General features: G+C 41.8%; 1 protein-coding gene across 3 annotated transcripts; it reads left to right on the top strand.

The window, feature by feature from the left end:
- Positions 1-21,860: 21,860 nt before the first annotated feature.
- On the top strand, positions 21,861-68,636 carry LIPE (lipase E, hormone sensitive type). 3 transcript variants are annotated; one of them, XM_063435901.1, is made up of 11 exons: positions 52,893-52,969; positions 56,883-57,421; positions 58,706-58,796; positions 59,750-59,776; positions 60,731-60,876; positions 62,245-62,430; positions 62,672-62,966; positions 63,064-63,291; positions 63,384-63,542; positions 64,555-65,096; positions 66,294-68,636. In XM_063435901.1, exons 2-11 carry the CDS (start codon positions 56,909-56,911, stop codon positions 66,576-66,578), a joined length of 2,472 nt encoding a protein of 823 aa, XP_063291971.1. In that variant the 5' UTR covers positions 52,893-52,969; positions 56,883-56,908; the 3' UTR covers positions 66,579-68,636. The 3 variants fall into 3 exon arrangements, with proteins under 3 accessions (XP_063291969.1, XP_063291971.1, XP_063291970.1); XM_063435900.1 differs by lacking the exon at positions 52,893-52,969 and adding an exon at positions 56,731-56,778; XM_063435899.1 differs by lacking the exons at positions 52,893-52,969; positions 59,750-59,776 and adding an exon at positions 21,861-21,927.
- Positions 68,637-72,089: the final 3,453 nt, after the last annotated feature.

Raw genomic sequence — 72,089 nt, 5'->3', positions numbered from 1 at the left:
GTAGAGGTATGTCTGATAGGTAGGCCTGTATGCCACTATTGGTGGGCTGAGGTGTGTTTGGGTCTTTCGAGAGATTGTAAAGTCTGCTATAGTATTGTGCGAATTCGCCACAAATCTCTAGGGGCAAATGTACTTTTTGTCCTTTCGTGTTTACTATGTGTGCAATTCGTGTTTGTTGTTGTCTTTCCCTTAGGTGGTGTGCTACTAGTTTGGTGGCCCTGTTCCCCTGGGCATATGTGCGGGCTTTCACCCTGTTCATCATTAGACCAAATTTGTGGAGTCGGATCTCCTTGAGTTTGTTTTGGAGTGTAGTGATTTGTATTTTGTGCGCCTCTGAGGTTCGTGTCTGGTTTTCTGCATGGAGGTTGTCTAGATGCCGCTGGAGTTGTGTCACTTCTTTTTCCTGTTGCTTTTTAAGATACGAGGCCCTGCTAATCAGCAAGCCCCTGATTACGGCTTTATGTGCAAGCCACACCATGTGTGCGTTCGTGTTTGTCGAGGTGTTCGTGTTGAAATAGTGTTGGAGTTCTGTTGTCAATGTTGCGCAGTACTGTGTGTCTGAGAGTATGCTCTCGTTCAGGCGCCATGGACTCCTGTGTTTATACTCGTAAGAGTTCGCTAGTGTTAGTGTTACAGGTGCGTGGTCCGACCAGTCAACCGTCAGTATGTCACAATCTATTATACCGTTCATGGTTGATTCGTGCATAAAGCAATTGTCAATTCTGGAGTATGAATTGTGTACTTTAGAGTGGTGTGTATATGCTCTGTCCGTCGGGTGGAGTGCTCTCCAAACGTCGCGAAGACCAAATAGAGACAGTAAGTTTCTAATGCCTTTGCTTTGGTTTTTAAGGAGTTTGTAGTGTTGTGAAGCTGTCGGTCTGGTGGAGTCTAACCCCGGATCTAGTACGTGGTTGATGTCCCCGCTAATTAGTAATGTGCCTTTTCTTATGCTCTCTATTTTGGTAAAGACGCTATGTAGGAAGTTCCTTTGGTTGGTATTCGGGGCGTATACATTCACCAGTGTGTATTCGAGATCATTGAGTGTGCATTGCCAAATGATGTACCTGCCTCCTGGGTCAAGAATTTGGTTGTGGGAGGATACTGTTAGGTCCTTTCCAAGGAGTATAGACACCCCTCTAGATTTTTTGGAAGTGGTGGCGTGCGCTTGGTGGGGATATGAGGTTGGGTTAAGCTGCGGGTGGTCACCTGACCTAAAGTGGGTTTCTTGCAGGTTTACAATGTCAGCTTGAGTCTTTTTGAGTTCTCTAGTCAGGACATGGCGTTTGTACGGTATGTTTAGTCCTTGCACATTATGTGAATATAATTTTAGACTGAATGTGTATGTTGGTAGTAGTGCTGTGTAGTTGCAATGTACCCTGGTTGAGATCATGCATATTCTGTGACAGTTGAGCGGATTTGTTACCATTACTACTGTATTGCGGATGGAGGAATCGCTTTATCCCTTTACCTTGCCTTTCCGGGCTTCGTGTGTGACTGTATGTGGGAGACCTGATGGTGGACCATAGGAGTAAAACAAACATTGAACATATATACAAACAAAAATACAACAAAAAATATAACTTATCCATTGTGCCCTGTCTTTCCCTAAGGGCACCAGTGAACCTGCTAGTTACCCTCACTAGCACTCCCTGTCCGGGGGGTTGAGGATGCCTGGTCTAGCCTGCAAACTGCCCGGGTGAATGTAATCCCGAGCCCACGGCTCTTAAACTATCTGTAGAACTTTATTTTTTTATTTTTTATTTATTTATTTTTTTTTTTTTTATTATTTTTTTTTTATTTATTTTTTTTTTTTTTTTATTTTTTTTTTTTTTTTTTTTTTTATATATTGCATTACGTGCCACTGGACCTGCTCCTAGAAGTGGAGCCTGGGGGAGTGTAAGCTTCGTCTCATATATTGGGAGACCTCCCTTGCATGTAACTCTTAATTGGACCTGGATTAGTGATATTATTAACGCTATTGGTGTTGGTATTGGTATTGGTGATGGTAGGTGTGGGCCTAGCTGGGGCATGGGTGGGGGTCATTTTCTCGTCCGCCACTGTGAAGCTGGTGGAGAGGACTAGTTTATACGCACCGGGCGAACAGGACCTTTAAGTCCCCCCGGCCGGTTCGGTAAGTTAGGTAAGGTTAGGCCCCTTTTTTTTTTCTAATGGGCATTTCGTTTGTCTGTTGCGGGACGTTCTAAAAGCTAAAGGGCAAATCTCCACACCCAATACCGTCAGTACATTACCCACACCCGGTTTTTCGTCCGAATCATATGGACAGTCTGTGCCCCTTAGCTGTAGGATCTATCAATATAGTCCAGGTTTAGAGAGTTCATATCAGGTGTGTTGTGTTGTTTCGTGCGGGAGGGAAGTTCGGCTCAAGTGCCACTGGAAGGTCCTGTTCGTGCCTCCGTCAGGTGAACTTGGTCTTTCTGTGTCATTTATGCTGCCTCACCGTCTGCCAGTCCGGGATTAATGGTGGTCTCTGTAGGGGTCTAGTCGGACCTGCCGGTATGTCGATACCCCAGGGATGCAGTAGGCGGGTGCCGGTGTCAACGTCTGGTGCGACATGTGTTTTACCGTCTTTGTGAATTAATAATTTGATCGGGAATCCCCATTTATATGGAATCTTCCTGTTTCTTAGTTCGGAGGTGATGTCTCTGAAGGTTCTTCTGCGTTTCAGTGTTTCTGCTGAGAGATCCGTGAAGATCTGGATCTTCTTATATTGGTCCGGTAAGGTTTTTTGAGGCCCAACAGCACGCATGATGGTCTCTTTCACATGAAAGTAATGGAATTTGAGGAGCACATCTCGCGGCGTGGATGTCGGTAGGTGTTGGGGTTTTGCTACTCGGTGCGCCCTGTCCATGAGCAGCATGTCGGTAGGAATGTCGGGCGCCAGGGTCTGGAAGAGGCCGGTTAGAAATGCCATTAGGTCCGAATTTTGGACGTCCTCTGATATGCCTCTTACCCTCACATTTTGTCTCCGAGACCTATCTTCAAGATCCATGTTTTTTATTTCTTGTTTCTCCATTTGTGCTGTCAATACCTCCAGCTTTTCTGCCAGGCTGTTATGGGCCTCGGCGTATTCCGCCATCTTGTTTTCCATATGTGTTGTGCGGTTCCCTATGTCTGTAATATCTTTTTTTAACTCTGCGATTGCCGTCTGGACAGATAGCTGGATCTTCACAGCCATATCGTCCAGCATTTTTTGGAATATATCCACTTGTATTTGCATGGTGCGTTGTGGGGAGTGCTGTGGGGATTGTGGTTGAGAAGGCACTTTGTCTTCACTGTCGCCGTCGCCATCTTGAGAGTGATTCGCGGTACTTTTGGGAGTTACCGTTTTCGAGGTGAAAAACGCATGTTTATCCTTGTTGTCTCCCGTTTTTCTCAGTCCCCGATGTGACATTATGTTTCTCCCCCTTTTTGGAGCAGTATCCTGCTGATTATCCGCTTAAAGATTTGCTTTAGTTAGCCGTCGGCTCGGGAGCTCCGTCCTCACACAGCCATTCAGCTCGAGCGCAGGCTCCGCCCCAGGCTCGTGTTTTTTTTTTAAATTCTTTATTTTATTTGTGCATGAAAAATCACATAAAGCACACAATGCCACAACAGCTAGAGCATACAGAGCGTCATACATAGATTTACATTGGTTAGGCATTTGTAAAAACATAGCACAGTTTTATGGATTATTATCGCGTGACAAAGAGTTATATCTAATAATATTATTAATAACAGCGTTAAACTAGGTTATCCAGGTTAGATTGTTATCAGCTATATATCAGAGAATTTACAACATTGAAAACAGGTTAGACTACAATGTTTAACCGGTGAGCTATAAAACCACCTGGTAAGCACGTTAATAGAGGTGAGATATCTCCCAGCAGTACCTTTCTACATTAGTAAGTGTGAAGGACTTTTATGCAATTGCCTATACGCTTCAGTTTAATTCTCTCCCTGCTATTTTAAGGTCTATATTGTTCGGTTCCAAATGTCAAGAATGAATGTATTTTAAAGTGTTTTATGTCTTTCTGTAACCATGAGGTTAATGGAGTCTGCCTCTAGCCCTGGATAATTGGATTACTTTCCCCTTTGTCACCAGGGCTGAGGCCTCTGTGGAACCTGTCTAAAACAGATTGCCATGCGGCCAGTGGGGGACAAAAAATACTTTTACTAACTTTTGAACCCCTGGTCTGATTCATGCCATTTTTTTTATATGTTGTTCCCCTGAATGGATTGATTGTGAATATGTATTTTTATGTGAGTGTGATGTATGGTTTTAGAGTTATGAATGTTAGGTAAAAAAGTATGTTAAACTGTAAATGTTCTGGCCAGCAGATAATTGAGCTATGTATATTGCTGAGACTCAATTATCTAGCCTGGCCCAGAGGAGGAGTTTTGTGTTGCATAAATTGTGAGTTCTGTGTGCCAGTAAATTAGTCTTGTTCCAGCATTAAGTTTTGGCTCATGTGTGGATTATTCGGCGATTCCAGGGATATTTCTACTTGTGGAATATTGGGTGATTTTACTTTTATGGGAAGAAGGGAATGCTTGACGGGGATATTTTCTACTACCGTCACAGTAAGCATGTTGGTAGCCTGGCTGTTATCAGGCTAAGTTAAGTAATGACATGCAATTAGCCGGCATAGATGTATCTGTACCATTGAGTAATAAAACGAAAAAAAAAAAACAAATAGATAATGCTGCTTCTCTCTATAACAAGCTCGTGTTGGGATAAAGTCACCCTCACAGGCCAGCAGTATGCATAAGGGCTAGTACTCGTGTTCGCCAAGAGGGACAGTTAATGTCCAGGGTGTAGTAGCAGTTTGTGAGTACGTCTCTCAACAGTCATGCTGCCCCAGGGCCGGTCCGACCCTCAGCCTGTTCCCCGTCTGGGAGAGTGCAGCAGGTCTGTGCCAAGGTGCTGGTCATATCGGGTGTTGGGCAGTGCATGATGGGTGACTACCTTCAGGTGGGCCCGCTGCGTCTCCGATTTCTCCAATGTAGGAGCCGCTTTAGAGGCTGTTGGCGGTCCCCGCTGTTTTGTAGGCATGTGGGGGGTACGGAGATGAGTGCACCCGCTTGTCAGCTCTGTGTCGGGACGCTTTGTGCGGCTTCCTCCTCCGCTTCCCCGCTTGTGTAGCGCCAGCTTTCCACCCTGGCTGTGGTGGTTTGTCCCCGTTCTGTGGAGGGCTTGTTGCAGCCGTGGGTCTTGTTTGGCTCTGTTTGGCTTTTCCCAGTATTGCGGCCGTCTCTCCTCGTCTCGACCTTCCGCAGGCCGCAACTGTATCCCGACCTGGAGCTGTCGCCCGCCGGCCGCAAGGCTTCGTATATACTGTCGCCATGCGGTGAGTAAGTGGCTTGCTGTGGAATTTTGTGTTTCAAAGGCCTGTTTAAGCCGCACAAGCCCGTACTATTAGGGTCTTGGCCCGGAGCTCGGGCAGCATGCGACCAGCCGGTTCAGCAGTCAGGCTCCGTCCCGTCTTGGCTCGTGTTTGGGTGAGACAGCTATACTCTGTGCAAGAGAGCTTAATCACTAGGACCCTGTTACAGGTTAGGAAAGTTTGGATAGACCCCAGCCAAGCTGCAGCGGGTAGGGGCTATAGCACTACTGGTGTCCCAGTGATAGCTAGGAAGCAAGCTTGGCAGAGGTGCCCAGTCAGGGTACCATGCAGTCCATCATAGTGTGTCCAGGATTGTGTGTCCATGAATGGAGACCCCATGCTGGGGGTCTGTGTATAAATTGTGTGTGCCTTGCCTGAATAAACCAGATCTACTCCCAGCACTGGCGTACATACCGTGGTCGCAGGAGTTGCAGCTGCGACTGGGCCCGGCCCACCAGGGGGCCCGGCCACATTGCGACTCGGTATGTACGCCAGTGTGGCCAGACTCTTCTACTGGGGGGACAAGGAGCTGGCCACATCAGGGCCCCCCGAGGCTGGCCCTGGTGTTACCGGGCGCGCGCGCGAGGGAGAACTCTCCCCTGAGCGCTCTCTGATCAGCTCCCCGCACTTATGCTGCAGCCGGAATATGAAGTTATATTCTGGCTCCGGCATCAGTAAGAATGCGCGAGGGAGCTAGGCAGAGAGCGCTCAGGGGACAGTGCTCCCTCACGAGCCCGCAGGACCGGCCGCCGGGCAGCCCCTGGACTGGACTGGAAAGGGAGGCTGCAGGATTACATCTGAAAAAAACAAAAGAAAAAACGTGTGTATGTGTGTTAGTGTTACAGTGTGTGTGTGTGTGTGTGTGTGTATTAGTGCACATTTTTGTGCCAGTGTGTGTGTTACTGTGTCTGCTAGTGAGTGTCAGTGAGTGTGTTAGTTTTTGTTTGTGTGTGTTACTGTGTGTTAGTTGTTTGTGTCTGTTATTGAGTGTGTATCTGTTAGTGAGTGTCAGTGTGTGTGTTTGTGTGTGAGTGAGTGTATGTATCTGTTACTGAGTGTGCTAGTTTGTGTGTGTCTGTTAGTGAGTCTGTTAGTGAGTCTGTTAGGTGTCTTAGTGAGAGTGTGTGTTTTGTAAGTGAGTGTGTATGTGTCTCTGTCTGTCACTGAGTGTGTCTTTGGCAGTACATTTGTGTGTGTTAGCTAGTGTGTATGCGTCTGTTCGTGAGAGTGTGTGTGTGTTTAAAACCCCTTCAGCACTTTCTCCAGCGCCGGACTCCCTTGGCGCTGGGGATCCCTCTGCCCCGACCTGCCTCTCAGCTCCCAATGCGCATGTGCGGCAAGAGCCGCGCGCGTATTTAAACCGCCCATAGAAAAGCATTACTCAATGCTTTCTTATGGACGTCCAGCGTCTTCTCACTGTGATTTTCACAGTGAGAATCGCGGAAGCGCCTCTAGCTGCTGTCAGTGAGACAGCCAATAGAGGCTGGATTAACCTTCAGTGAAACATGGCAGTTTCTCTGAAACTGCTATGTATTCAGCTGCAGGGTTAAACTAGAGGGCCCTGGAACCCAGACCACTTCATTGAGCTGAAGTGATCTGGGTGTCTAAAGTAGTCCTTTAAGTGTATGTGTATCTGCATACACTGGCGTACATACCGCGGTCACAGGGGTCGCAGCCCTGCAACCCGGAGCCTGCCGCCATGTGTTGCGACCCCGGCCCGCGCAGAGTAAGTGTGGGGGGAGGGGCACGGATCAATTTTAGCACCGGGGCCCCATGGGTCGTGTGTACGCCACTGACTCCCAGCATTAAGTTTAGACAAATGTATGTGTGGAAAGCTGTACTAGCTAACACAACGGGAAAGGGAATCCATGAAGGTGATACCCTGGTGGTCCGCCACACAGATCAACATGTTAGCTCCTAATTTGGAGCTAAAATCAGGACAATTTTTGCTGTCATGTTTTTATCATGATTTGAAATAACATTGAAATGTTTTTGATATTTTGTTAAAAGTCCCTAGAGTGCGGAACTCATTGCTGTTGTTTATTGTGCCGGACCTACACCAGGCTTCATAAAGGATTTCCTGGAGTGCGCAGTGTGTGTGTTTTTTTTTTTCAATATCTTATATTTATTGAGAATTTTTTTTTTGTGCATAATAGTAAAATAACAGTGGGGATACAGAAAAGAAAGGGGGGGATAGATAAGGGGGTTACAAACGAGCGAGCAGGCCTCGTACAAATTGTATACATCACATTGCATGTATAGTACAAGTATGTTACAGGTAAATTACAAGCACATTCTCATGGTGGGTTATACATACATCCTGGCATTGAAGTTAAAGAGATGTTAGTAGAGAAATAGTATGCACATATACACCATGTTATACAATACATAAAAAAGAATGATCACAACACTCTGGCACAGCAGTAGTGGCCTAGACATGGCAATGGTAATAAAATAACAGATTGTGAACCGCCTTTTGCAACATACCTAGTAACCTAAATGTATTATTGGGAATCTAGAGGTGAATACTGATCAGAAGGGGGGTTCTGAGACGCGGTTATATGGCCTCCAGATAGTTTAATAATACAAGGTATTTGACCGGAACGTGGTGTAAAGTAATCGTTGAAAGGCAACTCACAAAAGATTGTGGGAGTGAGGATGTGTTTAGATGTACACTCAGCCAAGAGTGGGATAGTGTGGCTGCTTTAAGCCGCACATAAAACTTTTATCCGCTATGTACATGATGAATTGTTGGCCCCAGTAAATTGTTTGCCGTTGAGTAATAGGGGAATGGATAAGAAGGTAGAAAAGGAGGAGAAAGGAAGAGAGTAGGAAGAGAAAAGATGTAAAGGGGAAGCAGGGTCCCTCATGTCCGAATAAACACATCTATAGTATGGTAGTACCATGTAGCGTAAGTCGGGGAAGGAGTTAGCCCAAGTTAATATAATATTGGAACGTGGTATCCCAGCCATGCCATTGCTCGTTGAATTTGGTCATGTTCCCTCTCTTTGCCCATTCCTTTTCGTAGCAATATGCAGTATTTGCTTTGTTAAGCAATTCTTTTGCAGATGGGATAAAGTCACTTTTCCAATGAGTCGCAACACATAATTTTGCTGCTATCAGGATGTGAATAATGGCTGCTAACGAGGGGATGTGGTTCAGGTCTGGTAAAAGGTGGAGCAAGAAGATAGCAGGGTGAAGAGAGAATTGTAGCCCGGAGATAGTGTGTATAACGTTTTTCACAAAGTTCCAAAATGCACTTAATTTCGGGCAGTCCCAAAAAATATGTAAAATGGTGCCCCTACCTCTGTTACACCTCCAGCAAGTGGGGGTAGCTGTTGGGTATATTTTACTTAACCTACTGGGCACTAAATACCATCTCATCACCACCTTAAAGTATGCTTCCCACAAGTTAACGCATTTGGTGGATTTTTTGGTAGTCGTTATCGCAGACATCCAGTCTTTGACGTGGAACTCCGCATTCAAGTATTTTTCCCAGTTTAGCATGTAAGGTAGCTTATCATTCTTGGATATGTTTAAGTGGGCTATGTAGCATAGTGTGAGAAATTTCGGCGGATGGCTAGATTTACCTATACTATAACAAGTGCGGCCGATTAAACTAAATGTCGATAAATCTTGATTTTTTAAATTTGCCGCATCTAATATATGTTTTATTCTTAGATATAGGAAAATATCTCTTTGTGGCAAGTTATGAGAGCCTTGCAGGTCAGGAAACGTACGAAGTCCATTGGGGTTATACAAAGAGTAGACGTGGGTTAAGCCGTGTTTAGGCCAGTGCTGTATCGTCAAGTCTGGGGACATCATGGTGAAGACGCGTAGAGGAGCCAAGTAAAGTAGTTCTTAATTGGAACAAAGTTCGGTACTCCATGACTTCCATGAGTTTAGAAGAAATTTCGTGCACGGCAGTAGTGAATGGGTAAGACATTTTTGCGAAGACCACAAGGTGTCAGATAGGGAAAGTAGTTGGCTGCATGCTTGTTCAAGTTTAAGCCAAATTGGGCTAGTTTTTCCTGTCATTATGTCCAGGCTCTGTGCAAGTGTAGAGGCTTTATAATAGTTAAAGATGTTAGGAACGCTTAGGCCACCTTGGTGAATGGGGCACCATAGTGAGGAGGTAGCGACTCTCGGAGGCTTTCTTTTCCAGATGTGTGCGTTGATTGTTGATTGGAATTTCGTGAGAATTGATTTGGGAAGAGTAATAGGCAATGTTCGGAATAAATAAAGTATATGAGGAAGCGCCATCATTTTTATTGAATTCACTCTACCTATCCAGGAGGTTTTCAGTTTATCCCACGATTTGAGTTGGTCAGATACTTTCGACATGACTGCCTCGTGATTCTCTTTTATTAGTTGGGAAGTTGATAGGGTAAGTTTAATGCCTAAATACATAACGGAAGTACTACGCCAATCAAAGGGAAATTGTGTTTTTAAAGTAGTTACAACGTGAGACTCTAGGTTCAAGGGAAGTATTTGCGTTTTGCTGAGATTATTTTTATAAAATGAGATGTTGCCATATGTAGCAAGAGAATGCATGAGGTGGGGTATGGAAGAACTTGGGTTTGTTAGAAAAAGGATAATATTGTCTGCAAATAAAGCAAGTTTCTTTTCCCCTGCCGGCGTGATGAAGCCGGGGAGTAACGGATCTTGTTTGATTGTACGAATGAGTGGTTCCAAACATAAAATAAATATAAGGGGGGATAAGGGGCACCCCTGCCTGGTACCATTGGAAATATCAAAGTTCCTGGACGAGAAACCTGAGCTGAGAACTTTCGCTGAGGGCAAGGAGTAGAGGGCCATTATGCTTGTGATAAAGGATTGCGAGAATCCGTAGGCTTGTAGAGTAATTTCCATGTATGTCCAGTTTAGGCGATCGAAGGCCTTTTCTGCGTCTAAGGCCATTAAGACCCCGGACATGCGTTGACGATTGGCCCATTCGATGAGGTCTATACAGAATCTGGTGTTATCTCCCACCTGCTTGCCAGGCACAAAGCCTGCTTGTTCTTCTGAAACTAAGGTAGGTAGCAATGATTTCAATCTAGCAGCTATGAGTTTTGCGTAGAGCTTCACATCAGCATTTAATAGTGAAATTGGTCGCAAGTTTCCACATGTTGTAGGTGGTTTGTTCGGATTGGGTAGGGTGATAATGTATGCTTCCAGCATATTTTTTGGAAAGCAGCCAGTGTCTTTTATTTTATTGAAAAGTTTGGTAATGTGCGGAGTCAGATATGGTTCTAATTTAAGATAGTAGTAGTTTGAGAGTCCGTCCGGACCAGGGGCTTTATGTTTAGGAAGGGATTTGATAGCTGCAGCCACTTCGGATTCCGTGAACGGGGCTGACAGCAAGTTATTCTGTTGCTGAGCGACTTTTGGTAACGGTAAGCGTTCTAGAAAGGTTAGTATTTCTGTTTTGTTTGGGGTATGCGTGGTCTCATTTTTATCTAAATTGTATAGATCCTCATAAAAAGATGCCAATTCGCCCACAATGTCGGTAGGGTTGTATATTTTCATCTGTGATCTCGAAAGAAGATATGGGATTTTCGTTTGAAGATATTTAGATTTCAGTTGGCTTGCTAATAACTTGCCGGCTTTGTTGCCCATACCATAATAGTGTTGCTGAAATCTCGCCGTATTCATAGTGAAATCTTTGACTTTAAGTTTTAGGAGTTCATTCCTTGTTTCTGTAATTTGCTGTGTTGTGGTGCGAGAAGGGGATGATTTGTTGGAGTTTTCCAAGGTTGTGAGTTCCTGGAGCAGTTTTTGCTGTAAATTGTAAGATTTATTTTTATTGATTGTTCCCATTTTGATAAATTCTCCCCTGATCACCGCTTTATGAGCAAGCCATTGGGTTTCAATTGAGGTATCCGTTGTGGTGTTGATTGCAAAATAATTTTGTAGCTCACGAGCAGTCTTCTCAAAATCTGATGGTGAATCAAGAATGGCTTCATTCAATCTCCATTTGCCACGGCCTCTCGATGGGTACGGCACTGCTATTGTGATGATTATTGGGGCATGGTCAGACCATGTTCTATTTCCTATCGTTTGATCAATTAAGTGAGGCAATGTTAATTTATCAATCAGGCAAATATCTATTCGTGTATATGTTAAGTGGACCGGGGAGAAATAAGTGAAATCCTTGGCCGCTGGATACAGGTTTCTCCACGTGTCGTAGAGATCATGTGAAAAAATGAGAATGGAAAATAATTTACTATTGTGGGTGGTTAATTTGCTAGGTTTTTTATTGTTGGAACGTTGAACATCTAAGACAGGGTCTAGGGTGCAGTTACAGTCGCCACAGATTATGACGTGGCCTTTTTTTAAGGAGGAGATTTTCTTTATAGCTTTATTAAGGAAGGAAACTTGAGCCTCATTTGGGGCATATAAGGATGCTATCGTAACTTGGATTCCGTTGAGATCTCCCACTTTTATTAACAATCTCCCATTTGGATCGACGTGTTGTGTTGTGGGGGTAAATACCCAGTCTGCGTGTAGTAGAATGGATACTCCCTTTGATTTATTAGGCGCATAAGCGTGATAAGCTGTGGGGTATTTGGAGGATCGTAATTGAGGAGGATTCTTTTTGCAGAAGTGAGTTTCTTGAAGGCAGACTATTGCAGCATTGGAGTTGTGCATGTCTTTTAGGACTTGTCTTCGTTTGTACGGGCTGTTGAGGCCTTTGACATTGAGAGATAAAATTTTCATCGCGTTAGCGATTGAGGTGAGTTAGTGTAGCACTAGTGGTTGTGCTTAGGTGTTTTATCTTAGTGATGGTATAGACTGGCGGAGTGTTGGCTTGCATGAAAATAAGGATATCAGCATCTGGCATGATATTGCAAACACTGAGGAATCGAAATGGGCTTTTAGTTGAGACCATTGGATATGAGGGTGACAAGTAGGGGGAAGAGAATAAGAAAAGGAAAGAGGTAACGAGGAACAAGTAACTATGTACAGAGTTAACTTCTTTAGAGAGAAGATGTATCTTGGTCACGATGAGACACTGTAAGTTTCTCAAAACGTGACCTGGGGGGGCGAGGCAGAGTTCCTACAGCCTGGTAAGAATTGTAATACAGTGGATGACTGCAGTTAGATTAAAGAAGAGCTATTTTACCAAAGTGACAGAATTTAACAATCTCATATGGATAAGAAGGTGCCAACGATGGCTAAACGGTAACGATCTTCCTTTAATAGCTATAATGTCAGCTGGGTTGGAGAGTATATTTGACATGCTTTCGATGCACGGGTTGCCTCCAGCCGTAACCTAAGGATGAGGGAATGACAGCAACATATTGACAGGATGATGGCAATATTAATATAAGAGATTGAAGGAGATCGTGTTTGCCAATTACGTGCTCGTATTCACTCAATGTTTGTGGACTGTCACTACTTGTCCAGTGAGTACTGGGCATAAAGTATAACATCGAAAATGTAAGATCTAAATTATAAAATTTACGATATAAACTATAAATACAAAATATAAATACTAAAGTTCAGAGGGTTACACGCCGTATATGGGGATATGAAGAAGAAATGCATATAATTTGTAGTTTAATACAGATAAGTAAACTGTAGAGGTCATCTTACGGTGTATAACAAATGGGGTGCGTGCTCCTATGAATGCATATGGAGGAAGTCTGTGCAGTGACATGATATAGATGTATACATCTGCCTTTCATTGTACAGAATAGGTTGCGTATAGGAAACATTAGCATATAACGACATAATATAAAGAAAAAATATCATGCAAGTTACTATTTAGTAACACAATGGGATAAGCGGGTCCATACGTACAAGTGAGTAGTTCCCAGTAATGCTCTTACTAGTTATCCAAAGTGTTTAATCACTCCATAGTATCTGGGTAATGTTTTAAGCTATTACTGCTATACATTTTTAATTACTGATCGATAAGGTAAGCATTCAGTAATACATACAGAAACCGTATGGGTAGAAAACGTTGTGAGCATACTAGTGTCCGTTATTCATCCCATGTCTGACAAGAAGGTGACAGGTAATGCACCACTAAAGTGTTGTAGTGTGTATTAAAATGGCCACCCGCAATTGGGTGTGTTGTGAGGTTGAAATTACACAATATGACGACCGGCAGCCGCGACCAAGCACGGGGAGTCGGCGCTGCCATGAAGGTCTCCTAATGTGTACTATGAGTAGAACATGCCCAACTTTACGTTCCATATATGTGCTGATTATATAGTGGTTAGGGTGCTTCCAGTGAGACGTGAGATAAGGCACAGACTCATTTAAATAATATGAAGACCTACGAACAGCTATTATGATATGTCACACAAAACATAAATAACGTGTCATAAATGAAGAAAAAAACATAAAAGAGAAAATGAAAGAAAAAAACTCAATCTCGTGGGACAAGGGATTAGTTCATGATTTTACTGTTGACGATCCGATCATATTCCAATCTGCCTGAAGTTTCCTCGGGGAAAGGTCAGTTGATGGTGTCTCATCTGAGGTTGTTTTAGTTGCTGTCCAGAGTCCCCAAGAGGTGATGAGCTTCATACCTTCAGCCGGATCATTTATGGCTAATGTTCTTCCCTGTCTCCAGACCAAAAGCTTCGTTGGATAACCCCATTTGTAGGAAACATTATTGTTGCGTAGGGTTTTGGTAATGGTTAGAAATTCTTTAGTCTTGCCATTGTGTAAGCCGACAGGTCAGCAAATAAAATAATTGTTGAAAGGGTTCCGGTAGGGTACCTGCCTTCCGTGCTGCATTAAGCAGAATGTTCTTATGTGCGAAGTAATGGAACTTCACAATTACATATTTTGGTACATCACTCGCCATACGTGCCGGGCGTGGAAGCCTGTGCATGCGATCGAAAGTCCATGCAGAATCCGGTAACTCCGGCACTAACGCTCTGCAAACAGAGAGAATGAAAGCAGGCAATGCGTCGTGGGGTGTATCGTCCGGTATACCCCTAAATCTGACGTTCTGCCTTCGTGATCTATCTTCTAGATCCGCCAGTTTTAATTTGAGAGTGTTGTTGTCTTCGGAGAGTTTCTGAAGTTTGTCAACAACTTCATTGTGAGATGCGCACAGCTCGTCGGATCTATTTTCCAGATGACTGGTTCTGTCTCCCAATGTTGATATTTCTTTCCTTAGGTCGCTGTCGATTTGTAGGAAGTCTTTTCTTATAGTAGTACGGAGGTCCTGTAGCATTCTGTGTAGACTGCGTTCCGTGATCATAGAATCTGAGAGTTTAGAGGAGAATGACTCACTATCTGACTGGTCGTCCGACATGCCAGGCGTTTCGCCGCCATCTTGACTCCCCTTCTTTCGATCTTTTTTTCGGGTTTTCGTCGCGTCTGTAAGTTTTAGTTGTTTAGGGGGTGACATAGTCTCTGAAATATAAGGTCTGAGGTTAGAAAAAAACGAAAAAAAAAACACTATTATGGGTAGTGTGGGGATATTTTTGGGATAATAGTAAACAGAGAGAATTTCCCACTATTTAAATTCTCAGATCCCAAGTATCGTTATCATTATAAGTGAAATGTATACCCTATCAATAAAATCACAAATTGTTTATAAAAATAGATATCATTTATTTTTAACAATTTAAGTAATAATAATGAGTAACATGCGTGACAATAATCAATGGAAATTCAGTATAACATGAGTATGCAATACAATATGGTAATATAAAAACATCTCCTAATGGCTAAGACAGTCTAGAATCTACGCATTAGCCGTCAAGACAGGATTTACGACTCTTCTTCACAGAGAAAGAATGTGAACGTTTCACACAGAGAGTAGAATGCAGCGTAAGGTCGTAAAAACTTAGCTGACAGAATAACCCTTTCAATGCTGGCTAGACCTCTTCTAGGCATTTATGATCTGCTCTTATGTAATTTTAAATAAAACAACATTTTACCAGTTCATTAGCCATTTCCTAAATCCATCCAATGAGAAGAAATCTACCAAATTCTACAAGCTGATATTTTATTAATTTGCCTAAACAGATATTTAATCTTATTTTATAGCAAATCAATGCAGCTGGATAAATGACACGATATGCTAACATGTGATATTAATCACATAAATATATGATTAATCTTTTCCACCTGCAGAATGGCAAGTTTAATATATATTTCTTAGTTAACTAAGATTTCTGAATATCGAAATCTGATCGTGATTTATCCAGTCATATATCATGCTACTAGAAAATATTAATTATTTTAATTAATTAAATGAAACCAGTATAATTACCAGTAAGTAGACATTTTCATCAGATTGGTAGGTAGTCTCAGGAACTTGTCTGTCATGGGTCTCTTTCTCTGCATGGAGTGTAAGAGTTTCTGAGTGTCATAGGCCTCTCTGCATTGTCCCCGACTGCTCACTTCTCTGCTTCCTTTGCATATCCTTGCATCTGCCTTGATCTTTGATTGCTCTGATTGCCGATTGCCTGATTCTCTGACTGAATCTCTCTTCCCTTTGTCTTAACTTTTTGAAGGGACAGATTCTCTGTTCGTCAGTGGCTAATGACCAATAGGAACACTGGGGTGTGGTTCCCTTCTAGATAACCATTTTGGTATTTGGACTATAGATGGCAGTCTTGTCCCACTAATCATACCTATCCAGGAAAGAGTTAACTTTTCCTGGTGGCTATTTTGACGTCATTTTGGCTTATCTATATGTTGCCTATAAGTCATGTTTTCTGTCAGATCAAGGGGTTTCTTGAATTTTCTTCAGACTATGTGTCTCCAAATTCTGCTGTAATTTCTAATATGGCAGTTTGTGAACTAAGTTTCACCTTAAATTACAATGGGAATCTTGTACAATATCGAAATTAAAATTAATTATTTAATCTTCTCTGTCACAAATGTCTGGGTTTAGAAATGATTATATTCCATTAGCATTTTAGACAGTCTCTTATCACTTGGTTTGTTTATACTATACATTCCATTAGCTCTGGCAAGTTTTAGAGAAAGGATAGAAATTCCGTGTCTCTTTGTTAACTTGAAAATAACAAAATGGAGTCTGGTCTGTTCATAATGACTTCAGAATATACACCTTGTATTTCTATCATAGCACAAAATGTCTGCAGATATAAATATCCTGACAGTGGGGAGACATGGGCCTATTGAGGTAATTAATTAGAGATGAAAAACTAAAAGGAGAGAACATTTGGGATAAAAAGATAGGAAGGATCAGATAGGTGAAAGTCATAAACCATGAACATAAATTTACTAGATTATCAGTGAGAGTAGTAACACTAGCTAAACAAACAATTAACAAAGAGTCTTCGAGAATGAACATAAAATGACATGATCATACCAGCTATAAGATAAACAAAAACAGAATCTCAGGATGGGAGATATAGTTATCAATAAAGTAGTGATAGTATAGGGAGGGAGATGGAATAGAACACAATTTTAAAATAAGAGTTTAAAGGAAACAGTAATACAGGTATTCTTGAGTAGATCTTCCAGAGATGATACCTCTGCTCTGAAGATTCAGCAGGACTTGGTTGCTTGGGAGTGCTGGGTGTCAATGCTGTTTTAAGGGGCCCAGTCTCTGCTCTGAAGATTCAGAGGGACTTGGTTGCTTGGGATTGCTGGGTGTTAATGCTGTTTTAAGGGGCCCAGTCTCTGCTCTGAAGATTCAGCAGGACTTGGTTGCTTGGGAGTGCTGGGTGTTAATGCTGTTTTAAGGGGCCCAGTCTCTGCTCTGAAGATTCAGCAGGACTTGGTTGCCTGGGAGTGCTGGGTGTTAATGCTGTTTTAAGGGGCCCAGTCTCTGCTCTGAAGATGCAGCAGGACCTGGTTGCTTGGGAGTGCTGGGTGTTAATGCTGTTTTAAGGGGCCCAGTCTCTGCTCTGAAGATTCAGCAGGACTTGGTTGCTTGGGAGTGCTGGGTGTTAATGCTGTTTTAAGGGGCCCAGTCTCTGCTCTGAAGATTCAGCAGGACTTGGTTGCCTGGGAGTGCTGAGTGTTAATGCTGTTTTAAGGGGCCCAGTCTCTGCTCTGAAGGTTCAGCAGGACTTGGTTGCTTGGGAGTGCTGGGTGTTAATGCTGTTTTAAGGGGCCCAGTCTCTGCTCCGAAGATTCAGCAGGACTTGGTTGCTTGGGACTGCTGGGTGTTAATGCTGTTTTAAGGGGCCCAGTCTCTGCTCTGAAGATTCAGCAGGACTTGGTTGCTTGGGAGTAATATAACTGGTCTTAGTTGTTGTTAGAGGGTAAACATAGATATATAACATACAATTATGTAATTATATAATTTTAAAATTGCCACGACTAAGAGCTCTTCTGCTATGATCTTACTACATCCTACCTGAGCTACCTGTCTGAACAAACGAGGATCAAAATCCCTTTTCTCTGTTTCTTTACGACATGAGCTTCAACCCACCTTGATAACACAGGCCCCTTCCCTTTCTTGCATAAGAGTGAGAAAGAAAACCTTGGAATATATTCTTTTAATAGTTATCACAGTAATGTTTGTGGAGAACATCAGGCTCATCCCAAAGGAGATGTGTCAGCTTTCACCGGCTCTGCTAGATCGTGACAACCCTCGGGACCCATGGAGCTGCTAATGAATTCTTGGTTAGATAGTTTAGTACATTCCACGATAGATGGCATCGACCTCCGTCCTCTTATTTTACCTAAATGTATTTGTTTTATCCACTCGGAAACACAGTGTGAGAGCAGAGTGTGAAAAGATGGAGTAGGGACAGTGGAGGGTGTGTCATAAGACTGTATCCAATCAGAGCGTGGTTAGATCAGCCAATAAGATGCTAGCTGGAGATGTATAATTTGGAGGCTGCTGCGGGCGCGTATTATTGCTTGATCCTCATAGAGAATAGTGACCATGTCTAAAGCTGCCCCTGCTCCCGCCGCCGCACCTGCGGTAGAAATCGCCTCCAAAAAGTAGCAGCCCAAGAAAGCAGCCGGTGTCAAGAAAGCCGCTAAACCCTCCGGTCCTAGTGTGTCTGAGCTCATTGTCAAAGCTGTGTCCGCTTCTAAAGAGTGCAGCGGGGTGTCCCTGGCAGCTCTGAAGAAGGCTTTGGCTGCTTCTGGTTATGATGTGGAAAAGAATAACAGCCGTCTCAAGCTGGCTCTCAAGGGCTTGGTGACTAAAAGCACTCTTGTCCAGGTCAAAGGAAGCGGTGCTTCCGGCTCCTTCAAGCTCAACAAAAAGCAGGCGGAGAGCAAGGACAAGGCTGCCAAGAAAAAGGCACTGGCTAAAGTCAAGAATCCCGCCCCGAAGAAGCTAAATCTAAGAAGGTAAATCTAAGAAGGTAGCTGCAAAGAGCCCGAAAAAGGCCAAAAAGCTGGCCGCCTCCGCTAAAAAGGCCACCAAAAGCCCGATGAAAGTCAAAGCCGCCAAGCCCAAGAAGGCAGTGAAAAGCCCGGCTAAGAAGACCGTGAAGAGCCCTGCCAAAAAGGCAGCCAAACCCAAAGCCGCCAAGAGTCCTGCAAAGGCTAAAAAGGCAGCTCCCAAAAAGAAATAAGCCCTGCTCGCATTTAATTTTATTTTCCAAACCCCAAAGGCTCTTGTAAGAGCCACCACATTCTCCTTTCAGAGCTATATATCAGTGAGAGGAACGTGTTTGTTTTGGTGTCATATCTCACACACGATTCCCCCTCCCATCCCTTATTCTAAAGTCAGGAATAACCTAATGAATCATGCAATCTAAGCATCTAGTGCTAAACAAGACCACACAGGAATGTGCCATGTCGATGTGGCTACGTCGCCGTATACCAGTGCTACACTCGAGCGTTGATTTATTTTTTGCGTAGAAATTCCCTCCGTCCTAAGATACTATGTGCTATGGGTGTTTCTTCATTAAACTGCAAAAGGCCAGTTTTAGTGAACAATGCATATAATATATAGAATATAACTCTGTGTCCTTCTAGACTAGATTTTATTTTATTGCCTTTTTTTAGAAAGATAATAAAGCAGAAAATATTTTAGGGATTGCTGTTTTGGAGCTGAATAGTTACATGGTGATAATAAAAGAGGTCTTTGTCCTCTCTCACTTGTGAAACGGGCACTTAATTAGATATTAAAAGAGTGGTAAAGCCCAAGAAATGATACCTTGTGCAGTAGCTAAGCCGACTATCAAAGAAACACTAAAGACATGTTAAAATGATTATACTTCAAAAGACTTCATTGTGAAATATTTTGAAGTATAAACATTTGTGCATGGAGGGAGAGGGTTAAGTTTATTTAAAAAAAAGAAAAAAAGTGACGGGGGTGTCATAAAAAAACCCACCTACTTTTCTGTGATTCTCCATTCGATCCATCCCCCATCTAACGCACAGCCCCCTCCATCTAATACACTGCCCCCCCCCCCCCTAGCAAGTCTGCATGCACTGTGTTTGTTATGCCATTTACTCTAACCAGTTTTTTTGTATGTGTGTCACAACTCTGACAAGCATGTTCTCCTATGGATCACGAAGTACATGAAGAGGAATGAAGAAGCCCATGTTTGAGGCTCGTGTCCAGGGTGGAGTATTGAAGTGGCATCTGACAAGTGACAAGCTTCTCCTGTTTGCACAATGACGTCAACATTGTGTACTGTGATCACTGTCTAGTTCAGAGGTAGGTAACCTTAGGCAGTCCAGATGCTGCGAATTACATCTCCCATAATGCTGCCAAAGCATTATGGGAGGTGTAGTCCCAAACATCTGGAATGCTGAATGCATATGAATGAAAAGTATGGTGTGTGTGAAGTCAGTAACAAGGGTTGAAGCCTTGACGTGGCGTTACTGCTCACATGTGTATCCATGTGCAAATTCAACCAATGTGAGTCACTTCAATACTTGTAAATTCAATGCTCCACCCTGGACACAAGTCTCAAACATTTGCTTCTTCATTCCTCTTCATGTACTTCGTGTCCCATAGGAGAACATGCTTGTCAGAGTTGTGACACACACACAAAAAAAACAACTGGTTAGAGTAAATGGCATAACAGACACAGTGCATGCAGACTTGCGTGCCACATACATACAGCAGACAGACACAAAGATTGTGGGAGACACACCATATTAAATATAAGAATTGGGAGTACTATACATACAGAATGCACAAAGAGACGGAAATTACAGAATTCTGTGACAGACGGATTTGATTGCAGATGTGGGTCTGACACTCTGGCTGCAGTGCAGTTTCTCATCCTTCCCTGGTGAGTGACTAGATGACTGGGCTTTCGTAGCAAAAAGCATGCCATGGCATATGAGATCTTGGAAATAAATATTTTGTTGTGAAACTAGGGTTGTACACATCGAACACACAGGCCCTACGTACTGTAACGCACAGCCCCCAAATCTAATACACAGCCCCTCCATCTAACATACTGCCCCCCACCCACAAGCAGCCCCTCCATCTAATACACTGCCCCTCCACATTTAACACGCAGCCCTTCCATCTAATACACTGCCCCCCCACATCTACGGCACAGCCCCTCCATGTACTGCAAAGCCCCCGCCAAGTGCTGCACAGTCCCCACCAATATACTGCACAGACTGCCCCAATATGCAGCAGACCCCCTATGCTGCGCACGTGCAGTGTAAACCTTAGCCTTTTAAAATTCCCTACCCCTGAGTGCGCATGCACGGTATCCGCGGGCCAGCCACAGCTGATTGTGTCCGCGCGTGCGCGGTGTTGTGTAGGGAGATTTCACAGTGAAAGTGTCCATCAGATCTCCCTACCCCTATACTGCGCACGCGTGGTGTCTGTGTGTGAGGCTGGGCTGTCTGGTTCGGCACGTGCGCAGCGCCGCACACTCCATCCTCCAGCTCATTCACGTTACTTCCTGTCACCGGAAGTGACGAGGTAGGGAAATTTCACGGGGGTAGGGAAATTTGATAGAACAGGTGCCCGAGGTAGCGTGAAAATCCCCTGACCTCCTCACTTCCGGTGAGGTAAATCAGCTGGATCCTGTGCTGCACATGCTGTGCTAGCACTCCTACTACTCCTCCACAGCAAGGTCCTGGAAGGTAAGTAAAACTAGTTTTACACTTTCATTATAGTTAGTGCATTTACTAAGTTTAGGCACACGGGGCATTTAGGGTTAATGTTAGGGTTCAAATTAGGGTTAGGCAAGTTATTTTAACCTCTCTCACACTCAATTCTTACCCTAACCCTTGGGGTAAGGGTTAAAATAAAGTGTGAAAAATCACTATTAATAGATATTCCCCTAATGTGAAATATCTCTAAATATAAACAAGTCTCTAATCCTAACCCTAACATTAACCCTAAATGTCCCATGCCCTAAGCTTAGTGAATGCACTAGCTATAATGAAAGTGTAAAACTCGTTTTACTTACCTTCCAGGACCTTGCTGTGGAGGAATAGCAGGAGTGCTAGCACAGCATGTGCAGCACAGGATCCAGCTGATTCACCTCACCGGAAGTGACGTTTAGGGGGGGGGGATTTTCACGGGTAGGGAAATTTGATAGAACAGCTTCTATTGCCAGTAGTCTCACATGACGTCATTCCAAGATGGCGCCGGTGGGAGAGGCGGAGGAAGGACCCGGGAGAAGCCGGTGCCCAGGCACTATATGTAAATATATAAAATGATCCTAGTGACGGTTTCTAGTAGCAGTGTGTCTGTGAGATGTGGTCTGGGAGCGCTGGTTCTGCTGTCACATGGCTTGTTATAGGGGTAGTGTGATAGCCATGCATAGTATAGATAGCTGTGTTTTAGCTGACTCTCATTGAATGACAGCTAACCCTGCCTTTCCTGCCCGGGGAGACTATGACTAACATTGACTAACATGGGTGAGGTGTCAGAGCCTAATCTATCAGCTGAGTGTACAGTGAATTAATCTATTAAAGCACCTGCAGGCAATCCACAAATAGTGTCAGTACTGAGGCTTCATTGTACTGCCTGCTCTGATTGAATGGGCATGTTCTAGTCAAACTTATTATACCTAGTGTGCAGTCTGGGAATTGCTACATATTGATTACATGGAGAATTAGAAACGTTTCAATTATAATCACTTTTTTTGTTCTGTTTTCTGTAGCTGGTTATCATTAACTAAATGCAGCTTTCACAGTGCAGTATCACCAATGAAACGTATTGTTAATCAAAATGCCTACTTTGTTTTCCCTCTTTCTTTATTATTATTATTATTCAAAATAGAGTATATCAACTAGTGTGTGTATATAATACATAAATAAACTCTATTTAAATGTATAATGCAGTAGTTTTGTTGATACTGAGTGCCCTGGTGCCATCCTTTTTTTTTTTTTTTTTTTTTTTTTTTATGTTTTTAGTTTACCTGTGTCTCACTGGATGCTTTTGCCTACAAACTGTCCTTTAGGGAAATCCATCAAACTCTCCAGGACAATGCATGGTCCTGCTCATTGGCTGTGAGCACTTGCAACTTGTCCAATGAGCGTGATTCTGTATCTGTTATACGTTTGTCTCTATGGAGACATCTAACTTCTCATGAGTAGAATGGATTTGGCATGATCAGCTGGTGGACCTGTCAATGGTTTGATGGATTACACTGGTCTGGTGGCAGGGCACTTTTGACACTGTAACCACTGTAGAGCAGGATGTAGTGATTCTGATTCTTGGAGAGTTCCTTTAAAGCTGCACTGTCATGCCGAACTTACCTTTCTTTAATTGATTCTTATTCTCTCTCTCTGTCAGGATCTGTTCTTTATTTCTTCCTGTCTGCTCTAGTTTTCTTTAAAACATAAGACAAATTAGGGACTACTTTGTCTTATGGTGGTTTCCTACGCGTGACCAGCTGTGACCAGCAGAGGAGCAAAGTGTGCTTCATTTCTGGTGGTCAGAGCAATTTTCCCGCAATTCTCACCTTTGATCCGTGATCTTGCGATCACTTGGAGAGAACACTGGCAAAACTACCACATTTCGTCCTAACAGAATGAGAAAAGTTTCTCCATTCGTGTTAGGACAATTCATAACTTTGTTAGGATCAGAATTTCATTAGAACAAATTAAACTCTGTGTTACAAATCATTATTTGTAACTGGCCCTTTAAATGGAACATTGCCCTGCTTCCCTGGATTGTGGAGAAGCCTATTTGCCAGCCTCCTGCCTCATGACTATGGCCCCTGGAAGATTGAAGTGTATGGCCCTTTAAGAACCGTCTGGGGACATATTGCGACTTTGCTGAACAATGCCCCTTTAAGACTATGTCCCCAGACCTTTAAAATAACTTGTTCCTGGCTTTCCCCTACTTGGTTCAGTATATAGGGCTTACTGAACCAAGTATTACACAGGCGGACCACCCAGAAGTTAAAGTGTGCAGGCAATTTACCTCTCAGGCTGTGAGGTTACTGCCGGTTAATTGTCGAACGCTGGGTGGCCGCCATTCGGCAGCCGAACACGTGGCGGCGGCCATTTTAGTCATTCAAATGCGGTCAGCGGTGTATGCTAAAGATTCTGTGGAACCAAAATCGGCTACACATTTTGCCGAACACCGCTGACCCTTACCTTCTCCATACTGAACTTGCAGCTCCAGAGACTAAGTCCCGTTCGAAATGGGACTTAGTCGTTTTTCCACAGGAAATTGACCGACCGCACAGCCCAAATCTATGGAACTGTTTTGGGCAGGAAATTGTGCTTGCGGTCGGTCATAAAGGACTTCCAGCTAACTTTTGATCCACTGGAGGGATTTGGCTGATTTTTGGAAGTGTTTATGTTTGGTGTATGCTGAGTCTGAATATGCAACTTGTATTGAAATTGAATGTATGGTTTTAAAGTTACAGTGTGTGTGTAAAAACTGTATTTTTATTGTATGTAATAATTGGTTTAACTGTTTATCTGAGGGGAGGGAATGTGTGGGCTGCACCAGATGTGTGATTGGTGATTTTATGCCTCCCCCTGGGAGTGTCCTATTTGCATGTAACCTCAATAAAAGCCAGGCTGGGTGTTCCAGCATCTCAGACCTATTCTGACCCTCTAACTTGCAGCCTTGACTCATGTTTGTAGGGGACAGCTATAATCACTACAGGGATTGCTATGCTCTTCATACTCCCTTAGCTACTGAGCTCTTGTAAGAGCTCTGGTTCCTGATCCTGCTTCGCTCTACAGAAGGAAGAGGTTCGCCTATTGGAACCTGGAGCCTGGTCGTAGGTCCAGGGCGCAGAGCAGACGGCGAGATACCAGCCCAGCAGCGGTGGTTCGTGGAGTTCGCAGTGCTTATGGTGGCTACGGTGCTGATGGTCCTTTGGTGAGCGCTAGGAGCATCCTTTCCTACGGTCCAACTTCCAGCCAGCCTGGAGGCAACCGTAACACTCTGATCCTATTTGTGTCGCGGCTGCATCTTGCAGCCGCTTAGTAGATAACTCCCTAATTCCCACGGTATCAGGGAGCTATCTATCAAAAGGCTGAAAGACCTACATTGGTCTTTCAGCCAAATTGACTAATACAAAGTAAAGATTACTTAGTATTAGTAAATTTTGTCCCTACGAATTTCAATCACCGCATCACAGTGATACCTCAATTCGGTCCATGCATTCTGCTTACTGTTTTCGAACATATCATATTTTATAATATACAATTTAGCTAGTCACCCTACATTCTTTTGTATAATAAATGCTATGCCATATTCATTTTTCATATTTGCAGCTTTTGTTACTTATGTTCACCAGGCCTCAGTACCTATTAGGGATCGACCGATATTCTGTATTTTCGGCAATATCGGTATCGGCCAATTCAGATACCGATATTGCCGATAATATATAACAGGACCGCCGGGCTCATTACAAGCCCGGCGGTCCTGTTGGGGGCCGGCAGCAAGCTGTGACTTTCCTTCCCAGCAGCTCCTCCAGCTCCCCTGTCTAAATCTCACGAGACACGCGTCCGTCAGAGCGTTGCCACGGATTACCATGGCAACGCTTTGCACGGCACACAGGCCGCGAGATTTACACAGTGTGAGCTAGAGGAACTGCAGGAAAGGAAAGTCACAGCTTGCTGCCGGCCCCCACTGCCCAGCACATGCCACTGGACCACCAGGGATTAACATATCCCCCCTCCCTGGCCAGGTTACAAGCAGGGAAGGGGGACAAAACTAAATAATTATAATTAAATGTTTAAATGTTTTCATAAAAAATGTCAACATTGAAGTTGCTGTTTAGCAGATAGGAGAGTGCGCTGGATCTTGTGTATTGTTTATTATATATATATATATATAATTTTTTTTTTAATAGCTTACTGATATTTTGAACATTTACTATCGGCCTGAAAGTTCACAGAATATCGGTATCTGCTCTAAAAAAATAAAAAAAATAAAAAAATCAATATCGATCGATCCCTAGTACCTATGTATTTTTTATGGTTGCCCTCTTGGTATTCAGGCACTCATTGGGCCTACACCGTTGTAACAGCTTCCTGTACCCCCGGTTGGGTACATCCGCCGACAGATGCTCCTAGTGCTGGCTCCAAGCACTTCTCCAGACACCATAACTACTGCAGACCCCATGAACCGTCGCAGCTTGGTTGTGGTCTCGCCTTCTCCTACCCACCCTGGACCTACGACAAAGCTCCAGGTTCCAGTGGGTGAACCTCTCTTCCTCCAGAGAGCATAGCAGGAACAGCTCTTACAAGAGCTAGTGATTATCCAAAGGAGTATGATGATCATAGCAATCCTTTGTAGTGATATAGCAATTCCCTCCAATAAGAGACAAGACTCTAGATTGAGGTTGAAGTAGAACTGAATGTTTAACCCCTTCAGGACGGAGTCAATAGTGCACGTTCTGATCAAAACAAAATGTAAACAAAAACTGGAATTTGCGCTATGTCTGTTCAACCGTAGTTCCCCTCTTTCAAATTATATGCACCCACACTTATTATATATCATTTTGTTCAGGAGAAACAGGGCTTTAATCTATCATTAACTATTCATATATGGAACATAATTTATTATGAATAAAATAAAAAAAAAAAGGTGAGAAAATAAGATTTTTTTTTTTAAATTTGTATTTCCGTCTGACATTTTAACTGTGAATGTCATAATACTGTTAGGTTTTACTGCAAAAAAATGCACATATTTGTAATCAGCGATGTCTCACGAGTACAACAGTACCCCCCATTAACAGGTTTTATGGTGTTTTGGAAAGTTACAGGGTCAAATATAGAATGTTCCATTTTCAAATTGAAATTTTCCAGATTAGTAATGTTACCTTTGAGACGGTGTGGTAGCCCAGGAAAGAGAATTACCCCCATAATGGCATACCATTTGAAAAATTAGACAAGCCAAGGTATTGAAAGTGGGGTATGTTTAGTCTTTTTTAGTAGCCACTTAGTCACAAACACTGGCCAAAATTAGCGTTCATATTTGTTTTTGTGTGAAAAAAGCAAAAAACTAATATTTGGCCAGTGTTTGTGACTAAGTGGCTACTAAGAAAGACTGGACATACCCCACTTGCAATACCTCGGGTTGTCTACTTTTGCAAATGGTATGCCATCATGGGGGTAATTCTCATTCCTGGGCTACCATACGCTCTCAAAGGCAACATAACCAATCTGGCAAATTTCAATGTGAAAAAAATGAAATGCAAGCCTTATATGTGACTCTCTAACTTTCCAAAACACCATAAAACCTGTACATGGGGGGTACTGTTATTCTCGGGAGACTTCACTAAACACAAATATTAGTGTTTTAAAACCGTAAAACATATTACAACAATAATATAGACCATAAAAGTGCCGTTCGCTTGTAAAAAATGCGAAAAACGTCACTTTTACTTAAAATATCATTGTTGTAATACAATTTACCAGTTTGAAACACTAATATTTGAGTTCAGTGAAGTCTCCCGAGTAAAACAGTACCCCCTATGTACAGGTTTTATGGTGTCTTGGAGAGTTACAGGGTCAAATATAGTGCTTGCAAATTAAATTATCTGCACTTTCTCCCTGTGTTGTCAGGCATGTCAATCAAATTTTAATTAATCAAATCACATAATTACGTTAAAAGATTATTTAAATATACACGTAGAATTTTAATATATATGCATTTATAGGTATTTAAATTCTACGTGTATACTAATGTAATCTTTTATGTAATTATATGTATTTATCTATATATATATATATATATATATATTTGCGGTTATTTGTATTTTATACATAGATATATATAGAATGTCATTCTAAGTGTATTTTGTTACCGATATATATATATATATATATATATATATATATATATATAAAGGAAAAGTAGATAGCACTCCACGGACTCGCTTTGTTTAAATAAAAATTAACTTTTAATGCTCCAAGTTAAAAAATCAACGTTTCAGTCTGACCAATCAGACTTTCATCAGGACAAGGTTAGCAATAGACAAAGTCCCACATATATACCCCACCAAAACCCTTAATCAAACAGTGTACTCACCACACCTGGCTAGGTGCAAACCCCCACAAGCTGTCCGGTCAATTGCCCCGCCGAAAATGCCGGTCGCGTGTGGATGACGTCAACACGTATCACGCACGCGTCCGTCCAGCGCACAGCACTGCCGGGAGCGTCTCCATAGCAACCAGACGCTGTCCTGTCTTTGCGGGCGCGGACCGGGGCTTGCAGGGTCTGCCCCACAGTAAAGCAAAGTGTGGTCGGATTCACCTAATACCAAGATAAAACAGTGTCATTAAACACACTTAAAAAAGGAAGAACACTCAATGTTATGCATAATTCCTGTTACACATAAAAACAAATATTACCGCTGGGGGACTGCCTGGAAGGCCCTGTCTCATAACATGCAGGGTATGGCTACTCTCTTAAAGGAACATCAAATTATGAGATAATACTGTATGAACTACCTTTCTCGTTTTAAACACTATCACTGAAGGAAGAATAGGGGCCACACCAACACTCTTCTATTTATTATAATCCTGCCAGTCACTTCAGCTGACTGGATGGTGAATAGTGTGTACCTATGCAAAGCCATATGCCTGCATTAAATTATATAAGCACTAACAGCCCCAATTGATCTCATGCTATATATCCCCTCTCTACTAAACATCGCACCAGGCGATTAGTTATCCAACAAAGAAGTTTTATTCTGTTTAGTGATACGGATCACCTACTGAAATCTGTGCTTAAATCTAATTACCCTTTGCTATCGTAAACCAAAAATAAGAAACACCAAATAGGTCCTAATCAGATCGCCTCATATAAAGGAAATGTAATAATCAAACATATAAACAGCCCTAAGTGAACGCTGATCACTTCACCTACATCTGTTTAAGAAACAAAAGACACTAGTTACAGCTAGGATCCCTGCGCAACTGTATCCCTCAGACACGTAGGGCTATGTTTACTCCTCCATACTCTGAAGGCTCATAGCCTATCCCCCAGGGTGGGCTCATGAGTTGATTCAGGGGTATCCTGGATTCATTGTAATATACCCTAGACCCAAACACGTCAAAACAATTATAAGAATACTGCTAAAGAGTATTTCTCATTGAGTCCCTTTGGTGCAATCGTGTCCAAGGTTCTGATCCAGTGGATTTCTCTCTGTAAGAGCATTTTCTTCCGATCTCCCCCTCGCCTTGGTAATGGAATATGGTCAACCGCCATTAATTTGAGTGACGGAAGCGTATGTCCTAGTTCCAAGAAATGTCTAGAGACTGGAAACTCTGATACCCCATCACGGTATGCGACCCGTATATTTGAGCGGTGGTTTCGAATCCGTTCCCTTAACGGTAAGTCAGTTTTGCCTATATAAACTAGGCCGCAGGGGCATGACAGCTTGTAGATGACAAAGTCACTGGTGCAAGTTAAACGATGTTTAATGGTGTACTGTTTGCCAGTATGGGGATGCGAGAACGTACGCCCTGGGACCATATGTCCACAGGTAACACAACCCAGGCACCGATAGCACCCGTAATTACTCTTAGTTGTTTTGATGTCATAGCAGTGGGAAGGATCCGTCTTCACAAGTAAGTCTCTCAAACTCTTGTTCCTCTTATAACTCATCATTGGCGGAGAAGCAAATTCCTTAGGAAGGCTGTTATCATTGCTGAGTATCCGCCAGTTCTTATTGACCGCTCTTCTCAATGCTGCGGAGGCCGTGTTGTAAATTGTCGGAAACACCAAACGTTGGGTTTTGTTGTTAAAACTTGTCTCCTGCTGCTGGCATTTCAGTAAAGCTTTATCCAAGATTGCTTTCCTATAGCCCCGTTCAAGGAACTTGTCCCTCATGATGTTAATTTGTTCCTGTGCTTTGAAAGGATCTGAGTTGTTCCTGAAGACCCTTAGGAACTGGGAATATGGTAAGGAAGCTTTCAGATGGCTTCCTTACCATATTCCCAGTTCCTAAGGGTCTTCAGGAACAACTCAGATCCTTTCAAAGCACAGGAACAAATTAACATCATGAGGGACAAGTTCCTTGAACGGGGCTATAGGAAAGCAATCTTGGATAAAGCTTTACTGAAATGCCAGCAGCAGGAGACAAGTTTTAACAACAAAACCCAACGTTTGGTGTTTCCGACAATTTACAACACGGCCTCCGCAGCATTGAGAAGAGCGGTCAATAAGAACTGGCGGATACTCAGCAATGATAACAGCCTTCCTAAGGAATTTGCTTCTCCGCCAATGATGAGTTATAAGAGGAACAAGAGTTTGAGAGACTTACTTGTGAAGACGGATCCTTCCCACTGCTATGACATCAAAACAACTAAGAGTAATTACGGGTGCTATCGGTGCCTGGGTTGTGTTACCTGTGGACATATGGTCCCAGGGCGTACGTTCTCGCATCCCCATACTGGCAAACAGTACACCATTAAACATCGTTTAACTTGCACCAGTGACTTCGTCATCTACAAGCTGTCATGCCCCTGCGGCCTAGTTTATATAGGCAAAACTGACTTACCGTTAAGGGAACGGATTCGAAACCACCGCTCAAATATACGGGTCGCATACCGTGATGGGGTATCAGAGTTTCCAGTCTCTAGACATTTCTTGGAACTAGGACATACGCTTCCGTCACTCAAATTAATGGCGGTTGACCATATTCCATTACCAAGGCGAGGGGGAGATCGGAAGAAAATGCTCTTACAGAGAGAAATCCACTGGATCAGAACCTTTGACACGATTGCACCAAAGGGACTCAATGAGAAATACTCTTTAGCAGTATTCTTATAATTGTTTTGACGTGTTTGGGTCTAGGGTATATTACAATGAATCCAGGATACCCCTGAATCAACTCATGAGCCCACCCTGGGGGATAGGCTATGAGCCTTCAGAGTATGGAGGAGTAAACATAGCCCTACGTGTCTGAGGGATACAGTTGCGCAGGGATCCTAGCTGTAACTAGTGTCTTTTGTTTCTTAAACAGATGTAGGTGAAGTGATCAGCGTTCACTTAGGGCTGTTTATATGTTTGATTATTACATTTCCTTTATATGAGGCGATCTGATTAGGACCTATTTGGTGTTTCTTATTTTTGGTTTACGATAGCAAAGGATAATTAGATTTAAGCGCAGATTTCAGTAGGTGATCCGTATCACTAAACAGAATAAAACTTCTTTGTTGGATAACTAATCGCCTGGTGCGATGTTTAGTAGAGAGGGGATATATAGCATGAGATCAATTGGGGCTGTTAGTGCTTATATAATTTAATGCAGGCATATGGCTTTGCATAGGTACACACTATTCACCATCCAGTCAGCTGAAGTGACTGGCAGGATTATAATAAATAGAAGAGTGTTGGTGTGGCCCCTATTCTTCCTTCAGTGATAGTGTTTAAAACGAGAAAGGTAGTTCATACAGTATTATCTCATAATTTGATGTTCCTTTAAGAGAGTAGCCATACCCTGCATGTTATGAGACAGGGCCTTCCAGGCAGTCCCCCAGCGGTAATATTTGTTTTTATGTGTAACAGGAATTATGCATAACATTGAGTGTTCTTCCTTTTTTAAGTGTGTTTAATGACACTGTTTTATCTTGGTATTAGGTGAATCCGACCACACTTTGCTTTACTGTGGGGCAGACCCTGCAAGCCCCGGTCCGCGCCCGCAAAGACAGGACAGCGTCTGGTTGCTATGGAGACGCTCCCGGCAGTGCTGTGCGCTGGACGGACGCGTGCGTGATACGTGTTGACGTCATCCACACGCGACCGGCATTTTCGGCGGGGCAATTGACCGGACAGCTTGTGGGGGTTTGCACCTAGCCAGGTGTGGTGAGTACACTGTTTGATTAAGGGTTTTGGTGGGGTATATATGTGGGACTTTGTCTATTGCTAACCTTGTCCTGATGAAAGTCTGATTGGTCAGACTGAAACGTTGATTTTTTAACTTGGAGCATTAAAAGTTAATTTTTATTTAAACAAAGCGAGTCCGTGGAGTGCTATCTACTTTTCCTTTATATTTTTGCCAGACAAGCACCCGGCAGTGAATATTTAACCACAGTGAGTGCAACACTACTTGTATTTTTTATATATATATATATTAATAACAAAATACAGTTAGAATGAAATTACATATGCATATATAATTTATATTAAATTTTGTTTCAATATTTTATTTATTTATTTTATTATTTTATTTATTTATTATTTTAATTATACGTATTTATATATATATATAATATATATGTACATCTATTATATATATATAATATATATACATATTATATATATGTAACGTCATTCTAAGTGTATTTTAATATTAATTTATATACTTATATTAATATTAAAATACACTTTGCATGACGTTACATATATATAATATGTATATATATATATATATATATATTTTTAATTTATTTTTAAACATGTTTATTTTATTTTTTTTACACCTCCTACCAGCAGGGGGACTGTCTGATATTTCAAACAGTCCCCCTGCTGGCAGATCCATAGCCAGCTATAGGGGGCCATGTGATCGCTCTTTGAGAGCGATCACATGGCCCCCGGGGGCCTCATTTGCCGGAGGGGGGCTGCCTGGGCTCTCAGGCAGCCCCCCAGAAGAGGATCGCGGCGGAGGTGAGTAGTTACTGGCTCCTGGGGGCTTAAACCGTTACGGCGTTCCATGCCGCCGCAACGGCTTTAAAGCCCATTTAAAGCGCGACGGCATGGAACGCCGTAACGGCGTTAAGGGGTTAATGGTACAGGTTGGCTTTATATACTATTCCTCAGGCCAGAGGCACACCCCCTGGACCTGATGGAGCACCGCATTACAAACTGTACAGACCAATAAAAACAATGTAACAATGAACGACACTCTCACATACAGTAAACCATCCCTCCCCTTTGCCTGTGATATAATTAAGATAGTTAATGCATTAACTTAATTTTCCCCAGGCAGAAAAAACACACATTTTTATAAAGTCCCATAAGTACCCCATAAATCTTACATCTCCTGATAGCTCTGATCTGTGTGAACAACATATCCAGAAAATAACCCAGATCAGATCAGGGGTTCAGAAATTTTATGGAAGTCATATTTTTGCGAAACCCGGGATTTCATGCTCAAAACAGTTCCATAGATGTGCCGCTAGTGAACCGACCGGGAGCCGCAAGGTTTTCATGTCGAAAATAGTTCCAGGGCATTCGCGGTTAAGTCCCCCTGAAGTCTATTCGTGGTTTTAGTCCATGCGAACAAGATGGCCGCCACCACGTGTTCGAATGTTGAATGGCTGCCACTTTGACTGTTCTGGAGTTCGAAGAACCAATGTTTAAAGTGCCAATAGGCACAATTAGGGTCTCTCAGCCAAGATAAATTAAAGCAAACAGTATTATTACATTCACAGTTAAAATGTCATGCAGAACTAAAAAAAATATAAAAAAATCTTAATTTCTCTCTTTTTTATTTTATTTTTATTCATATTAAATTGTTTTATAGCTAAATATTTAATGTTAAATGGAAGCCCTATTTCTCCTGAATAAAATGATATATAATGAGTGTGGGTGCATTTAATATGAAAGAGGTGAATTACGATTGAACAGACATATAGTCAAATTCCAAGTTTTGTTTACATTTTATTTTGATCAAAATGTGCACATGTGGCTCAGTCCTTAAGGGGTTAAGCTATACTATTATTATTATTATTGTTATTATTATTCTCACCATAGGTTTCTCTACTTTCTCATTACTATCATATTTCCTTTAATCACTACTTCTCTACAACCTTTATCTGATCTACCAATCACCCCCTCCATTACTTTTATCACTATCATGTTGGTTATATTCCTCATTTTCCTTTGATCACAGCCTCAGACAGCCCTCTACTACATATGTTGCCTCCCTGGTATTCATGACAATTCCCCCTACCACTATATATGAACAAAGGCATCATTCTTGGCCTCTACACAACTCTTGGTATGTTTATTCCACATGTGTTTGTCCCATACATCATACTCATTTGAATCTCTTGCTTATCACAGAGAGGCCAACATTTGCGCCACTTCTTTCTGTGGCCTCAGTCCGTTGGCCACAATCAGTTAGAGCCTGTGAGCCACTTGGCATTTAGCAAGGCCTCACCTTTCCCTTTTTATAGCTAATTTCTTCGCCATCCGGCACTTAGTAAGCTGCCAGTTGATACAGGGCTACACTCTCATAGACATGTCCATTACATTTACTCATTGTTTATTAATCTTAGTATGTCTCTCACCACTATAAGAGGTTATTTAACTTTGTAATGTGTGTTTGGCACATGGTGAGGTTTATATATTGTCTTTTCCTGACCAGAAAGTGGACCAGAGCAATTGCTGCATGGTGTCTGTTGATGCGCATGCATTCTCGAGCGGAATCTGCACTGATAGACCCTGACTGAGAGCAGAAGCTATTTAGTACATTATAATGCAATGAATATCTAAGCCACCTTGTTTGACATGTTTCCGTGCTATGGCATGTGAAATCCTCGGAGGACGTTTTTTTCCAAATATGGCCCTTAATAAAAGCTTGGATTTTGTCAAAATAGCGTTAGGTACCTCAATGGGGATAGTGCGGAATAGGTATTGAACATGAGGCATAATCATCATTTTTATAGAGCTTATGCGGCCCAGCCAGGACACCTCCAGGCTTCCCCCATGTCTCGAGCTGTCTCTCTAATTTTGTTTTTAAAGCTAAATGATTTTCTTGCAACAAAAGAGTAGATGTTTTCGTCAATTTGATACCCAAATAGGATATAGAAGTTTTGCGCCAGTCAAGGGTTTTGAACAATCTGGATTGCAGGGTGTGCATGCAGTATTGTTTTCATTTGCTTTAACTCTGATAATTTTTTTTCTTCCACGTAAAGTTAATCCATTTACATCAAAGTTCTTATTCTTAGAATGTTTAATATCCACCCTTATTGCTTTTAATGTACTCACATATGTGTTTGTGGACTCATCTCGCTCATCTATTCTTTTTTTTTTTTTTTTTTTCTGTATTTTATTTTTATATACACGCTGTGTTATATTAGCTGTAGCTTGTTTAACTCCTACAATGATCAGTCCCATAGCATCATGAGGTTTTCAGCAGTAGACCTATAGTTTGCTTATCTTTCCTGCCCCGTGTGTTGGCTTTTTCCTACTCGTGACTTCACAGTATTTGTGTCCCTGAACTCAAAGCTATATTATGTCACAACATATGGCTCTTGCTAAGATTCATTGATTGGAAGACTACATACATATTTTTTTTTTTTTTCCTTGGACTTTGAATGTTAGAGGGAGGGAGGTGTAGGAGCAAGCAAAGAGAAAGACCTAGTTTTGCAAGGACAGTTTGTGTTGCTGCTCTGTGAATTTTGAAAGAGGCTCAACAAGGAAGCATTAGAAATAAAAAAGGTACAATTTAAACTATATTTATTAACAAATCATTTAACTTCTTAATCAGTTAATTTTACTGTGAACAAGCAGGTCAATGCAACAGTATCAGTCAATGAATTGGTCTGTGTGCAGTGGTGCTGTAGTTTTAACCCTTTGATGTGAAACATTGTCGTTTTGTGAAAATGGCTAATGTTTAAATTAATGGGTTAAGCACTTCATAGGTGTCTGACTTCCTGACGGCTACCAGATGTGCTTCTGCCTCCATAACCGAGTAAAACTTTGTACTTCTGATAGCAGCTTTTGAATGGGAAGTGCTGTATTTTGCCCCCTTGCACGCTGTCCCCAGTGCTTCTCTATGAAGTATTGGATAGGATGGGATTGCAGGTGACGTCAACCGAGGTTGCAGCGAGGAATTTTGGTGCTGAGGAAAAAAGGTAAATCATCTTTAATGAAACTTTTCAGAGCAGACTGTGGTGCAATGTGATCAGTGGGAGGTGCAAGAGAACCTATAGTCTTGGGGATAATTTTTTTTTATTTTTTTTTAAACGTGTCTTTTTAAACCCTAAAACACTATTATCAAAAGCAAATCTCCAATTGCTATGACTCACAGAACTATATAGGGAACCTATAGTTATATAAAAAAAAAAATATATATATATATAATATATATTTTTTTTTATATAACTATAGGTTCCCTATATAGTTCTGTGAGTCATAGCAATTGGAGATATACTTTTGACTATTGGCATGAAGTGGGGGCACAAAGGTCCTCTGCACATTTTAGTGTTTATGGTGCCTTGTGTACCATTACTTTTTTTTAATTAGTAGATGACAAGGGCTGCAATTATAAGCAAGTGTGTTGACATGCAAAGAGAAACTCAATGCACCATAACCAATGCAGTGAGCTTAAGGGAACACTATAGGGTCAGGAGCACATACATGTATTCCTGACTCTATAGTGTTAAAACCACCATCTAGTCCCCCCTTTGCCCCCACTAAATAAAGCAAAATCTTACTCTTATTTCAGTCTGCTGCTGTTGGCTCTGCCCCTGTTCTGCCTGTTTGGCTCAGTTCAAAACTTCTGATGATGTCAGCCAATCACAATGTTTTCCCGTAGGAAAGCATTGAATTGGCTAAAACTCTCAAGGAGGCAAATCAAGGGCAGAGCCAACACAAGCCAAACACAGCCCTGGACAATCAGCATCTACTCAAAGTGATGCAATAAACCAATGCATCTCTGTTAGGAAAGTTCAGTGTATCCATGCAGAGGGTGGATACACTGAATTGCAGTTATGCACACTGTGCAGCACTGCCCCCAGGAAGCACCAGGAAGCAATATTGTTTTGTTTCAGCAAGAGGGAAACAAAACAATGTTTTCAGCAAAAAGCCTGAAGGAAATGATTTATACTCACCAGAACAAATACAATAAGCTGTAGTTGTTCTGGTGACTATAGTGCCCCTTTAAACATTTAAGTGACTCTTGAAAAGAACATTCCAACCATTATATGAATAAAATATTTTGAAACTTTTTTTTTGAATTTATGTAAGTGTGTGTGCGTGCGTGCGCGCACACAGACACACACACAAAACTAATTTCCCTGAGTGGCCTAGTTGATGTGTGGATATGTAGCTGTCACTTGATCTGCAGTGTCGGTTTCAAATAAATAATACAGTATGTATAAGGGTTGTTGTTATTCCCTTAAGATGTTTAAACCTGTTCTGGACCTGAAGCACAGAAGACGACATGGAGTCTATTGATGGTAATAATTGAGGGGGAAATTAGAAGGAATGTTTAATATCCTTGCTATTCTCAGACATTTATTGTTAAGGTTAATCTGTAAAGGGAAAATTTTCTGGAATGCAAAGTGAATGACAAATGTGCCCAAATGGGAAGCATAGCTGATTTGAAGAATGCTTCCAGTTTAACGGTTTTAGCCTTAAAGGAACACTATAGTCACCTAAATTACTTTAGCTAAATAAAGCAGTTTTAGTGTATAGATCATTCCTCTGCAATTTCACTGCTCAATTCACTGTCATGTAGGAGTTAAATCACTTTGTTTCTGTTTATGCAGCCCTAGCCACACCTCCCCAAGCTATGATTGACAGAGCCTGCATGAAAAAAAAAAACTGGTTTCACTTTCAAACAGATGTAATTTACCTTAAATAATTGTATCTCAATCTCTAAATTGAACTTTAATCACATACAGGAGGCTCTTGCAGGGTCTAGCAAGCTATTAACATAGCAGGGGATAAGAAAATCTTACTTAAACAGAACTTGCAATAAAGAGCCTAAATAGGGCTCTCTTTACAGGAAGTGTTTATGGAAGGCTGTGCAAGTCACATGCAGGGAGGTGTGACTAGGGTTCATAAACAAAGGGATTTAACTCCTAAATGACAGAGGATTGAGCAGTGAGGCTGCAGGGGCATGTTCTATACACCAAAAAAGGTAAAAAGTGTTCAGGTGACTATATTGTCCCTTTAAATTAGAAATTCACTTTGAATTCTTCCCGGTTCTCATTTAGCGGAGAACACTGTATACGATTCGGTAGATGTATTTTGGTGCCTATTGTTTTGTTTTTATGAGCCATGGGAAAGGTACTCCAATAGTGTTCTTTTTAAAAACGCAGCAAATATGAACTTGCAGTAATTGGTTAAGAAGCTCTGTTTTCAGTTTAATAGGTTTATCTAGCTGGACATTTTTTTTTTTTTTTCCTCTTACATTAAAAGGCAACCAAAGTGCCAGGAATACAAAGTTTTTGTCCTGGCACTAGAGCTCAGGACTCGACAAATCTCAGGTTGCAATGGTGACAAGGAAATTTGTCCTGGGATTTGTTAACCTGTTCAGCCCCCGAGGTGACCAGCTGCCTGTGAGCAGAGGTGGGGAGGCAGGCAGGTTGGCGCCCAGCTCATGGAGAGCTGAAGGAGGCGGGCGGCTGATTGCGGAGGCAGAGATGGAGCTATCATTACCTCGTTCTGATCCCTCGCGCGCCATCCAGTGATGCCCCGAGCCAGAATATGTCACTTTGACCTCCGCATCACTAAACAGTGCTCTAGGGAGCAGAGCAAGGAGATTACAGCAACCCTCCTGGACACCAGGGAAAGCGTCCACTCCAGCTCTCCTAAAGGTAGGGAGGCTGGGTGGACACCTTAAAATAAAGCCAATAATTGGAGTGAGGGTGAGTGTTGCAGTATCAGTGTGTGTGTGTGTGTGTGTCTGTCGGTGCGTGTTTGTGTCGGTCTGTGTGGATATCAAATCAATGAGTATATATGTTTAGGTGGAATTTTTTTTTTCCCCCACACCGTGCTGGTGATGCCGCTGCCAGCTCCACCTCCATGTCTGAGATCATCAATCTTAATGATTTCAGCCAATCCAATGCTTCCCCATCGTAAAGCATTGGGAGACTATTGCGCATGTGTGGCAAAATGTCAAGTTGCGCCAATCGGCTGATTTGACAATCTAATCAATGCATCCCTATGGGGAGCTTTAACGTAGGTGCTGCACACCGCAGCACTAAACCAGGAAGCACCTCTAGTGGCTGACCGAGTGACTGTTTATTATTCTCTTCTTTTTTAGATCTCAATTAATATTTGATATACACACCAAATCCTACATTCTGCTCTGAAGCTTCACCTGGTTACTGCTAATAACTTATTTCTCGTGTTTAACTTTTTGAAAACCTCTATTGAAGGGTTGTAGAATGCTGTCTTTCAAGTTGTTACGTTTGTGTTTTGTTTGGTTTTTTTTGTCATTTTCTTAAAACTTTTACTTCATTCCAGTCACCCTCTAATGTTATAGTATATAGAAATAAAAAATGTCCTGTCACAATACAGGTGTTTGTGTGTATGTAAACTTTAATTTTTTTTTTTTTTCTTTCTCTTTTTATTTTGTTTGTGGTCACTCCCATGGAGTGACCATTAGCCCTGCCCATCACCCCATCATTGACTTGCTGCTACCCACTCTCTGAATTTTGACCTTTACACAAATGACAAACTCCAGAATAGATTGAATTCTGCCTTTCTGTATTAGTGGAATTTTTTTTTTATTTTTTTTTTAGTTAACTATAAAACATACTGTCTTGTGTGTTTTCATATATGTATGCATGTGAGCGTATAATATGATATGTAGCTGTCAGCAGTTTTGTATTCCGAACACTAGTTTTCATTTAGGTTGAACACAGAACGTCCATAAGAAAGCATTAAGAAATTCTTTCCTATGGGCGTTTTAATGCATGTGCGGCTCTGGCCACGCATGCGTATTCGGCTCCACTTGGTGGGAGCTGACGTCGGAGGGGAAGTAGAGGTCACCAGCGCCGTGAGAGCCCAGTGCTGGATAAAGGTAAGTGGCTGAGGGGGTTTTAACCCCATTCAGCCCTGCGGGAGGGGGCTATAAAGGTGTCGTGGGGGGACCTAAGGACTATATAGTGTCAGGGAAACAAATTTGGTTTTACATTTGTGTGCTTTTCCCTAGTTCAGCGGTTGCCAAAGTGTGGGCCGCGCTGACCCACACATCCAGGGCCTCCGAGGACTCAGAAAGGCAGACTGGTTAGTCTGGCTCTCTGTCCGTGACCGCGGGCCTGACACCAGGAGGGTGCCCGCCGGCTTGCCCTGTATGCCGCCGGGCTCCCTCCAATCAGTCTGCCCAGACCGGTCTGCAGCTCCGCCAGGTATTGCAACACTCTGGGAGCTCGCAAGACTTTTATTACATGGTCTGTAGCTCTGCACCAGGCAGAGCTGCAGACCGGAGCGTTAACCCACCGGACCACCAGGGAATTTATTAAAGGTAGGACAATGCCCCCACACCCTGCCCCCCTCTCCCCAATGTAACCCCTTCTCTCTCTCTGCCCCCCCACTGTAACCCATTTTCTCCCTAACCCCCCTCTGTAACCCCTTCACTCCCTGTTCCCCTTCTCCAAACTGTAACCCCTTCACTCCCTTCCCCTCCCACACTGTAACCCCCTGCCCGCACTCTGTAGCCTTTTCTCCCCCTGCCCGCACTCTGTAGCCTTTTCTCCCCCTGCCCGCACTCTGTAGCCTTTTCTCCCCCTGCTCCCCACTCTGTAGCCTTTTCTCCCCCTGCTCCCCACTCTGTAGCCTTTTCTCCCCCTGCTCCCCACTCTGTAGCCTTTTCTCCCCCTGCTCCCCACTCTGTAGCCTTTTCTCCCCCTGCTCCCCACTCTGTAGCCTTTTCTCCCCCTGCTCCCCACTCTGTAGCCTTTTCTCCCCCTGCTCCCCACTCTGTAGCCTTTTCTCCCCCTGCTCCCCACTCTGTAGCCTTTTCTCCCCCTGCTCCCCACTCTGTAGCCTTTTCTCCCCCTGCTCCCCAACTCTGTAGCCTTTTCTCCCCCTGCTCCCCAACTCTGTAGCCTTTTCTCCCCCTGCTCCCCAACTCTGTAGCCTTTTCTCCCCCTGCTCCCCAACTCTGTAGCCTTTTCTCCCCCTGCTCCCCAACTCTGTAGCCTTTTCTCCCCCTGCTCCCCAACTCTGTAGCCTTTTCTCCCCCTGCTCCCCAACTCTGTAGCCTTTTCTCCCCCTGCTCCCCAACTCTGTAGCCTTTTCTCCCCCTGCTCCCCAACTCTGTAGCCTTTTCTCCCCCTGCTCCCCAACTCTGTAGCCTTTTCTCCCCCTGCTCCCCAACTCTGTAGCCTTTTCTCCCCCTGCTCCCCAACTCTGTAGCCTTTTCTCCCCCTGCTCCCCAACTCTGTAGCCTTTTCTCCCCCTGCTCCCCAACTCTGTAGCCTTTTCTCCCCCTGCTCCCCAACTCTGTAGCCTTTTCTCCCCCTGCTCCCCAACTCTGTAGCCTTTTCTCCCCCTGCTCCCCAACTCTGTAGCCTTTTCTCCCCCTGCTCCCCAACTCTGTAGCCTTTTCTCCCCCTGCTCCCCAACTCTGTAGCCTTTTCTCCCCCTGCTCCCCAACTCTGTAGCCTTTTCTCCCCCTGCCCCCAACTCTGTAGCCTTTTCTCCCCCTGCCCAGCACACACACTCCCTCCCACACTGTCACCCTCACCTCCTGTCTGTGTATGTGTCTGTGTCCTTTTGTGTCAGTGTGTGTGTGTGTGTGTGTATTTGTGTCTCTGTGTGTATTGTGTATATGTGTACACAAATGTCTGTGTATCTATGTGTGGGAAACCAGGTGTCATTGTGTGTTTGTGTGTATCGCTGTGTCTGTGTCTCTGTATGTGTATACACTGCACACATACTCCATACAAAAACATGCTTACATTCAAACGCACAGTGTATATGTATATTTTATAAACACAATATACACACACTGCAATCAAACGCAAACATTACATACAAACACACCCCTGCATTAAAACACTAAAATTATCTACAAACACCCCTTCATTCAAACACCAACACTACACACAAAAAGCACACCTGCGGTTAAAGTACTACACTACATACAAACACCAGACATTACAAACAAGTACACCACTACATTCCAATGGCAACAGTGCATACAAATATACCCATACATGCACACATGTACTTAATACAAAAACATGCTTATATTCAAACACTGCTCACAAATATAACCCTGCAATAATGCGCAAATGGTAGATCCCCATCAGGCATAGTATTGTTGAAGTTCTCCGACAGATGGAGATCTACCTTTTGGCCACACTTGCACTAAAGGGGGGCCCAGAAAACATACTTGCACCAGGGCCGTCTTAACATTAGTTACACCACTGGGATTATCAACATGTGGTGCCTGGATGAAAAAGCAGGAGAAAAGCACTTCTGATTCTGAGTCTGTGAGTAAGCAGTTGTATGTCTCTAAAACTGATTGCAATGATGTGCAAATTTTCTGCCTCTAAAACTGCCATGATATCCTAGAATTATGCCTCTAAAACTGCTATGTTATGCCAATTTTATGCATCTAAAGCTGATTGCCATGGTGTGCCAATTTTATACTTTTAAACTGATTGCCATGGTGTGCCAATTTTATGCTTATAAACTGATTGCCATGGTGTGCCAATTTTATGCATCTGACTGTTTGCCATGGTTTGCCAGTTATATGCCTCTGAAGCTGATTGCCATGGTGTGCCAAGTTTATGCATCTAAAAGTGATTGCCATGGTGTGCCAAGTTTATGCATCTAAAAGTGATTGCCATGGTTTGCCAATTGTATGCACCTAAAGTTGCCATGATGTGCCAAGTTTATACATCTAAAACTGATTGCTATGATGTACCAATTTTATGCATCTAAATCTGATTGCTATGGTATGCCAAGTATATGCATCTAAAGCGGATTGCCATGGTGTTCACTCTTTAAAATATGCATTAAAAGCAAGTGGGTCTTGAAAAACTACCGTTTTGAAAAGTGGGTCTCGGCCCATAAAACTTTTGGAAGCCCTGCCCTAGTAAAGCCAGTTGTTGTACCCTTCATCAAGTCTAGACTGATGTTTAGGTATATGGGAGCTATAATTCACTATTGCCCTGCGGGCTCTGGGAATGACTACTGCAGTAATACCACTCTGGGTCCAGTCTCTCCGTTACAATGTCATTAAATGTGTATTCTAGGGATGCACCGAAATTCCGGCTGAAAATTGACCTATCCCATTTTGGCCGAAAAAGGGGTCAAATCTGCCGAAAATTACTCCCCCTCTTTACCCCTTATGAGAGGGCACAATGCCCGGTTAGTAGCCAGCAGTATGAGAGGGCACAAGTTCCAAGTACCCGAAGTGTGAGAGATCACAATACACTGGGTAGGAATGAGAGGCAGGTTTATACCATGAGCAGCTGTCCCTCTGCCGTTAATGCTCCTTTTCGTCTAGCCAGTTCCAGTTACAGGGTCTCTAGTTCTGCGGCAGTCGGTGACATGAGATCACGAAGCTTCAGCTGCCAAAGGACGTGAGACCCCTCCTCAGGCCGGCGATCTAAAGCGCGCGAGAAACCGCATTATACAACCATGAGTTGGTCAGTGAGTTTTATTGTTGAGGATAGCCACGCCCATTAGCCCGTGCTCGCTGGGGGATTGGATCAAAGCCTTGGCTGGATCCATAGTTGGAGAGTCCTGGCTGGATGGAAAGGAAGGCGGCAGACATTATGTGATTGGCAATTTTTCATACAGTGAAAAATGTTGTTTGGTGTCTTTGGCCAATTTGCTAACTAGTGCTATAGAGACAGCGTTTTACAATTCCTCACCCAGACTCCACAATTACCAATCTGGTAAATAAAAACGAAAAATGACAGCTGAAAGTTTAAGCCATAAAATCGAGGTTAGAAAAATAGATTTAGTCAAGTTATTCACTAAAGTGTCTTTTTTTTTTTTATTTGTTTTATTTTATTCAAAAATGTGAATAAGTACCTTTCAGGGTTATTCAGCAAACTGGATGTAGCAAAATTAAATCTGAATTTTGAAATAGCTGGGAAATGTGGGGGATTATTCTCCAACCCTAACTATAGCATAACTCACAACTTTTGGTAGATATTGAAGCAGGACACCTGCCAGTGGTGCTACTTGTGTCATTAGTGATGTCAAGAATGGGTGGGCCTGCATGCCTCCCAACATTGGAATAGAATAGAGGCCCTTTGCCTTTATGTGTTTTGCCTGTTTTCATAAATTGTGTAAGAATTTTTCCCTACTTCCATATTGTTACAAGAACGCTTTTTGGAGGAAAGGTGCCTCAGACTGTGTGGAACAATCGCTACCTGAGAGCCAGTAGAAGCACCCCTTTATTAGTCCACAGGAGCACACTGCATTTGACCGCCCAAAGTACTAATCACGCTGGAACTCTTTTTGGGAATGGACCACGTGTGGGGCCGTAAACACTTTGCCCCGGTGTCGTTTTTTCATGGATTTTCATAATGTGTGGGAATTCTGTATGTTTTTAGGGGTGTTTTTGTGTTGTGCTCTCTGTATCCAGGAGATAATTTAGTTGCTTCTTGCTAAATTATCTCCCAGACCCAGAGGCACCAGGATCATTGTACTGTGAATAGGGACCCCCATGCTGGGGGTCTTTGTATAAATGACCGTGTTGAGCCTATGAAAACCATATCTACTCCCAGCATTAAGTCTCGACTAATGTATGGGGTAAAGCTATACCAACTATAATCACTACTTACTCTGGAAGAAGCTATAGTACCACGGGGAAGGGAATCCACAGCGGCAATACTACGGTGATCAACCACAACGGCCACTAGAGGTGTTGGGGGGGGGAAAAACTGTCTCCTTTATTTTAGCTGGCTATAAGATTCAAAGCAAATTTGTCAAGCCCTGAGTTGAAAAAAATAAAAAAAAATTCGGAAGTGACAAAAGTTCTAAAAATGTATGTTGAATTATACAGGTGACAGGATATTGTTAAAAACATACAGTTAACAAGAAAACAGTGTGATCTGTAAACATTATATAACAGGACGGGATCCACTTCCAGAAATAGGGTACAGGGCATCAGATGATTCCACAGAAATATTTTTTTGATACAGAATGCAGACAAACAAAAGTTATAAAAACAAATGAAATTACTGGGTACTATAAAAGAATGGTAGTGGGAATAAATGTTCCAGCTAAAATACCACTCACTGCCAGCAAATAACCCATGACAGAGAAACAAAACAATATTGTATAAAAAGACAGAGGCGTTTCAGCCAATAGCCTTCTTCCAGTGCTGATGTATTGTTGTTGTTTTTTCAGTCTCCAATTTTATGCAGAGTCTTAATTACAATCATATGTGACCTGTTTCTGGCAACCCAGCACTCTGTTTTAAGTTTCAAAGTAATTTCCGGCCAATGTTTGTCACTTCTGCTGCGATTGTGCATGATGTATGTAACGGAGCTTCCTGTACCCCGGTTGGGTACCTCTGCCGACGGATGCTCCTAGTGCTCACCGAGGACTCCAAGCACTCCACCAGACACCATCCGCACTGCAGTCCCCACATCCAGCGTTACAGCTTGGCTGAGAATTTGCCGTCCTCCACCCACCCTGGACCCAAGACCAGGATCCCGCTTCCAGTGGATGAACCTCTCCTACTCCAGAGAGCGTAGCAGGAACAGCTCTTAAAAGAGCTAGTGATTATAATCCCAGGGGAGTAAAGTGATGTAGCAATCCTCAGGGTAGATACAGCCTTTTCTCCCCACACATGAGATGAGACTCTATGTTGAGGGTAAAACAGGAACTCAGTTTTAATGGCCTTTTATGCAAGTTTCCCAACAAGGGTGACACCCAGGTTGACCTTGTTGGGCACAGGGATACAAAGGAAATAAACCAATCTGAACAGTAATTAGGCTGCACGGCCGGTCTTTTTCAAACCGTCAAAGTACCGCTTGAATTACTGAACGGAATGGGGAATGTGCATAGTCAATGTGTCCCCCTTATTCGTGGGCTTCGTCTCAACGTACACCGTTTGACTCCCGTTCGAATAGTCAAAGTTCCCTGGAAGCGGTGTTCGTGCCGTTGCGTGTCCAATTTGAGTTTCATGAACTCGACGACAAAACACTGCTGAACACGTTCGACCAAATAAGATGGCCGCTGCCACGTGTTCGAATGTCTATTGGCGGCCACTTTGACTGTAGTCGAAGTGCCACTTTGAAAGTTTGAATCTGTTCCAGTACAAGTCCAAGAGGCAGAAACCATATCTTTATGGCACTGTGGTGAACTGGGGGTTAGTCACCGGTAGGAGGCTGACGAACAGGCCACTCCAAAAACCAGTGGTGAGCTCACTTTCGCTACAATGTATTTCTGGTAAACTGCGTCACTTGACAGACTTGGACATGTTTGTTCTGGCACAGCCCTGAAGCTAAGGTCACCCGTGTTCCACAGTGTTAAGTAAACAAACCCACTTCATCTTAAAGAGACACTATAGGCATCAGACTTTTTTTGTCTATAGATCATGCCCCTGCAGGCATGCTATTCAATTATCTGCCATTTAGGAGTTAAATCACTATTGTTTCTGTAGCCCTAGCCACACCTCCCTTTGCTGTGACTGACACAACCTACATAAAACAAAATTGCTTCATTTTCAATCTGTGACGGACTAACCGCCAAAGAGCGCTCTCTCTGGTGCTACCCACGCGGACAGAGACACGAGCCCATAGAACTATGACTCTGCTTCAGAGCCGCAGGGCCCCGCTGGGAAAAAAACTCCCCTACCTGAGCGCTGATTGGTGTAAAGTGGTTTGCGCCTTTTTCCTGACTGGCCGCTGCATGGTTTAGGCGGGAAATTTGAATCACCGTCCGAATCAAAGTGATTCTGTGGAGCTATTTTAGAGTATGTACAGAGCCTCATGCTCAGACTTTGTACAACGATTTCTCGGGCTCTGTACTTCTGATAGCTCCGCTATTTGCAGGGATCCTAGCTGAGACTAGGAGCTATTTGAGTATGTATGGCATGTCGGGGTGCGTTACTGTATAGTGTGTATTTTGCTGTTTTTTTTGTGTGTTTGACTTCCTGTATCTGGGAGAAACCATTATCTCCCAGACACAGTGACGCCAGGGTGGGCTTATATTTTGTATTGCTCTGCAAGGGCTCTGTGCATAAATACTGTGTATCTTCCCTGCAATAAACAGTTCTTTTTCACCCTTCACTAAGTCTTGACTAGTGTTTGGGTGATACTATAATCACTGACTCGCAGCTTTAATCACTCTCTAGGGCTGGGCACAACTAGGAAGGGGCGGCCACAAGTGGTAGTAACCCATCCTTGAGAGGGTATACTGCCACACAATCTCAATCAGATGTTAACTTGCTTTAGAAGTTTTCATCTCCTGCTCTGTCAATTGAACTTTATGCGCACACATAGGTTGCTTCTGCAGGGTTTAGAAGGCTATCAATAGTGTGGGAGATAAGAAATTTCCAAATTAAACAGAATTTGCAATAATTTAAGTGTATATGTTGTTTGTTTTTTTTTTTTTACAGGTAGTGTTCAGGTAGGCTGTGTGAGTCTCGTGCAGGGAGGAGTGAATAAGAATGCATAAGCAAAGTGATTTAACTCCTAAAGTGGCAGATAATTGAGCTGTGAGATTGCGGGGGCATAATCTATACACCAATACTGCTTCATTAAAGGACCACTATAGTGTCAGAAATACAACTTCATATTCCTGATACTGTAGGTCTAAATTATAATTTAGTCCCCCGACCCGCCCTTGCGAAGAGGTAACTATACTCTGTTTTTCTCTAGCACGGGTGGCTCTAACCCCTTGGCAGTCTTGATAATCTCATCCGATCCCATACTTTTTCCAATGCATGCACGGCGATACACTGTGCCAATCAGTATCTCCTCATAGAGATGCATTGACTACGGGGAAAGGCTGCTCCTCCATGTGGAATTTGTAGACACTGAATGTCCGTGCTGTACAACCCAGGAAGCATCCCTAGTGGCAATCTGAGTGACTACCACTGAAGGTGTCCATAGGGCAGAGATGCCCAAAAGGTAGATCACCAGATGTTTGAAAACTACAGCTTCCATGATGCTTTGTCATTCTAAAGGCATGCTAAGCATTATGGAAGTTGTAGTTCTGCAACATCTGGGGATCTACCTTTGGGCACCCTGCCCTAGGGAGTAATGTAAACACTGCCTTTTCTCTAAAGAGGCAGTGTTTACATTTCAAAAGCCTGCAGGGACAATAACTACAATAAGCTGCAATTGTTTTGGAGTCTATATTTTCCTTTTAATTAAGTGGTTTTGGTGTTTAAATGCTGTGCATATTTATACATTTATTTTGTACATTGTATTTCTGAGAAACTGCAATGTTTACATGTATCTAAGAAGGCAACTCTTGTTTCTATCAGGTTGACACCCGCAAGAGACACTTTCTTTAAGAAGTTCTCATGTCTCTGTTTTTGCTTCAGTACATATACTTTTAGGTTATTCTGAAGTCAAAAGGGTAATAATGAAGTAGAGCCTGTGCCCACTGTGACTAGAGGGTAATAGCTACACCTCGTTGGTGAGGCCCACAGAGGGGGTTGCTGTGTCTAGTTGGGAGGGAACTTGACAGCATTTCGGATCTGAAATTGCCATTTAAGCGAGATCAGTATGACATGCACATGAAAGCAATTGAGTTTTCTGAGCTTTTGCACTTTCTCAATGTTCTCATATTCTTTCTTTTACTTTGTCCAGAAGACTTTCAATTTTCACTTTTGTCATCCTTATGCACAGCATCTATGCAGCCAATCTTGGTTACAGTGCTTCTCTGCATGTGCTCTATGCCATCAATGCATTGGATTAGCCAGAAATAATCAGTCCTAATAATTAAGTCACCCCTGCGAGAAGTCTGTGTTTGTGCTTGATTACAGGTAATCGTTATTTGTATTTATTTTTTATTTAGAATTTTTTTTTTAATGTTGGGGTGTTCCCTTTATAATTGCCTTTGCTCTTGTTTGGCAATCACCATCTCCTTTTTTTTCTTTAATTATTTGTGTCAAATGAATTCTACAATAACTTAATCTCTATCTATCTGGGCTATTGGCTTCATATTTTTTAAACTGTCCCAGTGGGACATAAAATAATGACATTTGACCCCTTGTTCCTGTGTACTTCTTACTAGCTTAACCATATGGTGTGATTAGTCATAGTGTTCTTGTTCAAGAAGCTTTAAGCAGTATTGTTTTGTGTTGATCCCATGCAGATAGTGCCACTCTTGACCTGAAGTCCCTATATAGAAACTTGTTTACAAGTATCAAGATCCCTGGGGCTGTGGTATCTGTGTTCCAAGGAATGAAGGGGAATTTGAGTATATCACTCTTCTACAGAATAGGAAGGGTGGCCAAAGGGCTTCATGTATAATGGTCTTTGAAGCCTAGCTGAGTGCAGTAGATGTTCGTCCACACTATCTTGGAGCCAAGTGCCCTCTAAGCCTAAAGACTAAGAATCAACCAATATTGATTTTTTTTTTAAGAGCTGATAATCTGTTTAACGTTCAGGCCGATAACTTACCTATATTCTGTACATTTACCGTTTTGAAAAAAATAAACTTTCTACTCCAATCTACTGTTAACTGAACATGTTCTACTCCAATCTACTGTTAACTGAACATGTTTATTAATTTTTTTTTTTTTAGGTAAATGTACATGCCAGTCAGATTTTTTTTATGTTTTCAAGAATATATGTGTGTGTAGTGGATACAGTGAGAGTATTTGGTGTGTGTGTGTGTGTGTTGGATAGGCCAGCAGGGGCACTGGGGGAGATAGATGGGGAGCACACTTATCAGTTCGGACCACATTTAGCCCTGCCGCATGCTAAGCTCCGCCCCCATTGCCCTGTCTGCAGTATCGTATCTTTATAGGCTGGTACCGATATTGCTGAAAATTCGATAATCGGTGGATACCTACTAAAGACCATCAAACCTTAAGGGACCCAGGCCACTTCTGCCCATTAGAGTGGTCTGGGTGCCAACTCCAACTACCCCTAACCCTGAAAGTGTAATTATTGCAGTTTTCATGAACTGCAATATTTACCTTGCAGGGTTAAGTCCTTTTCTAGTGGCTGTCTATGAGAGAGCCACTAGAGGGAGTTCCGTGTTCTTAGAACACAAAGTGTTTTAAGCAACGCTGGATATCCGCACGCTATGGGAGGACCTCCAGCGTCGCCAAAATCCCCATAGGAAAGCATTGAATAATGCTTTCCTATGGGGAGGTGTAATGCGCGTGCGCAGCCATTGCTGCACATGCGCATTATGTCTTCCCCGCCGACGTCAGGAGAGTAGGCGAGCCTCTGGACTCCGGTAAGTCACTGAAGGGATTTTAACCCCTTCAGCAACTTGGGAGGGAGAGGGACACTACAGGTTCCTGCAGTGTCAGGAAAACTAATGTTTTCCTGGCACTGGAGAATCCTTTTAACCCAGGGCTTGACAAATTTGCTTGGACTCTCCCCTCTTTCCTACTCTCTGGCAGGTCTTGCACGTTTGGTAATACTGTCGAATGTCCCTGGCCATGAAAAGTTTTGAGTCAACTGGTATTTGGTTCTGCTGACTCCGGTGTGTCTTGATAGTGGGATATTGTGGGTTATACGGAGCAGCTCCTACCCATACTTCTGGGGTACTAAAAGTTGTCTAGTGCGGATCAGTACTGACCCTGCCACTACCCTTTCAGACTTTCTGCTGGTTCCAGAAGGAAACCTTTTATCCCAGGAGTTTCCCTCTCCCTCAAACCCAGCCTGAATGGAGTTGACCCAGTCTCTATATGTTTGGAGTGTGGGGTCAGTAGCTACCTGCCTCTCAAACTCAGCAGGGACATCCCAGGAAAGGATTTCTACGGGTGGGGGCATAACTCCTCTGGAGTCTCCGTTTGTGAGCGTTTCTGTTCTGGGTACATTTCCACTTGACATGCCCAACCTAGTGGCACTGGATTCTGTTGCGGGTTTGGAAGTGGAGAGGTACTGGGTTTGACATAACTTCGCTGCTGAATCGATGGCCCAGTTGTAGGGTAGGACCTGTCGAGAGAACAGTCTGGGTGGTGGTCTTTGATGGCGGCGGGCATCCTGGTATTCGTCTGTCTGCCGTGCTACTTCGGTACCCGAGTGCTCCCTGGTGATTTCACTTCCATGGACATAATCTTTCCTCCAAAAAGTACTGTTATGAGTAGCTGGGAAAGTTGGGGAAAATGGTGGTCCGAGGTGACTGGGAAATCATGAAGTGAGTAGCCGTGCCGGAATTCCAGGTCTGCTTCAGGTTGGTCCCGCTAATGGCGTCTGGATACTGTGGCTCTCGGTGAGGGTAGAAAAGGGAAGGCAACTGGACAGGGAGGTAGAAGCTCAGTGGATCACAATAATACTTTGTTAGTATGTGAGAGAATGTGTGTGCCTGCCTGTCAGTCTGATTGTGTGTGAGTAAATGTGTATGTTTAGGTCACCAGCCCCCCACCAACAGTACGGGAATGGTGTTTTTACTCACATTTTTTCCAACAATACTGAGCATGCGCTGCAAAATGGGGTGTTGAACAAAGGAGAGAGGGAAGGGAGGATTAATCATTTTCTAAAATAAGAGTTGTAAATGCAGGGAAGGGAGATTTGTGCGTCTTCTTGCAGGTGTGCTACTTGGTAGTGTAGAAGCTCATTGCGTCTGTCCCAGTGCGCTGACATGTCATTTTTTGCACAGAACTATCATTTAGATGGCCTAAGACGGAGTTCTGGGCTGCCTAAATGACATGTGCCAGGCAGAAAAGTGTCTCCCATCATGGCCACTTCTTAAAGCATACGTAGGCATCTAGGTTGGAGTACCCCTTTAATTGTTCATAGGGCCATAGAGAAGTGCCAAATTAAAATGGTAAAAAATAGTTTGTCTGAGAAAGGGCTTGCACCATTCCCTTTAACTTGCCTAAAAAGGTAAATTTAAAAATTAGCTTAAGATGTAAATCTTGCAGGCATAATACAAATTAGAATGTAAAGTGACTAGTCAGCATAAATTGTGGTGCTAATTGGCTTCTGTAGGTTTAATAATTGATAGAAAAATAATTATCTGCAGACTCCCACTACTAGAATAGTCTATCGCTCAAAGAGGTACGGTAAGTTATTTACTGTTTTCATGGAAGAGGTTATTTATATGTATTTCTTTGAGAAGGCTGGCAAAGTGTATGCAATGTTGTGTGATTGTCTTTCATGGGAAGGTTCTGTGATGTTTGTTTGCTGAATTGTTTGGAGATATGGTGTTGTGTGAATCTGCTTTGCTTTTAACTGTGGTGTGATGCTCTGCAGAATCTGTTTTTTGGCATAAGATGGAATGCACTCCAGATTTAGTTTGTTTTCTGCATGTGACTTTCTTTGCTGTGCAGAGGGCAGTGTGAGCACAGAGCACTTGAAGGGGAGGGGGTCTATTAATTCTTTCATGTGACTCTGCGGTGCAAGACAGGACCACTGAGCCTAAATTTGGACACAGAGGCATATTGTGTATTTTCCTCATCCTTTCTTTTCTCTTTTTTTTTTTTTTTTCTTTACTCTGTTATGCTTTTAAATTGATACAAATGGGAAGCTGGGGTTCATCCAAAAACACATTGGCATTTATGCACAACCACTTGCTGATGATGGGGAGATTCAGTGGGGTGCATGGTGTTGTGCCTCTGACTTTTAAGGGATACTGAGATGTGTGGCAGAGTGCTGCCGTTGAGGATGTTCTCAGCAGTGCATAAGGGTACCGTGACAGCATCAGTGCAATTTGATTTGTAAAGGGTTACTGTGACAAAGGAGGTTTTTTTGAAACTTGCGACAGGTGGCTGGTAAATGGGGTCATTCTGCTTGCTAGTGGGGATGGTTAATGAAATGGTGCAGTTGATTGGGGCTGGGTACTAACATGTGGACAATGTGCAGGGGTTTGGGGCTGTGCACTTGCATGTGTGACAAGGTGCTGGTGATTGGGACTGGCTACTTGGATTTGTAACAAGGTGCTGGTGATTGGGACCGTGTACTTGGATTTGTAACGAGGTGCTGGTGATTGGGGCCGTTTACTAGGATGTGTGACGAGGTGCTGGTGATTGGGGGGCCGTGTACTAGGATGTGTGACACGGTGCTGGTGATTGGGGCTGGGTACTAAGATGTGTGACAAGGTGCTGGTGATTGGGACTGGGTACTAAGACGTGTGACAAAGTGCTGGTGACTGACAGCAAGGCATGCTGCTAAATATTATTAAACAGTGTGATAGCTGGTTTTGTAGCATCCTTGTTGGTGTTTTTAAGAGTGTTTTGGTTTTCTGCAATTGTGTAATTTCTATTAAGCACTATCACCTTGTACCATGTAGTTTACTTGGGCAGCATCACTCAAACATATGTCAACAGTATGTCAATGAGATACGAATCATGTGATTGTCAGAGTGGATTCTGCCCTTATACAATGGGGAGGGGCCATTCTGTAGACTCTTCCCACTCATGTTTATAACCATATCAGTAAGCTGGTGTGGACATTGAGATCAGTGTCTTTGACAAGCAGTGTCTGTACTTGGAAATCTTTGGCACTTTCCACAGCAGGTAATGGAAAACACAGAATGACCCTTTTTACTCAGATCTTAATCTTTTATATTTCTGCTCTTATTTCATTATACTTTATTCATTTTTTTTTTCTTTAACTTACTTTGAGTATAAAGCATTCTAATTTTTCTCTTCCATATGCCTTTTTTTTTTTTTTTTTTTTATTATATGGTAACCTTTAATCTTTACTAGATCACACAACTGGTGCTGCAGGCTCTGGAAATCCCATAACATGTATACAATAGAAGTTGTATTTGTGATGTGTCAGCTGTCCTCCAGATGTGTGGGGGAAGGTTTGCATGGGTGCTGCATTAACTTGTATAGTTCGCTGAGGAATGTAGCACAAGTAGAACCACTAACTATATTCACAACTTTATAGTTCTGGAGAACCAGCACTAAGTGGTATGTGAGATTCTGTGTCTCTGTACCAGTGCTATATGTAAGAAGAATGTCATTTCTCTATCAGATCTGTGTTCCTGGCAGTGACAGGCATATGGTACTGCAGCTAATAGATTAATATATATATATATATATATATATATATATCAAAAGGTAGTAAAGGGAGCACACTAGGTCTTGAAAATTGTGCAAAAAGTATTTATTGCATTCAAAAGGAATACAACGCTGTGGTACAGCAAATCAACGTTTCGACCCTGCTGGGTCTTTATCAAGATCTTGATAAAGACCCAGCAGGGTCGAAACGTTGATTTGCTGTACCACAGCGTTGTATTCCTTTTGAATGCAATAAATACTTTTTGCACAATTTTCAAGACCTAGTGTGCTCCCTTTACTACCTTTTGATATATATAACGCGGGATTGCACCTAGGCTCAGAATACCTAAATTATAATACGGAGGAGTGCCTGGCTTTGGTATTTTGTTTATATATATATATATATATATATATATATATATATATATATATATATATATATATATACACAACTACATTGTACAGCAGTAACTCCAACAGCAATTTTCACAATCCAACTAGAAAAGGATATTAAATACACACACTATATATATATCTATATATATATATATATATATATATATATATCTATATATATATATATATATCCAATGCTTTCCTTTGGGAAAGCAGCAGACTAGAATAAAGGTAAACATGAACTATATTTAGGGGTGCTAGGTGGTGGTTTTAAAACACTATAGCGTCCGGAATACATGTTTGTGTTTCTAACTCTATATAGTGTTCCTTTAAATATTAAATTTCACTTTGACCGTTCACAGCTTAGTGAAATAACCCTTATAGTGTGTATTTAATATCCTTTTCTAGTTGGATTGTGAAAATTGCTGTTGGAGTTACTGCTGTACAATGTAGTTGTGTCGGTGCCCCATTGGACTGTTACTGCAATTCAGTAAACTGCTGAGAGATTAGTTACCTTCTTTGCTAATATCTGATATCTACTGCTAATAACGAAAGTATGTCCTTTAAATCTTTGCTAGTGTACTTTGCATGTGACACGCTCATCTTGTTTGTTATAGGTTCATTTGGGGACATGAACCTGAGAGTCCTTGGTATTTTTCATTGAAGCCTACTTTTACTTGCTGTGATGATTGTGTTGTACTGCAGATTATCTCATATTTACTGCAAGGTTATTCACCAAAGTAGTTATTTACAGGCATGCAAAGGTAATATAAAATGTGGTACCAAAATAGCCCAATTACAAAAATTCCCCCAAGTCAGATATGTTTTCAGTTTGGCTGTTATGGGGACACTATAGCCACCAGAACAACTACAGTTTATTGTATTCTGGTGCGGTAAATCATTCCCTGTTTTTTTTTTTTTTGTTGTTTTTTTTTTTTTTACAGTAATCCCTGTCTTTTCATAGAAAATGCAGTGTTTAATTTCAGTTTAGGGATACCTCCACTTGCCACTCCCCAGATGGCTATTAGAGGTGCTTCCTGTGGCAGTGCTACACAGTGTGACTGACATTCAGTGTATCAACCCTCTGCATGGAGACACTGAACTTGATTCAATGCATCTCTATGAGAAGATGCTGATTGGCTAGGCTGTTTTTGTCTTGTGCTGGCCCCTGATGTGCTTTCTTGACAAGCTCTGCCAATCCAATGCTTTCCTTTGGGAAAGCAGCAGACTAGAATAAAGGTAAACATGAACTATATTTAGGGGTGCTAGGTGGGGGTTTTAAAACACTATAGCGTCAGGAAACATGTTTGTGTTTCTAACTCTATATAGTGTTCCTTTAAATATTAAATTTCACTTTGACCGTTCACAGCTTAGTGAAATAACCATTTTAGTGGTGTGTGTGTTTGGCATTATACCACTGGTCGCGTGCTTTGGTTTGTTTATGTTGAGCTTTTTGGGGGTCGAGTGTTGAAATGTTGCATATTCTATAGATCTGCTCCTTGTGTTGCTTGTGCAGTTAATGCTTTTGTACACATTGAGTTGCCGAAAGTATGCATTGTTCTTTACCAGTGGTCAGCCAGATGCCATGACTGTAAATGGACGACCACCTTAATCTATAAACTTTTTTTTGAGGGGAAAAAAAAAATGAAGATAGTAATAGTAGATGGCTCCCTAATTTGACATCTGTATGTGGGATTGCCGTTTAGAAGGATAGGTATGTACCAAACCAAACAGCTGAAAGAGCAAAATTAAGAAAATGTTCATCTTTCAACAAGTTAGCAGAGAATTTCCTAGCTAAAAAAGTAGGGAAAAAGTTAGGAGCCAGGTTTTTTTAACGTCAAACATACAATTCTGAATTGGACACTATAGTCGGCAGAACCACTACAGCTTAATGTAGTGGTTCCGGTGTGTATAGCCTATACCTGCAGGCTTTCCAATGTAAACACTGCCTTTTCAGACAAAAGGCAGTGTTTACATTGCTGCTTATTAACACCTCTATTGAGTCATTCAAATGGTCACTTGAGGTGCTTTCTGGGTAAGTTCTGCATAGTGTGCAGCATATATGTTCTGTGTCTCCATGCTCCCCATAGGGATGCATTGATTCATTGCATCTCTATTAGGAGATGTTGATTGGGGCAGCGTGGCATTTTGCCATGCACGTGCAATAGTCTCTCTATGGGGAAGCATTGGATTGGCTGATATCGTCAAGATTGATGATCTCAGCCGTGGAGATGGGGCCACACGCGGTGATGGGAAAAAGTTGAGTAGAACACCTTTCCCATGTGATTAGAGGGGGCGAGGTCACCTCAACAGACACACTCATTGACGCACACGCTCTCTCGCTGGCTGTCGGGCACGCACGCGCTCTCTCGCTAGCACAAACAAACGTTTGGTTATCAAACATAGCAAATTTTACTTGCAATAAATAAAACTTTGAATATCAACCAAAAGTTATTTTTTTATTTTTTTTTAGGGATCACTCACACAGCACCTGTGCCTTTAATAAGGTGTTGTGCTCCTTGGATTTTTGCTAAGTGTTTTATTTTATTTTTTATTTCTTTAATGCATCTTTAATTTGACCAAAGTGAGTTTTGTTTGAGTCATTGAAACAATTACATTTCAATTAAAATGTATGAATAATCTGGTATTTTTTTCTTAAATGTATGAATTTTCTGTTGTGAAGAGAAATTTATACAAATCTGTCCCATTCTTCTGTAGCGATAGTGGTGTGATAAATAATGGATATTCTTTTTAAACACCACCTTTTCATATATGGGTGACCACCTGATGCCATTGGTTTCTGAAGGCTTTTTATTGCATTGTTATGACATCATTCACGTGTAAGTGATGGTGTTGTTCATTTTAGATGACTTGAGCAGCTTAGTATAGTTTTATTTTTTCTCCATGGCTTGGGATGAATGGTAACTTCATATTATCTGTAATTTGAAAGTTTAAGATTTCACCGTTGACCATTTATATGTGTTTGCATATAATAAATAATTAGTCATTTTTATGTTCCCTCTAGGTGTGGTACTTGTGCCCCCGGAACAAATGGACCCTCGTCCACTGTTCCAGGCGGTGGACGCCTTGTGCCAGGATAACATCCAGCACTTTGGGGCATCTAGTTCTGAAGTAGCTTCTCGTCTGGTTAAAGCTTTCTCCTGCATCCAGGTGCAAGGGCAAGGACTAGAACCATCTATGCGTGCTTTGGCTGCTGTGTGCCCATTATTCGACTTGGATCCGAACACCCCTGCAAATGGATATCGTAGCCTGATAAAAGTGGTGCTTTCCTGCACCCAGCATATTTTACATAAGTGCCGCTATGTTACTGCCAACCGCCGAAGCCTCTTCTTCAGAGCTGCGCACAACTGTGCAGAGCTGGAGGCCTACGGAGCTGCCCTCACCCAGCTACGTGCCCTGCTCTGCTTTGCACAACGATTGCTCACAGCTAACCAACACGGGGATCTTTTCTTCAGACAAGAGCGTGGTTTATCCGAGGAATTTCTGCGGGAGTACAGTACAATGCACAAGGGCTGTTTCTATGGGCGCTGCCTTGGCTTTCAGGTTGGTAAATCTCACTTCTGCATCGTATCTCTCCATATCAACATCAATCACACCGTAAATGTTATCAAATCTGTATTCGTGTTGTGTTATGTGCTTCAAGGGCAAAAGGTTGGGAAACCTGCTGGTCTGTGGTAATTCTATCTTTCGTTTTGTATTTGACTTATTTTCCTGGCATTCGTCTGTATCTAACCTTGACATTACAAGTGGCCATGATCTGCTCGTACCATTGGTGATGCTGACATCACGACTGATCTGTGCGGCTGATAAGATCAGGGTGTGAGGAATGTTTGTGTTGTATACACAGTGTGATTGAACTTTTGTCTACTTCTTCCTTATGATGTAACATGCAATGACCAGCACAGGTGATTGTGGTCTGACTAGATCATTAAAGCCACATTAGCTGTTCTGTAAATTCATTGGCAGTCAAAGATAAAAGATTTTATGTCTTATTTCGTACTTGTTACACTATACTTAAAACAATATTCAAGTTTAAATGTTTACTAGCATGCAAAATGACAACAATTATTTTGCATGCTCGTAAACATTTAAAAGGTGGATGAACATGTTTACAAACTTGTTTGGACAGTATGAGCAGCAATTCCTGCACCATTAGATTCTGGAAATTAATCATTGAAGTGTACTTTAGAGAACCAACACTGCTTTTGTATGTGATGCTGGTTTTATACATTTACTGTTGTTAACATCTTCTCTAGTGTCTTTTATACTTTGCAGAGTCAAATCAATGTGTACATGGTTATGTCTGAGCTCATTAGGTAGTTACTAAATTCTACCAGATTTTCAGAGAAAGGCATTGGGCAGACCATTCCCTTTTAAAGATATAGATCACCATTGATTAAACACTAGATTAAGTGGGTCCCTGGCAACCCAGAATCCTATGCCTCCTTTTTATATTCTGAATTGCATAAAGCTTGACTGCAACTACATATTAATGAATATTGAACCTATTATATCTAATTCTAATTAGAAATTACCTTTTTATACAAACTTCTTATACTCTTTTTCTATGTTTAAATATAGAATCATTTTGACTTGTTTGCATTTTGCCTAACAAAGAATTTGCTTTGTGCCAATTGTCTCTTCTACAAACACTTTTCCTTGTGCTTCCTTCTTTTGCCTTGACCTCTAACCTGCTCTTTTCTGCTTTCGCCTTTTACTATATTCTCAGTTGTCTAACTTGTAAGCCTTGCCTTTGTTTGAAATATTTCTAGCCTTGTGATGTTTTTCCTCAATTTTCCATTTCTAATCTGTGTTCTCTTCCTGCAGTTCACCCCTTCCATCCGCCCATTCTTGCAAACCATCTCCATTAGTTTGGTGTCTTTTGGAGACAATTATAAGCGGCATGAATCTGGAATTAGTGAGTATTGTAACCATAAGAGTTTATAAATATTGCACAAGTGACTGTGTTTTCTCACAATATTGTTGATATTTAGGAGTAGACTGCATGTTTTTTATGTTAATGACTGTTCTAGTATACTTTGTGTATAAGCAGTTACTTATTTCCCATGACACATATTGTAGTTTACAGCCCTGTTTCACCAGTTCCCTAGCTATAATGGTTTTATAACTTTTTTTTTTTTCTTCTAAAGAGGAACTGCCCCTTCCAGTTATTACACTGTCTAATAAAACCTTGAAATTCACCTACAACATTGGATTTCTTCACTTGATGCTATGTTTTCTTATAAATGCATATTAATTATTTAGAAAATTCAGGCACATATAGTACATTGTGGAGGACGAAGAGACACAATGGGTGATATTTATCAAAGTATTTTGTTCTTTAAAAAAGTGATCTAAAATACTAAAAGTGGGGAAATCGCCATGGTAACCAAATGGAACCAGCCGACATGTTTTTTACATTTTTTGCACCATTTTTTTTTTTTTTTAGAACAGAACTAGAACTCATGTAACACTCCTACATTGTTTCTGTTTCTCCTCCTCTCTTTGTGCTCTCTCTAGGTTGTCAGACAGGTTCAAAGGGCCGTGCTTATAACAATGATTAATATGGGGCCAGAGTGGAGGTGCTTTCAGTATAGAGCTAAATACAGTGGTGTGAATGTCTACATTACATTTTTTGGATAACACATTTAAGATACATGTTAAATAAAAAAAGCTAAAAACACAACATAATATTGAAAATCCTTTGAAATGCTGTATTCCATTTAGGTTAGAGTGGTACATTTTGCATGTGTCTTACCTAGTTGGTAAAATGTGTGTAGCATCTGTGTCAATGCATGCTTGTGAAAGAGGAAGCATCGCTTGTACTGATGTAAGTTTCATATTTCCCCTTTGCTTTGCTCTCACTGGCAGCTGAGGGAGTGCTTGGTATTTACTATGGTAAGTGAAAATAGGATCTTAGAACAATCATATTACATTCTCAGAAACCGATCAGACAGAAAAAAGTCAAATGTCTCCTCTAATCTGCACAGTTACTATCTGAATGCACAGTTTTTTTTGTTTGTTTGGTTGTTTTTTTGGTTTTCTTTTTTGCTCTCGGCTTAGGACAACAGCACACCTATCTCAAGTATTCTAGACTTACTCCCTACCAGCTTTGCTGGAAGACTGATGCATACGGCACATTAAAATGTATTGCTCAAAGTAATATAATTTCAGTGTGTGTCCTCTTGTCTGAGTTACGTTTCTTCAACAGAAATTTGCTCCCTCCTATTCTACTCTGTAAAATCTGTTTCAGCTATAACCTTTAACTTTCAATCTACAAAATGGGTTTCTGACAGTATCCCACAAGTTGCAAAGTAAGTTATAGCTAATAATTCCAAGGCCAGTGGTACCATCTTGAGATACAATGACCTGCCATGGTAAGCCACCTCTTGCAGCCTGACCCATGGACAGGGGAGGAATATGTACAGCTCTGTTTACTAATTGAAGTGCTGAAGTCAACTCTTTTGCACTCCCAGGAACCTACATTTTAAAATCCCAGCCGGGACTATCACAGAACAGAGGAAGACAGGGTGTAGGACTTGATGATCCAACTTGTGGCAACTGCAGGTATTAGATGTGTAGCCATTGTTGCAATAAGCTACTTCAGCACCCAGGATCTTTGCAAGCATGGGGGTCACTAGGTCTAAATTTCTGCTTACGTTAGTTGAACTTTCATTTGTCAGTGGCTTTTGGGCAAGTGGAAATTGTGTCCCTTGATGTGTGGAAAACATCTTTTCATCTACAGAGGGACAATATGTCAGTTGCAGTTGGTTTACCAGAACTTACTTGTCACGGCTTGTGAAGCCGCCTGATAGCAGAATGGTGTTTTATTTAATGTTTTGTTCTATGCAGGTGTAGCTGCCAGCTCTTTCTTAATAAGTGGTAGATATGCAATCGATCCTGAACTGCGTGGGGCAGAATTTGAGAGGATTACACAGAACTTGGATGTGAATTTCTGGAAAAGCTTTTGGAACATCACAGAAATGGAAATTCTCACGGTAAATAGGACTTGGTCTGCAGACATTTACAATTGTAGAAAGGGGATAATGGTATATTTATGCCTTGTTTCCACTGTGTAGTATGGTTCAGGTCGGTTTATTTCGGAAGGGTTAGAATGGTCCAGCCTATTCAGGTGAAGGTTTCCACTGCAAGTTGGACCGCCAGAGGGCATGCGGTGTTTAGACCAAACGCCTAGCGTGTCATTTGTCGTGAGCATTGATGTTTTCCTGTCCGCCAATCAATGGATTGTATAGTGTGACGCCAGTAGCTCCGCCCTAACCGTACCATTTCCTGTGGCCCTACATCTGAAAGGGGCCCAGGAATGGTGCGGTTTGGTTCTGTTGTATGGGCCACTTTCATAATGGAAACACTCAAAATAGCATACCCGACCGTACCGACCCGAACCGTACCGCTCAGTGGAAACGAGGCATTAGAGATGAAGAATGCCCTGCTGAGACTAACGTGCAATCTATGAGATCATCTCTCTAGAATCCTTTATCAGTTTGACTAAGATATTAGTTTTCATCTGTTTTTTTCAGGGATATAAAACATCTGTAGAAAGATTGATGCATTGAACAATAGCAATAAGAATGTATTACAGGTACACTGTAGGCCCCGAATCTGCTTCATCTGATTAAAGTGGTTTTAGTCAATGTACAGGTTAAGGAATAATGCACACACATAAAAGTACAGTTTTTTCAATTTTATAAGGCTACAGAAAATAACATATTTCAACAAACAAATATGGGGATTCAGTTCCACCATAAGGCCATATTGTGTTAAGCCCACCACCACTTCACAGAAGACCACTGAAATGGTTTTAGTGTCTGGAGTCCCTTAGCACCGTCCTCCCATTCATTTTTAAACCATCTGTAATGTTTTAATTTCTAAAATGAGAATCACCAGTAGCCCACCCCCTTTATGCTTTGACTAATGAGGCAGCATGAGCAGCAGTGGATGACTTTGAAGCACTCACAGCACTCATTGCTGATGTTAATTGATATTGCTAGAAGGAAGTGTGTAACCTCTACCTTAGGGGTGCTTGGCACCCAGAGTCTGACCCCTACAGATTGTAGAGCCCAGACTTTGGGTTCCAAGCACCCCTATATAGAGTTACGCTGCTTAAAATTGATTAACAATGGGGAGACATGCCAGAGTACTAAAGGTACCGTAGCCAATTCAATAAAATGAATGGTTCTAGTGCTTACAGTGTCCCTTTAATGGCTTCAATAAGTCTATAGTAATAGTAGGTTTGATTCCTTTACATCGCATCACTTATGCCAAGAATGGGGTTAAAACGCTATCTCGTTTACTATTCTCATTTCTAACATTTAAGTTAACTAACTAATTTTCTGTCTACTTTTCAGTCTCTAGTTGGCATTGCATCCACCACTGTGCGTATCAACAAGATCATAATTGTGCCTCCTCAACCCTTAGAGATGCCTTTAGCTTCTGACCCTCGGCTTACGGTCACTATTAAGCCTCCTGTTGCTCATACTGGACCAGGACCTGTGCATATGCGCCTCATCTCTTACCAGCTGCGGGAGGGCCAGGTAAGAAAGGGGCCCAGTTGCTGTGTTATTGGGTTCACAGTCAGTTTGTGATGTTGAGCATGTTCAGATGTACTTAATTTGTTAGGCATTTTTTGTAGATGAAATTGTATTTTAAGCTTGTAGTGTTTTAAGTGTGGCTTCTACTTGTTTGTTTTGTTATACAATAAATAAAACCCCTCTAAAAAGAGAAGTTCAATCTTTTATGATCCTTAAATTTGCCTTATTTTATTGTCTTACTCAGGAAAGTGAAGAGCTGAATGCTTTTGTAAAGCCTGAAGGTTCTCTGAGCCTTGACCTTCACCTACGATCCCGCCCGGGTCCTCTGTCTCCTGACCTCATCATTCATTTCCATGGGGGCGGATTTGTGGCTCAGACCTCAAAGTCCCACGAACCATACTTGAAAACCTGGGCGCAGGAGTTAGAAGCCCCAATACTTTCCATAGATTACTCACTTGCTCCTGAGGCTCCATTCCCACGAGCTCTAGAGGAATGTTTCTATGCATACTGCTGGGCATTAAGAAATTGTCGACTACTTGGTTAGTGTATGAGCCTTTTGCGTACATGAAATGCCTTACATGTGGTTGATGGATATATATGTTTACTCACCTCATTGTGCCATTGTTCCCTTGGAAGGTTCCACAGGTGAACGAGTGTGCCTGGCTGGTGACAGTGCTGGTGGTAACCTGTGTATCACAGTATCACTCCGTGCTGCCTCTGTTGGAATTCGGATGCCAGATGGAATAATGGCAGCCTATCCAGCAACCCTCTTGCAAGCCACAGCATCACCTTCTCGCTTGCTTACTCTAATGGACCCCCTGTTGCCGCTCAGTGTGCTGTCGAAGTGTCTGAGTGCCTATGCAGGTACTGGAGGGCCATATGAAACATAAATTTGTGACACTGTTTTCCTCTGATCTGTTTCTGTAAATTATTATTTTTTTGTTTGTTTATTACAGGCACTGAGAGAGTCCCAGTGGATGACCGGGTGGTCGAAACGCAGAGTACTGTGAGTCAAGTCAAAAGAGGGACTGCTTTGTTTCTCAGAGACATCCGTCAGGGGGCTGCATCCTGGCTGAGCACATTCATGGATGGGGGAAAATATAAGGAAAGTCAAGGTGAGTGAAGAGGGTTACTTACCATTGTTATGTGTGCTTTGTTGAATTGCACTGCAGAGAAACTCTTCTCCTCAAATACAAAATCATTATTTAGTAGAAATACCCATTAAAGAAAACATGCATGCATTTAATAAATCATCTTTTGTAATGGGAGTATATCTAAAAACAGCTTGCAAAAACTGAAGATCTCTTGTCTGCAGCCTTTACAAGTCAAGAACCTTCTTCCCTGACTCAGTCTTTCTGTGGATGCCTAATCACATACTTCCTAATGCTGCTAAAGGGGAAGTGTTTGCAAGATAGGTGCTCTGCCTTTTGAGTTTAGTTCCACTGAGTTAAACAACCAGGAAGTAACAGGGCTGGGTGTCTGACTGCCAGGGGCCTGTAGCAAGGTGTTACGGTGCCAATTTCTATTAAAATCAGAACTTTTTGTAAAATGGAAAAAAAAAGAGGGCATACTCTTTACACATCAAGCACTTGAGCAAACTAAAACTAAAGTGCTTTATGTATGGAGTGATCCTCTAAGGGATCACTCTGAACACCATAACTACAGAGTGCCGTGGTGGTTACGGTGCCAGGACTTCCCTTGCGCCCCCCCTCGCTCCCATTGTCCGTATTCAAAGCACACTGCTGTCCACCAGGCACCTCTCTCCACATGCTCTCAGCTACCAGAAGAGGAGGATCGCTCTCGGCCAATAAGCTAACCTGTGCACTACTGGACTCAGAGCTCAGTTTCCAGCTCTCCTGTGGGTTATAGTAGTGGTGGGAAGTGGCACCTGGCAAACCCCAGGTTAGAAGTCATCGTAAAACTGTTTGATTACTTATATGAAGTTGGGAAGGGGGGTAAAGGGCACTCCTTGCACCATAACCACCACTGTGAGTCTCCCCTTGACATTTTAGGTAACATATGTTAAAATATGGGGGGCTGTTTTATAATCATGTCTTAACTTCCCTCTGCGTTTTACTACTACCTGTAATTCCTCTCTTCTAACTGCATTTCCACATTTGTTTTCAGAAACCGTTCGTAAAAGTGTGTCAGAGGCAGCTCTTTCTCTGGAAGAAGCATCTTCCACAAAGCACAGAGTTTCCTTAAAAAGCAAGACCTATCAGGATCTGAGCCACCATCAATACAGTGACCAAGAAATAGGCCGAAACTTGCACAGCATTCAGAATGGGGGACCAAGTATTAAAGAAGCACAAAGCCACCAGCCCTCATTCATATCCGTGCAAACAAACGACAAAGAGCCCCTTTCTCCCATCAGTCCCCATGAGCAGGGGGTGAACTTCTTTCTGACGGAGAGTGAGAATGAGAGCGATGCTCATGAACATTCCTTTGATAAAACTAACGCACACTCCAAAGAGAACATTCCTCCAGCACACTCCAATGAGGATAAACAACCTTCACTTGGGTTTCCAGATGGATTTCAGCCTCTGCGTTCTAAGAATGGTGTAGCTCACATGACCTTACAGACCTCCCCTATAGTAAATAACCCCTACATGTCCCCTTTGCTGGCTCCTGACAGTATGCTCCAAGGTTTGCCTCCTGTACACATTGTGGTGAGTACTTATCAAGAAATCTGGCATTGTTTGTAAAGATATTCCAGTGTGTAATTTCCAGTAAGGAAATGTAGTTTTTTCTGCTGCTCCAATAGTAGTGGGATATTGCACACCTGGACATAGGTCATAAGTGAGTCTGCTGCCAAAACGCAATACCATATAAATGGCCTGCAAAATCCCAATGTATCAATCTGTGGAGTACATAGGCTTCAAGGAGGAAGCAGCTTAAAAGGAATTTATTTAAATCACAAAGGACAAAACAACATATGTTTCATCCAGCAATCATTTAATGGGGTAGCGCGTTGATTATACACTGTTTCTGTTGAGTTGTTTTGGAGTTTAGTTGAAGTGTAATACTGTATGTAAACAATTATTTTTGTTATTTCTCATTTCTTTTATACAGTAGTATATGATGTAGATTTTACATATGTATTTTTATTTTGAAGGAACCTGATGGATTAATGTAGTATAACAATTTCAAGGTGAACATGACAAAGGTGCTGTCTCATCTCTACTGTGTTGTTCCCAAACCTCTGAGAGGATGATGACTGACAGTTCTCTGTAGCAACAATAGTTTAAAAAAAAATAAAAGTAGCCAGTAGGATCATTTGCCTACTATGACTGCACCACATGTCTATATATACTTGTCTGCTGCAGATGACATATCCACATTTACACTAGATTTCTAGAAGTCTGTGGATTTAGTTCAAAAAGTGGATGAGCGCTTATCTTTTGCTATTACAATATTAAAAGCAAGTTGCATTTTACACTATTAATTGCAAGAGAAGTTTTCTTAAGATTTTCTTGTTCTTTCAGTTTCATCCTTCCCTAACCCTTATTTCACCTGCATATTTTGGAGTACGTTTATGTCAAACACCTGGTCCCCCACCCATTACTTTTTAATCATATCATTATCATTATAGACTTTCAAGCACCAGAGCTTTTGGTTCCACTTTACAGTCATATTTTGTCAGCCTTTATTATTGAAAGGAAAGTCTACCAAGAAAATTGTTATTGTAGCCACTTCAATAAGCTGAAGTGGTTATAGTGCTTAGAGTATCCATATAAACTTGATCCATATAACTTTCTTTATTAAAAACAAAATTAAAAAAAAATAAATTGTGTGGCCATTATAATATGACCAATTTCACAAATATTTTGTTTAATATTTATGCTGAATTGCTGTCTCTTTTGCAGGCCTGTGCTCTAGACCCGATGTTGGACGACTCTGTGATGTTTGCCAAAAGACTGCGTGAGCTGTCTCGCCCCGTCACTTTACATGTGGTGGAAGATCTCCCTCATGGGTTTCTTAGTCTGTCACAGCTTTCTCGTGAAACCAGAGCAGCCACTGAAGTGTGTGTACAGTGCATCCGTCAGATCCTGCGAGAAGAGGCTCCCTCTTCCACGGCACCACGAAAACACCGCAAGTTGGAACGAGTCCTTGGGAACAAACCAGTGACTGACCGTGAAGTTGGCGCTTAAACCTCTACTATATGTGAAAACCTAGTGCAATAATCAGAACTTCCTCAAGCTTGGATCACTCCTCTATTTTATTTCTATAAGGGTTTAAAGCTCTGTATTACCTGCAGAATACAAAGCTGCATGGATTAACGTAGAGCATCATATTTGCAACCATATTATGGTGCTTGAGATAGGTTTTCGTTTGAGCTGTCAGACCCCTTTTTCAATGAATGGCAGTGAGCAGCATCTTGGGGTTATTCTCTAACAGTCTTTCATATGCTGATGGAGAATGAGGGCAAAGGAAATATATGTGAAGTCTCTTTACTAAGCTCTAATTTACACACATGGTCCAGTATAAGCAAGCTATGGCTGCCACTCCCATGATATGCATTATGGGAATCGGGATCCTTAGAACAAGCATACCAGAGTTTGCCTACCTTTGCAAAAGACTGAATAAATGTCTCTTCTTACCACTCTCCACATGCAGTTAATCAAAACCTCAACTGTATGTTAAACTTTTTATAAATTATTGCACTTTTTCTATTCAAACAAAATGAGAATTGTATTACTATTCTGTTGTCTAAGTCACTAGGATTGTGTTGTACATGTAGTCTTTTCGTTGCTCTATTTTGACATCTGGATGAAGGGTCTTGGTACTAGAAGCAATATTCCCTTTGTGTTTTTATAAGGAGTTTTTTTTTTTTTTTCCGTTTTTTTTTTTTTTTTATTGCTTATCTCCTGTGATTAGATTCTGTCCATTAATTTATTTTGTATTAACCTATTTCCCAGAACTCTTACTACACTAACATGACTATAGAGTATCGACATAAATGTCTGTGCCTGTAACTATTTTTGTTAACGGTGTACAGACATCACACGTCTTTCAGAGTATGTGTCTGCTTTGTATCTAGAACTATACATAAATATATTTTTACATGTTGTTTTGTATGTATGTGTGTATGTGTGTGTGTGTGTATATAGATATACATATTCTATCCCTGGGACAATATTATAGCATTGTTTGTTTAGGTATGATGTTAAAATGATAATATACACAGAAGCAAACATATTCTTGATATTGACTAGTTGAGAAGTTGATATTTAGTGGTTTGATATTGTGGCTTTTTCCATTGTGGCACCTGAATGATAACCACATTACCATAGATACAGCCTCGAAGTTTCTAAATAATTTTACACCGAACCTTTAAAGGGACACTCCACTGCCCAGATACAATTGTTTTTTTTTTATTTTTGAGGACCACTATAGGCACCCAGACCACTTCAGCTTAATGAAGTGGTCTGGGTGCCAGGTCCACCTAGGATTAACACTTTGGAAAAATGTAATTGACAGCCACTAGAGGCGCTTCTCACTGTGAAAATCATAGTGAGAAGACACAAGCGTCCATAGGGAAAGCATTAAGAATGCTTTCCTATGAGACTGGCTGAATGTGCGCGCGGCTCTTGGTGCGCATGCGCATTCAACCGATAACGGAAGAAGGAGGAGATTCTCCAGCACAGAGGGAGCCCGGCACTGGAGAAACATGAGTTTTTAACACCCTTCCTCTGCATCCAGCCCGGTGGGAGTGGGACCCTGTGGCGAGTGTGTTTTCCTGGCACTACAGTGGTCCTTTAAAATCACTGTTTAATAGATATACCCCATTTTAAACATGTATGCATTTAATTATGGATTTTTTCATTGGGGGTATATCTTAAAACAGCTTGCAAAAGTTGCAGTTCTGCGGCCTTTGCAAGCCTCTCACTTCCTCTCCTGCCCAGACTTTCTGTGACTGTCCAAACACAGACTTCCCAATGCATCTTAATGAGCAGTCTTGCAATGCAGGTGCTCTGAGCAATTGACTGCCTCTTGAGTTTAGCTCCACTGAGCTAATCAACCAGGAACTAACTTGACAAGTTTTCTAAGAGCAGCGGATGTAACCAGGTTAATTTATAAAAGTGCCAATTTCTTTTGAAAACTGCTTCTTGTAAAATGTAAAGACACACTCTTTGCACATAAAGCACTTCAATAAGGGCTCTAGGTGTTTGGAGTGTTGCTTTAATAAATGTTACCCATAGGTCAAATGTATGTGTATCTAATATTTTCAATCGTGTTGGATTGAATTTTTATTGTTTGTTTTGTATGTGTGATTGAATAGGTGTATGTTGGATTAGATAAGTTTAAAGCACCTTAAGTAGGAAGAACAACAAAAAAGTTTATACTATGCAAAGTCATCTCCACTATTTATTTATTTTTTAAACCGTAGAACAAAAGGTGAGACGGTGCTTCATATCTGCTAATTATGTTCTAACTTTACATCTAGGCAAACCTCCAGTGAACTTGGGCTTTAATTTTTGAGAGGCAGTTATCATAATTACCGTATATACTCGAGTATAAGCAGAGTTTTTCAGCACATTTTTTGTGCTGAAAAACCCCAACTAGACTTATACTCGAGTCAATGTCTGTATTATGGCAATTTATATTGCCATAATACAGACAAGGGGCTGTGTAGGAAGGGGGCTGGCAGAGAGCTGTTACTTACCGCTCCTGTCAGCTCCCTTCTCCTCCGCGCTGGTCCGGTCAGCTCCCAGTCTAAGTCTCGCGAGAGCCGCGGGGTCATAGCGCGGCCGTGAGACTTACACTGGGACTTGCAGAGGGAGCTGACCGGACCGGCGCGGAGGAGAAGGAGGGAGCTGACAGGAGCTGCAGGAGAGGTAAGCGCTCTCTGCCAGCCCCCCTCCACTGAACTGCCAATGCCACTGAACCACCAGGGAATGAGAGCCCCCCTCCCTGCCATGTATCAAGCAGGGAGGGGGGACGAAAAAATATATTAATAATAATAAAATATAATAATATTTAAAAAATAATATAACAAAAAACAATTTAATTTTAAAAATGCCCACCCCCCACCAAGGCTCTGCAACACACTGCATTCATACACACACACTGCATTCATATACACACTGTACATAAATATTCAATTAATATAGTTTTTTTAGGATCTAATTTTATTTCGAAATTTACCAGTAGCTGCTGCATTTCCCACCCTAGTATTATACTCGAGTCAATACGTTTTCCCAGTTTTTGGTGGTAAAATTAGGGGCCTCGGCTTATATTCGGGGGTCGGCTTATACTCTAGTATATACGGTATTCGGAATTCCTGTGACCTATTTGAAATAATTTCTGTAGTTTGCTTTTTTTTTTTTCAACATTTTTTTGTGATTGTGTTTAGGACGCCTGTCTTATGTACTCTTTATAGCCGTCTGTTTACTGAAGCAGATTTATGATCTCTCACCTGATAAATAAGCTGTGCACATAACTAGCTTTTAAGCTACGTTTAAATGTGACTTTCAAGTCATCTGAAAGAATTAACCATATAGCACAAATGGATGTGCCAGGGTTAAGTTGTGTGAACCACTGATAATTTAAGAGCAAGAACAATATAGGCATTTTTCAGTGTACTTGCTAAATTGTGAGTTTGCATTCTCTGAAGTGTATGCAATGTTTTAATTCTCAATTGTAATACCTATTTTATATTTTTCAAAAAGTTGGTTTGTGACATCGATCCAGCAGGGAGACTACACATAGTATTGCTTTAGAGGTAAGCTTTATTAATTGAGTAATTTAGCCTATCTCTAGAGCTCTGACTTGCTCATGATGTAACACTCTACAGTGAAGTAACAAAGAACAAAGGGATTTTCTCTTGGGCATAAAATAACCTATTTCATGTTTTTATGTATTTTGTTGTTTACATATTTACTGCGGATATATTCGTATTCCACTTGCTAGCTTGTCCACACTTCATTTCTAATTCGTACATAGATATCTATAGAACATCAAAATGTCACTCCATGTTATTAAACCAAACTTTTAATCCTTATAAACTTTACCACCAGCAAATCCACAACGAATATACTCCTAAATGTACATATGGATTTTTACGCTCCATGTATACACACCTTTTCCTAAAGTGTAGGTAAGTGTGTGTGTGTGTGTATATATACACACTTACATGACGATATACAAGTGCATATTTTTGTAACTGTAAATATGTATTCATATTGCTATGTACGTATACATTTCTAACTACTGACATGTATTTGAAGTTAATGCACATAAAAGACTATTACATTGTGGAGTTTCATACATTTTGCAGTGTTTGTCATTTTATAGCCACAACTAAGAAATCTAGCCGCAAATGCTTCTGTTTTAATGTTTTTTTCATTTGTTTGTGCTATTGTTTGGCATTGCGTGTGTTTTCAGGGATCAAACTCAATTGTTTTGTGTTTTTTTTGTTCTGTGTGGTTTATACCTGTGAATAAAAATAAATATATGTATGTGTGTGTGTGTGTGTGTGCATATGTATATATGTATATATGTGTGTGTAGACTTTCAGTTGTTTTTTTTTTTTTGTTTTGTTTTTTTATTTGTTTTGTTTTAGTGGGTGAATTTATTTTATCACATGTCGAAATAGATGTACAACACTCCTCCAGTAATAATGGATAAAGGTCATATGACTTGCAGTCCACCTATTTGAAAGCTTTTCCATTTATCTAAGAATGCAACAGGTTAAGAAGTTTAAAGGTTTTATTATGTAAGTAATCACGTTTGTTGGTCTTAAGCTTTTAATATTTTGACATACATTTTCTGTGTCTGTAAACTTCAGGCAGTGTAATGCATAATCTTTTTAATACAGAACATAAGTATTGTATGACATTTATTTAACTATAAATCTATTTCTTAAATGCATTAAAATGTCCAACAACTTCTAAAAGTTAAATGATTTAAAACAAGATACAAGGGGCTTCTCAATGACAAAGTTGCAGTTCTTCAGTTCTTCATACAGTGAGGGGAAAAAGTATTTGATCCCCTACTGATTTTGAACGTTTGCCCACTGACAAAGAAATGATCAGTCTGTAATTTTGGTAGGTGTATTTTAAAAGTGAGAGACAGAATAACAAAAAAAAAAAAAAATATCCAATAAAATGCATGTCAAAGTTATAAATTGATTTGCATGTCAATGAGTGAAATAAGTATTTGTCCACTTCGATTTAGTACTTGGTGGCAAAACCCTTGTTGGCAATCAGAGGTCAGACACTTCCTGTAGTTGGCCACCAAGTTTGCACACATCTCAGGAGGGATTTTGTCCCATTCCTTTTTGCAGATCCTCTCCAAGTCATTAAGGTTTCAAAGCTGACATTTGGCAACTCGAACCTTCAGCTCTCTCCACAGATTTTCTATGGGATTAAGGTCTGGAGACTGGCTAGGCCACTCTAGGACCTTAATGTGCTTCTTATTGAGCCACTCCTCTGTTGCCTTGGCTGTGTGTTTTTTGGGTCATTGTCATGCTGGAATACCCATCTACGACCCATTTTCCTGAGGGAAGGAGGTTCTCATCCAAGATTTGAAGGTATATGGCCCTGTCCATCCTCCCTTTGATGCGGTACAGTTGCCCTGTCTCCTTTAGCAGAAAAACACCCCCAGAGAAGAATGTTTCCACCTCCATGTTTGACGGTGGGGATGGTGATCTTGGGGTC

Source organism: Pelobates fuscus, chromosome 11 (genome assembly GCF_036172605.1).
Source record: "Pelobates fuscus isolate aPelFus1 chromosome 11, aPelFus1.pri, whole genome shotgun sequence".
NCBI lineage: Eukaryota > Metazoa > Chordata > Amphibia > Anura > Pelobatidae > Pelobates > Pelobates fuscus.
This window is presented reverse-complemented; position numbering and strand designations above follow the sequence as displayed.

Coding starts and splice junctions, on each gene's coding strand:
- LIPE (XM_063435899.1), top strand. CDS start 21,867: ATGGCGCCGGTGGGAGAGGCGGAGGAAGGACCCGGGAGAAGCCGGTGC. Junction 60,877..62,244: donor CAGAAATGGAAATTCTCACG/GTAAATAGGACT, acceptor TCTACTTTTCAG/TCTCTAGTTGGCATTGCATC. Junction 65,097..66,293: donor TGCCTCCTGTACACATTGTG/GTGAGTACTTAT, acceptor TCTCTTTTGCAG/GCCTGTGCTCTAGACCCGAT.